This window comes from Mustela lutreola, chromosome 7 (assembly GCF_030435805.1).
Source record: "Mustela lutreola isolate mMusLut2 chromosome 7, mMusLut2.pri, whole genome shotgun sequence".
NCBI lineage: Eukaryota > Metazoa > Chordata > Mammalia > Carnivora > Mustelidae > Mustela > Mustela lutreola.
The window spans coordinates 123110938-123171885 of record NC_081296.1 but is presented as its reverse complement, the minus strand read 5'-3'; the positions used below and the strand labels follow the sequence as shown (position 1 = coordinate 123171885).

Genomic DNA, 60948 nt, shown 5'->3' with positions numbered 1-60948 from the left:
TACATTTTACATTCCTGACACCACTGTGAAGTCCACTTACTCTGCACCCTTGCCAACACCAGGAATAGAATTAGTTTTTTGATTTTAACTATGCTAATAGGTGTGTGTTGGTATCTCATTGTGGCTTAAATTTGCATTTCCCTAATGACTATTGATGTTAGGAATCTTTTCATATGCTTTAGTTACCATCCTATCTTTTTTTGTGAAGTGTCTCTTAAAATCTTTTGCTCATGGGTACCTGGGTGGCTCAGTTGGTTAACCTTAGGCTTAGGTCCCTAGGCCCTGGGATCAGGCCTGCCCCACATTGGGAGAGCAGGGAGCCTGCTTCTCTGTCTGCCACTGCCTCTGCTTGTGTTTTCTCTCTCAAATAAATAAATAAAATCTATTTAAAAAAAAATTCTTTTCCTCATTTAAAAAATTGGACTGGGCGCCCAGTTGGCTCAGTTGGCTGAACACTTGACTCTTGAACTCAGGGTTGAGTTTGAGCCCCATGTTGGGTGTAGAGATTAAGTAAAGGAATAATTTTTAAAAACTGGGTTGTCTTTTTTTTTTTTTTTAAGACTTTATTTATTTGACAGACAGATCACAAGTAGGCAGAGAGAGAGAAGGGAAGAAGCAGGCTCCCTGCTGAGCAGAGAGCCTGATGCGGGGCTCGACCCCAGGACCCTGAGATCATGACCTGAGCCAAAGGCAGAGGCTTTAACCCACTGAGCCACCCAGGTGCCCCAAACCTGGGCTGTCTTATTAAGCTATAAGGGTTCTTTACATATTCTAGATATAAGTTCTTTGCTGTATATTACATTTTGTAAGTACTTTCTCCCAGTTTATGGCTGCATTTTCATTTTCATAAGTGTCTTTTGAAGAGCAAAAAATTTCAAAACTAGTTCATGCTTTATATGTTGCATTTAAGAGATCTTTGCCAAACTGAAGGTCACTAAAATTTTCTGCTAGTATCATCCTTCTAAAGCACACAGTTCGAAAAAAAAAATTCTGAAAAATATCTGAGGAAAAAATTGGCTATATGATTTAATAGTACTATGGTTTAAAATGAAAAGAAAATGAAACACTGACTATAAATTTAATATCAATATCCTCAAATACTCAATAATGATTTATTTTTAAGCTAAGTGTGGCTACTACTTAAAACGTGGACTGCTATAGCAAAGAAAGACTCACACTTCAAATTAAATAATGAATGTGTTTTTATTTCTCTCCTAATTTTTAAAATGTGAACATTCTGTAATTTAGTCACAACCTTTACTTCCAGGTGACTTCTTCATTGGGTCTCAATTCCCTGTGTGGAAATTAAAAAGGAAGGAAAGGAAAAAGTATAAATTAAATTTTTATGGGGGGGGGGTAAAGAGTCAGAGGATTAAGAATTCAATATTTTATATTCTATTAAATTGACCCATTAAAATTTTTATATAGACTCAACATACTCATTCTAATCTCTCATGATTTTAAACTTTTACCATCCCTTCAATTTCATTTTTCCAAATTAAGGAACTGCAATTTCTTCGGCTGTATGAAAGCTATTATCTTCTCAATGAGTTCATTTGAGGTTTTCTAAACCTTTTCTAATTCACTTTCTCTTTCTTGAAATCCTTAACTGTAAACCTCCTCTTCACATTGACTGTGAATGTTGCTCAAGCCTCTCGTTCCTTGAGCTTCTTCCCACTTAGCTGCATACCCAGTGGCAGACATGTTAACTCACTCTGCTGCCAAAAGAGCCATCTCCAGAGACACAACGTGGTACCAGGAGCTGCCAGCTGCCTTCTGATCACTCAGCTACCACAACTAAAGCTCTCCAGCAATATTGCTGGGAACATGGCACCAAGCCACTATTAGTACCACAGATTTCAGCTACATTCTGGCTTAAGTAAGATAATATATGAAAGCTTTATTAAAGGCTTTCGTGAGCTGGTTTATAACATTGTTTCTAGATTATAGTGCATCCTGAATGCTAAAAAAAAATTTTTCAAACATTTGAAATAGCCTGTTCATAAACTGAAGACTTGTTGGCCGTCCAAAGATAATCATACAGTTTTGTAAAAGGATTAAACAGTAACTAATGCTACAAAATAATGTAACGTTAATATTACTTTGGGGGCGGGGGAGAGACAACTCACCCCTTTTATTTATTTTTGGCATATTTGATATTAAAAAATTATTTCCAAGAGCTCATTAATTGTTCATTTAAAAGAAGCATAAAAACTAACCTTTTAAACAATAAACTCTTGTTCCGGAAGGAGGTCAGCGTTTCATCATTCCTTCGGTCTAAGTAACATCCAAAGACAAACCCCACAGGCACAAGTATATGTACCCAGTGGTCACGAACAATCTGAATTATATTCATCCTGAGTGCTAGGGGGAAAAAAATTATCAGAAATATAACTGCCTTTGTAATATCTTGAAAAACTGCATCTGAAACAGAAAGATAGCCCTGAATATAGGAGATCAATGTTAAAGCATAGAAAGCCTCTTCAAATTTGCCTGGGATCAGGATGTAGTATACAACTTAAAATCTACTTGATGACAATTATACAGGTGACAATGATTTGTATAAAAATTGTACTGCATTAAAAATCAATTTATTAACTTTTTTTCCTAGCTCTACTAGTGAACTGATATGGTACAGTACAGAGAAATGGAGATTATAAAAATATTCTACCTGCAAAAGTTGGATATTTGCACCCTCCTACAATTAATTTAAAACATTTACACATGTGTAAATTATTTTTTGAATCTCTTACGATGCTAAAACAAATATAACTACACTATTATGCCAAAAGCAGAATTATTTAGTTAAGCTATCATTACTGAAAATGAATATTTCAATTAGCAGTAATTGTGACTCAGATAAACCCCATTAGCTACAATACTGCTAGTGCACAAAGCTGAAAACTAATTTTTGAAAGGAAATGAAATTTTAAAAAACTTCAATGACATCATGGTAGATCTCAGTATCAATTCAAAGATTGAACAAGTAATAAGGACAGAAGGGAATTTACTTTTATAGAATGACTAATAGGTACCAGAGCCATCATATCATCTTATATATAACATGAAATAACTATTATTATCCTCATTTTATAGACTAGAAAACAGCTTCACCTAAACAGGTATTAAATACAGAGCTGAAATTCAAGCTTAGGTTTGCTCCAAAGCTCTTTTTCTATTAGATCTCAATACCTCTCTAAAAGACCTCTTCTTGAATTAAAATTTATGGGACTTAGGGGCTTTTAAGTTCTAAGAGTTTCTAAAAGATACAGGAGGAAGAATAGAACTAGAAGTCACCATATGGAAAATAAATTTGCCTTAATTAAAAAAAAGTTTCCGCAAAAATTTGTACCTAAAGTTGAAATAAAAATACATCTGCCTATGCATGAATCTAAGACAAATTCATCATATACAATGGCTGAGAAGGTGTATGACAATACGGTGAGAGAATACAGGCCTGCCAACAAAAGTGCTCAGCACTCAACTAACTGTGCTAGGGTTAGGGAGACTGGATTCCTGCCTCTCCTAAGACACTGGTTCTCACACTTAAACATTCTAAATCTGTATTTCTCAAACTTCATCACTATCTAAAGACACCGAGGTGGAAAATGGCCATAAAGGTAAAAGTTGCACAATTACCCCATACTCTACTTGATAAAGCGTATTACACACAGCAGGAAAATTATGTAAAGTTAACAAGTTATTTAAAATATATAACTTGCAATTTAGTTATTAAAGTTTTAGTCTACCTCCTACGGCTGGAATTTTCAAACCTAACTGCACATCAAAAGCGTCTGGGGAGCCTTTATCAAAATAAGGACTTTTGGGGTGGGGGAGACTGAGTGGCTGAGTCAGTTGAGCACTGGGCTCTTGGTTTCAGCTCCAGGCGTGATCTCATGTGTTGCGGCATTGGGCCCCAGATGGGGCTCTCCACTCAGCAGGCAGTCTGTATCAAGATTCTTTCCCTCTGCCACCACATGCCCAACCCCCTCATGTGATGGAGTGCTCTAGTAAATAAATCTTTAAAACAAACAAAATAGGTACTTTTGGTCCTCCTTCCTTGTGGGGCTGGAAAAGTCTAGTTGAAAGAATTTGTTATCTGATTTGATGCAAACAGTTCTTGAGCAAACTTATTTCCTAGAAGATGGTGGCTCTCTCAGCACTATGTCTTAAGTAACGTTATTTGCATTTAGATACTGAAGCTCTCTTCGTGAATCTGACCAAGTGCCCTACCAGATTAGCCTAGATTAGCCACTTACTTGTTGAACAAATTTGAGCCAGTCAAGGAGAAGGATAACAAAACATGCCTTGATCAACTCTGAAAGCACAAAACTGCAAAGTACTAGACAGTATTGGTCTCTGTAGAACTCAAGAGGTCATGTATTCGGTCACCTCTCCTCATAGGTTCCTCAAACTTCTTTATAGGGGTGTTTTGGGGGTCAAGCCTACCCCTCAGCACAGGTGAGTCAGATACTACATGTACTTTAACCTAAGACAAAAGTGCTTGTTGACCAAGACTGTTCTAAATAAGCCCATGGCCACCTGTGGGTTATAAGCCATTAATGTTGTTGGCATTCTTCCAACAGGGCAAGTAGCTACTTTTCTGCGGCTCTACTCTGAGAATCTAAGAGGGGAGACAAACCCTGGAGACTGGCTGCACATAAGTTCTTATATACACTCTACAGGTCCAGACTGATAAAAGGATTCTGTGTATTCAAAATCCAGAGTTGGGTTCAGCCACCATGATTCCATCGCTAACAGGTAAACTGACAAATCTTAGTCCCAGAGACATTTTGTATTACACTTGTATAATCTATTTAATGGACTTTGGGAGCCATGGCATTTAACATAACTTGTCCTCTGTATTTCACTGAGTGAATGACTAGGGAGGACAAAGATTTATGGACTGAAGAAGTGAGCTAGAATGATTTCTTGGAGAATGGATAGGAGGGAGAGTACAGACAGGCTCTGGTCATGAGCCCAAGACCATAGGGGACTTTATCTGTTAGGCAAAGATTAGTGAGGTCCTCGGACAAGCTACAATGGAACAAGCCCTGAAGTGTGGATGAACAGTGACATCCACATGGGTGCCCATGAGGCCACTGTACATATTAGTGTTTTTTTGGTTGGGTTTTTTTTTTTTTTTTTTTGAGGGGGCAGGGTGCAAAGAGGGAGAGAGTGAGTCTTAAGCAGGCTCCATGCTCAGCAAACATGGGGCACCAGCGTATGCCCCTGAGATCATGACCTGAGCCATAATCAAGAGTCAGATGCTTAATCAACTGGGCCACCTAGGTGCTCCAGTAGTGTCTGCTTTATAGGACTCATGAAAAATCCTTTTACATCACAAGTGGAACTTGCTATGGTATTCCTAATTAAAACTAATTAGTTTTTGTCTTATGGACTCAAGGAATCACTGAACTGATCACCCATCCTTTGCTACCAATGTTTAAAATATTTTGCTGTAGCTCTACAAAGAGCTCTTATAGCACTGTCAGGTACAGTTCTTACTGCTTTTCATAATCGCTAACTCATGTAATCTTCACAATTCTATACCATGTACTCACTAATGTCCCCAGTTTAGCAGGCATATTTTTTTCAGATGAGGAAATGGACTTGCCTAAGGTCACAGATGCAGTAAGTAGCAGAGCCAGTATTAACACTCAGGCAGTCTGGCTTTGGTTCAAGCTATTTGTGTTTTATTGATTGCTAGGGTAACTACAGAGGTGAACATTTAGACTGACCTCACTCAGTGTTCTTATTTTTCCTAACATTACCTTTTTTTTTTAAGATTTTATCCATTTATTAGGCAGAGAGGCAGGCAGAGGGTGGAGGGAGAAGCAGGCTCCCTACTGAGCAGAGAGCCCGATGTGGGGCTCGATCCCACCACCCTGAGACCATGACCTGAGCGGAAGGCAGAGGCTTAACCCACTGAGCCACCCAGGCGCCCCCTAACATTACTTTTATTCCAACCAATTTTTCCCACCTAACTGAAAAAAAAAAAAAAGAAAGAAGGAAATAAAGTAAAATGTATCTGGAGTGTATTTTTATAAGTCAATACATGTTGTAAAACGTAGATGAACAGATATTCAAAAATTAAGTCCTAATCTCTAATTGGTCCCCACAGCATTTTAGATCGACTTTTTTTTAACAATACATACAATCTATGAAAAGCAATGCTGGATGAACGGAGAAACTGAACTCCGTGAGGTCTGGAACCGTGTCTTATTAACCTAATACAAATTAAACATTATGTTTTTAAAAAGTGATTTTTGGGTGTGGAATGGTCGGCTCAAGAAGGCGTGCGATTTGGGGTTGGTTTCCAGTCCTGAGCAACCAGGAGACAGAACGCTGAAAACTTGGGACCCATCTGTGATGCTCGCGCCTTCCCTCCAGCCTAAGGACGTGATCCCGGCCTGTCTTCTCTCCGGGCCGGTCAGGGACGGTCACCTGATGATCCCTAAAGGACGTTTTCCAATAACGACAACCTCCCACTCCCCTTCCCAAAAGCCGTCAGGTGCGAAACAGGAGGCCAGCTGTCTACGGGAAGATAAGCCCTATTTCCCTTTCCCGTCTCCACCGCTCGCAAGCCCCGGGGGACTCTCCAGACCACTCCTCGCCTAAACACACCGCCACCGAGGGCTTCCCTAGAGGTGGACCCTCCCCGTCTCACCACGGGGACCCGCAGCGCCTCGAGCCATCCTGGACCCCGGACCCACCTGTGCCCTTGGTTCCAAAAACGACCCCACAACCAAGGGCAGCGACGAACTCAGCCACCGGCGCCGGCGGAAGCTGCGGCCTTGGGACCTGCCATTCGCCACGCTGGGTCAAAGAGAGGGGTGGCACTGGGAAACTGTACCTCTTCTCCCTTGGGATGTTGGGATCTTCTCGTACTTATTTTAGCTTTTAAGCACTATAAATTATTTGCAAATAAGACTTCGGCGCAAGGTGACGAGACTTGTTGTCGTAAAAGCCATCTCCTTTCCACAGCTTCGTCCTCACCCCCCCGGAACATGGTATCGCCCTGGGCCTTACCCGCCTCAGAGGCTCGCCTCCAGTTTCAAAATGGCGGCCGCCATCTGGGGGCTTCTGCTGGCTGGTCGTCACGGGTGGTGTTGAGCGAGTATCAGCTTGTCTCGCTCTTGAACCTGGATTCGACTAGGGGTTGGGAAGGGCAGTGGACGGCGTTGGGGGAGGACTGACGAGGCAAGTGGGGGCGGAGGGAAGGAGTGAACCTTTGGATGGGGGAGGGGGCGTCCTCGGCCCTAGGGAGACCCTGGCTCCACCTTGTCCGGGTCTGCGCTGGGGACATGCTCCCGGGTTTTCGGTGGCCACTGTCCTGGCCCGGCGTGGCAGAAGTGCTTATCGAGGGAAAGAACTGATTTTTTCCGTGGGTCTGAAGCCCCCGGCCTTTGTGCCAACCCGCACGATTCACTCGTGTGTTCTCTTCTTCCCTCTTTTTGCTGTTTCCCGGCTGGATGAGTTAATCCGGCGCCAGCTTTGGCGCCTTTGGCCCTCGTGGTTGCCGTGTTTTTTAGCCTCCTCGCTAGGAGTCTTGCGTGGTCTCGGGTTCAGAGACCACGAGGCTGCTAAGCACTGGGCACAAAGTAGGCGTTCTTTTTTAGTTAGTCGATTCCAGGGACCTTTTAAGATGTTACTGTGTTTTATTAAAATGGTCTCGGCCTTCTGCTCCTCTCGCTCCCCCCCAGCTCCGCCCCCCAGCCCCCCCTTTGCCCTCGAGCCCTTCCATCTCTTGTTTTATTTGCTCTTAAGTAAGCAAGAGGTCAGACTAGCCTTAACCCCGTCGAGTCCGGCCTCCTGTCACCAGCAGAACATGAATTATCAATTGCCCATTCCCTAATTTTTTATCTTATAACCCCTGTGATATATATATATATATATATATATATATATATATATTTTTTTTTTTTTTTTTTTTTTTAGGAAGCCAATTTTTTCCCCGAACTGACCAGGAAGAGACTAGAGACTTTTTGGACTCCGTGAGCTTGGGGGGCCAATCCAGATTCCTTCGTTTTCCCTTGGATTTTTGCCTAGTTCCCTTTAGCGGTCTCCAACATGCAAGGTCATCATTTCTCTCGCAAGTAACTGAGAGATAATTGAGATGAAGTAGGAAGTCAGGAAGGAATTGATGATGGTTGGGGTTCATTCTTTAAGCACACATGTATGTCGCTTTAAGTGCTGTGCTTGAATTTGGCGATACAAAGATGATCGCTTTTGCTCTTTGCGTATACATTCAGCATCCATTCAACAAATATTTTTGGTTCCCCTTTTGTGCGAGGTAAAAAAAAAAAAAAATAACCTCCTGAGACTGCGAAAAAAGCTTCCTAAAGGAGAACTATTTCAATTGGGTCTTGAAGGGTCAGAAGGAATTTACAAGGCTCAGGAGAAGGTCATTCCTGGATCTAGAGACTTGGGTAGTCTTGGCATACTGAGAGAGAGTGGGAGGATAAACGTCCTTGAGCATGCAGTGCAAGGGTGGTTGGTGAAGGAAGAGGGAGATTGAAAGCAGCTTGTGAAGGACCTTGATTTCCAGCTAAGGAGTTCAGATTCCATTTGTTAGAAAGTGCATACTTTACACAAGGAAAGGGCATGAGTATATTTGGTTTTTTTAGGGTGGTCTCTGACAGCTGTATGGAGGATCAACTGGGAACAGGAAAACTAGGTAAGAGGAAATTGTCACTGAGGTAAGGTAATGATTGCCTCAGTTGCAATAGGATAGTGAAGGGTGTGAGAGTGACCTTTCTGAAATGTCAGATAGGATTCAACAGGTGGCAGCAGTTTGGTGGATGGAGGGTGACTCCAGGGTTTTTGGTCCAGAAGACTAAATGGTTGGTGATTCCATTAAAATCAAGCCCAAGATATGTACATAAAAATAGGGTGGTACCAACCTGCACCTTAAGGAGTGGCCGAGGACAGTGGAGTATGGTACAAAGCATTGATTTTAAAGTCTAGATTTGTGCTATTACAGTAGCCACTAGCTGCATGTAGCTGTTGAGCCCTTGAAATTGTGGTTAGATTGAATTGGGATGTGCTGTAAATATAAATGCACACTGGATTTCAAAGACTTGGTATGAAAAGGTAAAATATCTCAATAATTAATAGGTTGCATAGGAAAATTATATTTTGAATAAGTTGGGCTCAGTAAGGTATATTAAAATTAACTTCACCTGTCAAACTTCTCAGTGTGGCTATGAAAAAAAGTTTTAATTACGTTTGTGGCTTGCGTTGTATTTTTGTTGGGCAGAGCCAATGTAGTCTGGGAATTCACGTGGAGGTGCAATTTGAGCTGGGCCTTGAGACGGCGGTGAGCAGGGATGTCAGCAGCTTGCTGGTGCCCCCATTGCTAGTTAAGGCATTCAGGGTTTTGTTTTTTCAAGCAGTGAGAAGCTTTCAGACGTTTCTGAGCAAGGGTTAATATGTGGAGAGGTGTTTCAGTAGATTAGTCTGACCGTCATGTTTAGGTTGAGACGAAGAAAGCCTGGAGGGAGAGAAACAGAAACCCAAATATAAGGTGATGAGGCCCTGGTTTAAGGTACTGGTGATGGGAAGGGAAAGGGGGTGATACACAGGTGAGGCATTTTGAGGGGAAAAGAATCAGGAGTTGGTAACAGACTACTCAAGAAGTAGCCTTGGTTAGATGAGGACTAATGAATTCATGTCAGAATTATAAAGTACATTTGAGGCGAAAGGAATTTAGTCTCAAAATAGAAACAGCAAAGTTGGAAGGAGTAAGTGGCCTGCTAAATAGTCTTCCTTTTTATCTCCTTGCTTTCTGTATCTTACCTAATCAATCATACCCACCAGGTAATTTTTCTGAAATACGGAGTTTCCTGTATTGTGTCATCTTACTTCATAGTAGATCGTAAAATGTTTCTCTCTTGCCTGAAGAGCTAGGTCTGGAGTCCAAGACCTTTCATTATCTGGCCCTTTTCTATTCATTAGAGCTTTTCTTTCATTTTTTGCTTATATGAAAGTGTGCCCAGCTGGTTTTTCCACTAAAACTCTGTCAGTTCTTATGTGCCTTTGATCATGTTATTCCCCTCTTTTCAATACCTTTTCTCTTTGTCTCTCCTCAGGTACTCCTAATCCTTAGCAAGGAATTTAAGATCCCACCTCTTTTATGATTCTTAATAATATAAGCTAATGTCGGTTTTTAAAATCTTATTTCCTAAACTGCATATTTTAGCTTGTGATTATGACCAATTTGGTACATTATTATTTTTGTCTTTTATTATCCTTTTATTATCCCTGTTTTATGTAAGCTTTAGCTTCCTAAAATTATAACAAGTTTCTTTTTTTAAAAAGGACCGTTCATTATACTGCTTGCTGTCGCTCATGGTGTTCATCTTAGGGCAAGACATAGAAGTTAAACACCATAAGTAAAAACAGAAGTAAATCTGTTATACCACATTCAGCAGACTCTCTTTATTTTTTAGATTTATAAAGAACTCTTCCCTTGAATTCATGGTGTCTCACCCTATGTACAACTGAGATATCAGTAAGTAATGATGAGCAATTGTATTAAAAATATCTTCACCTGTTGAAATCTGGGTCTGTGTGCAGAGCTTTAACATGAACTAATTTACTTCTGTCTGCAGGATCTTTTGTATTTTCACTTCATAATCTAAAGAAAGTGGAAGTTAAAGTGGATTTGAGTAAAAAAGGGTTTCTCTTAGACCATTAATATAATTGTTGCACAGGAGGCTTTTTGGCAGGGAAAATTTTCTTTAGATCCTTTCCAAAGGATTCTTTCCATTAATATCTATCTTTGTATTTACAAAGATATATATATTTTTTAAAGATTTTATTTATTTATTTGACAGAGAGAGATCACAAGTAGGCAGAGAGGCAGGCAGAGAGAGAGAGAGAGAGGAGGAAGCAGGCTCCCTGCTGAGTAGAGAGCCCGATGAGGGACTCGATCCCAGGACCCTGAGATCATGACCTGAGCCGAAGGCAGCGGCTTAACCCACTGAGCCACCCAGGCGCCCCTGTATTTACAAAGATATTAATCTTCGTATTTCTCCTACCTTATGAATAGGAACATGCTAAGCCAATATATTTTTAATTTTAACTTATTTATTTCATCAGTTCTTTACTGAACAACTGCTGTGTGTTCAAAACATGTGTGTTAATATAGTAAGGATACAAACATGGGTCAAACCTGGCTTGCATCCAAGAGACCTCTCCCAAGCAAGGAGAAGTGCATATAAATGGGTAACTGTTAATGGTGCAGTAAGGGCACTAAACCCATTTGATACTAGCCATGCTTCATTCATTTAATAAGCTTTTATTGACCCCCCCACTATGTGTTAGACACTATAGAGGCATTGGAGGGTAACTGTACCCAAAATAGATAAGGTCTATTTTTCCGTGGAGTCCATAATCTACTGCTGGGGTGAGCAGGAGAGATGGGGGTGGGCAAAGCAAGTAAATGAGGAGCAGGTTAGGTAATAGCGAACAGTAAGTCTTTTGAGGGAAGCGGAGTGATGTTACAGGATGTAACCGGTAGGCAAGGACGTTAGGGTTGTTAGAAAACCATCTCAGAATAAATTTGAGGCAGGGAATTATACAAACTAGCTAGAGATCTTCGTGACAGTGGAGATAGAAGAAAACTTGAGAAATCGCATGGAGGTAAAAATGCAGCACTTCCAGAGAGACTGGATGTGGGATACAAAGGAAAGGCAGGACTCAAGGATGCTGCCGTCAGAGGTCAGACGATAATGTATAGCTGTGGAACTGGTGAAATTACCTGGAAAGAAAAAAAAAGTCCTACTGAAGAGCCCTGCTGTGTTTAGAGGTTGAAGAAAGAAAGTAACTAGCAAAGGAGATGGGCGAGTGACCTAAGTTAGATACAAGGAAAACCAGGAGAGGGTTGACACAGAGGCAGAATGAGGAGAATATTTCAAGGAGGCTGTACACTTTCACTGAATGCTGCTCCGGTTTCTGCAAGTTGTGGCCAGAGAAATAAATGAGGTTGGTCAGTGACCTTGATGAAAGCACTTCTGATGGGTTGGTGGAGAAAGATGCCAGCTTTGGGAGGTGAGAGAGTGGAGACACATTTGTGGACAAATATTCTGAGAACCTTTGCTGTGAAAGGGGAGCATAGAAATGATGAAGTACTTGCCCGGGATTGTAAGATTAAGAGAGGGTGTTTTTTAAATTGGGAAATTCTAGAGGATCTGCGTCTGCTAATAGGAGTGGTACATCAGTGATGCATGGATAATGCAGGGAAAAGATGGGGTGACTGAAGAGGTTCAGTCCTCTAGAAGACAAAAAATTAGAATGGGATCCAGAGTACTTATGGGGATTGGCCTTAGATGAGAGCAAGGCTATCGATTCCATGTAATTGGAGACACAACAATGTTTATGCAGATGCATTAATGGAGTTGGTATTGGAAAATGGGTTATTTCTAAAGGCTTAGTTTTCTAGTTGAAGAATGAGGCGAGGTTATCAGCTGAGAGTCGGGTGGAAGGAGTGGAACATGATGCTTGAGCAGAGGAGGCAGTGTAAAATCAGTCTCAGAAATAGTCAGTCTACTACAAAAACTCAGATTGGGGGGCACCTGGGTGGCTCAGTGGGTTAAAACCTCTGCCTTCAGCTCAGGTCATGATCCCAGGGTCCTGGGATCAGGCCCCACATCGGGCTCTCTGCTCTGCGGGGAGCCTGCTTCTCTTCCTCTCTCTCTGCCTGCCTCTCTGCCTACTTGTGATCTCTCTGTCAAATAAATAAATAAAATATTAAAAAAAAAACTTTAGGGACGCCTGGGTGGCTCGGTGGGTTGGGCCGCTGCCTTCGGCTCGGGTCGTGATCTCAGGGTCCTGGGATCGGGCCCCGCATCGGGCTTTCTGCTCGGCAGGGAGCCTGCTTCCTCCTCTCTCTGCCTATCTCTGCCTACTCGTGATCTCTGTCTGTCAAATAAATAAATAAAATCTTAAAAAAAAAATAAAACACCTCAGATTGATAGGTAGTGCTTAGTGCCTGTTTGATACATGTATATATATATTTTTTCCATTTGAGATTTTTGACCATGAATTTAAAGAGCAAATAGCATAGCCTTGGGTTCTTTTCCTCTGGCAGCATTCAGTTTCTGGAATAGGCAAAGTGAAGGATTGGAATCAGAGTTGGAGTTCTGCCAGGCTGCTACAAGGAAAGACCAGAGCAGCCAGGTGCCTGATAGTGTTTTCAAGATACTCGTGATGGATTGTGGATCAGCAGGAAGGATGTGAATGGAGACAGAGGGTGAAAGAGTGGGGGGTGAGTTAGAGATCCGGTGAGGCCGAAGGATTTTCACAGTGGGATTACTGAGTAAGCAGGGCGGGAATGATAGCATGAGACCCCGGAAGGTAAATGTTTGGAAATGGTGCAGCTCAGGTGTGATGAGGTCAGGGGTTGAAGTGAGATGAGGTTACTGGAATTGAGAAAGTCGGGGGATTGGAGTCAGTGTTGAGTTAATGAGGAAGACTGAGTTGGGAACTAAAGTCCTCAGTGAATGAGGTCCAATTAACCCACGTCAGCAGTGAGGAGGAAAGCAGGAAGGCTCCTGGTGAACTGGCTGGGAGGGCCCGGAGTATATGGCGGAGGAAGGAGAAGATCTGGTTTGGGAGCTTCAGTGAGGAACAAGGAGCATGAACGTCCTACTTTGGAGGCACAGGGGGTGTACAAGGAAAAAAACCTGGGGAACACTGCAGGAGAAACCGTTTCGGTGAAGAGAACCTTCAGGGGAGAAGTGCAGTTACAGGTGAGGGTGAGCGGCATCGTTCCAGAGGGCCTCCTGGAAGGACTTGGGAGGGGTAGAAGGTAGAGGAGTGGATCCGACTGGTAGCCGTGCACATCAGTGATAATGGACAATCCAGGAGTCTTGGGTTTTTTGTCTGTGACTGGGAAGAAGAAGAATGGGAGATGTGGTGTGGTGGGATTGGTCTTCTGACACCCTGTCACGAAAGGGGACAGTTTACCTGAGTTTATTGATAGGACCTTCGGTAGCTGGTATGAGATCATCAGGTGTGCTTGATCTTTCCTTCTTGAATAGGCTAATTTACTTCAAGGAGCACGGATCTGAAATACTGCTGTGGAGTTGTACTTTGCTAATGAATGTTCTTGTAACATCTGCTTAATAGCACACAATTCTAGGTCTTAAATCCCAATAATTGTTCATGTTGTATCTCTTTGAACTATATACAATAGGCATCCCAACATAAATTCCATCAGATATATGTTGAATACCATCTGTGTGACAAGTTTTCTTTTTAGGAATTGCAAACATGAGGTTCTACCTTTTTTTTTAGTTGCTTACTTTCCAGTGCAAGCATTTTTAACATTCAATGCCTGAAAAGTATGTGGGTTTCTATGTGTATGTGCACCTTGTTTGTTTTTGGACGGCTGAGGGGAGAAGGAATAGTCCATAGCTTTTTATCAGATTCTCAAGGGGGTCTATTTATTTAAGGACCAGTGGTCTAATAGGAGAGAGAGACATGAAAGCTAATCATTGTAATGCAATGAAATCATTGCCATCACAGAGAAAAATAAAGGAAGCACAAATTGACCTTGAAGAACGAGTTCATTAATTCATTATGTAGTTATTTATTGAGGAACTTGGTAGTCTCCATTCTAGGTAATTTACACATTATTTGAAATTTTCCAGCATCCTTTTTATATGTATTATTATTAATGATTGATTTTTTTTTAAAGAGTTTATTTATTTATTTGACAGAGAGAGATCACAAGCAGGCAGAGAGGCAGGCAGAGAGAGAGGAGGAAGCAGGCTCCCTGCTGAGCAGAGAGCCTGATGTGGGGCTTGATCCCAGGACCCTGAGATCATGACCTGAGCCGAAGGCAGCAGCCCAACCACTGAGCCACCTAGGCGCCCCTGATTGATTTATTTTTAAAGGTTTTATTTATTTGAGAGAGAGACAGAGGTAGAGAGAAAGAGAAAGCATGAGCAGGGAAAAGGGAGAAGCTGGCTCCCCACTGAGTAGGGAGCCCCACCCAGGGCTAGATCCTGGACTCTGGGATCATGACCTGAGCTGAAGGCAGACATTTAACCAGCTGAGCCACCCCGGTGCCCCATAAGATTGATTTATTTATTTTAGTGACAGAGAAAGCATGCTCTTCGGGGTGGTGAGGGTGGAGAGCTGAGCATGGAGCCCCATGCAGGGCTCTAACTCATGACCCTGAGATCCTTATCGGAGCTGAAACCAAGAGTCTGATGCATAACCAACTGTGCTAAGGTGCCCCCCCCTTTTTAAAGATTTTATCCATTTATTTGACGGAGATCACAAGTGGGTGGAGAGGCAGGCAGAGAGAGGGGGAAGCAGGCTCCCCATTGAGCAGAGAGCCCAATGTGGGGCTTGATCCCAGGACCCTGAGATGATGACCTGAGCCAAAGCCAGAGACTTAACCCACTGCTCCACCCAGGCACCCCTTTTTATATGTGTTACTAATACTTATGTTTACAGATGAGGGTACATAAAGTGAGGAAAGGTTAATTAATTGCTTAGGGCCACCTGGTAGTAGTTTCAAATCTGAAACTGATTGTAAAGTCTACCACTTTTCATTAAGCTACACGGGGGAGCCAATGAAGGGATCATTGTAAACAAGATTATGTAAGATCATGTTTGTAATTTCAAACTTAGCAGTGATGGAAATAGGTCTTTAAAGTATTTGCTTTCTGGGGTGCCTGGGTGGCTCAGTCGGTTGAGTGTCTGCCTTTCAATTCAGGTCGTGTGTCCCGTGTCCTGGGATCAAGCCCTGCATCTGCTCCTTGTTCAGCGTGGAGTCTGCTTCTCCCTTTGCCCCTACTCCTACTCGCTTGCTCTCTCTTTCTTTGTCTCTCAAATAAATAAAATCGTAAAAAAAAAAAAAAAAAGCATTTGCTTTGTATGTTTATGGAATTTCCACCCACTTAGAAACCTGTTATGGGGCGCCTGGGTGGCTCAGTGGGTTAAAGCCTCTGCCTTCGGCTCAGGTCATGATCTCAGGGTCCTGGGATTGAGCCCCGCATTAGTCTCTCTGCTCAGCGGGGAGCCTGCTTCCCCCTCTCTCTCTGCCTGCCTCTCTGCCTACTTGTGATTTCTGTCTGTCAAATAAATAAATAAAATATTAAAAAAAAATGGTAGACTTGATGTCTAAGCCATTCCACGTTTAAAAAAAAAAAGAAACCTGTTATAATCTTGATTTGTACGTTATGTTTGGGAGACTATGATGTATGTTTAATTATATTTTTATTTCTTTTGAAAAGACTTTCTGGATTGTTATTGGACCAAAATGACATCTATTATCAAATTAACTACCCTCTCTGGGGTTCAAGAAGAGTCTGCTCTTTGCTATCTTCTGCAAGTTGATGAGTTTAGATTTCTGTTGGACTGTGGCTGGGATGAGCATTTTTCTATGGATATTATAGATTCCCTGAGGAAGTAAGTTACTTTTCATATATCTAGACTTTTATTAAATCAGCTTCTCTTTTCTACACTGTAATACCATTTTGTGTTACACAGTGTTTGCTTTCCTTCCTCTATTTTAATTCATAGTAAAAGGCTGAGTTTTACTTTCTCCAAAGATCCAAATAGTGACTGTTTCCATTTGTAAAGTTTTGATTGCATTATGAGCAGTGTTTATTGAAATTCAGTAAAATGTTCAGTGTTACTAGGCTAATGAATCTCAGTAGAGACTTTGCACCTAATTTGAGAGAAGAATAAGTTTATAAGAATTTGAGGAGAGGATAAACCTTCCACATGGAGGGTCTGCCAGCAGATCACATTAGCTTACTTTCTTTGTCTTTTGATCCTCCATACTGAGCTTTGGTGCCCAAAATAATGACCATGAGATACAAAAGGATACTAATCCATCAAAAAATTTGGTTATGCTGTAGTATTGTACTAATTATGGAAGGAAAGATAACTTAAATATTTAAAAACTTAGAACTTGTAGCAAAATATTTTTTTTTCTAATTTCTTCTCTCAGACCACACGTTTTATTAATTAAGGTTTCACTACAGTGAATATGCTCTCCGTTGCCATGCTGAAAAGCAGGGGTAAAAATTCATAATAAAAATGTGGCCATTTAAATATCCTCTCCCTCTCTGAAACAAATAATACATTATATGTTAATAAAATGTAAAATAAAAACAAATAAATAAATATCTTCTCCCTAACCATTTCTGAAATTTTAAGTTGAGTTCTTGGATTTTAATAAATAGTATATGAAGTAGTCATTCAAAATCAGCTTATGTGTGGTATAGACTGGTTCTCTTTTCTTTTTCCTTCTCTTTTTTTAATGTGTATAGACATCATCTATTTTGTGGAATACACCATACTTTTGATATCTATGCAGGACGGGGTAGTAATAATTGATATTGATGGGTATCATAATTTCAGCCCCTTTGCTCTTTTACCCCAACCTAGTCTTTACTCTTAAAAACAAGATTGGAGAAATTGAGAAGGCCTTTTGATCATGTTTTCCTAGGCATGTTCACCAAATTGATGCAGTACTTTTGTCCCACCCTGATCCTCTTCATCTCGGTGCCCTCCCCTACGCAGTCGGGAAGCTGGGTCTGAACTGTGCCATCTATGCGACCATTCCTGTTTATAAAATGGGACAGATGTTCATGTATGATCTTTACCAGGTAACTCATGCACTTAAAAAATGCTTTTTACACTCCTGCAGTGACCATGTTTAACCTCTTGTTTGTGTTCTTTTAGTCTCGACACAATACGGAAGACTTTACCCTCTTTACGTTAGATGATGTGGATGCAGCCTTTGATAAAATACAGCAGTTAAAATTCTCTCAGATTGTGAATTTGAAAGGTAAAAAATGTTTCCAGTAGTAAGTAATTGGACTAATGGGGTTTAACTAACTTTAAAAAGTACAAGGGGAATTTGTAGTAAAAATCATAGGCTCTGTGGTCTGAAAAAGAAGAGATTAGCATGTTCAGGTATGGAACTCTGAACTTCTCCCAAGTCATTTGGATTTTAAAATATTTCAGACTAAATACTAACACAATGTTAATAGCTCAAGCCTTTTGACATGTAACTTGGGAAAGACTTTAGTGTTTACTGTGTCTGATGCGCAAAGGTAACATGGCCAGGTCCTCCTGGGAGTTCACAGTTAAGTTGAGGGGCTCAGATGACTAAATGTAGTGATCAAAGTCTTGAAGGAAGTGCAGTGCTCTGGCAACATAGTAGAAGATAATGGAATTCTAGAACTGGATATTAAGAAGTTTATTATTTAATTAGGTCAGGAAGTTGTCTGTTAAGTATAGATTTCTCATCTGTGGAGGGAGATGTATTAAATATGAAGCCTTGCTTTGAAATTGAGAAAATGGTGCCACGGTGGACTCTGATGATTTAGCCAAGAAATATCAGCATCAGAACAGTTTGACTTGTACTTAATTTTTCTATAGGATAAATTGTTTACCATGACATTTGAATTGTTACTTTGTCAGTTTAGAGGTTTGTAAAAATGGAAAAATTTGATGATTGTGTATGTGAATAAATATTCACATTTATTTGTTCATACTAAGTAATTTAATGGGGTACTGGGTCCAGTCTCTGTAATATTTCAGTTTATGAACACAGGTATGTCTCCAAGAACTCATAACAAAACAAGAATGTCTATAGGGAGGGAAAGGAGTAGCTGGGTGGCATAAGAGTGAGATTGGCATTTTCACTGTTTGCCATTTTACTTTGGGATTTTGTATCCTTGCGTATATTAGCTATTAAAAATAGCTTACAAATAAATAAGCTTTCTTTAGGCTTGTAAAAGAAATCTGAGTATTGTCACTATCTTATTGATACAGGTAAAGGACATGGCTTGTCTATCACTCCTCTGCCAGCTGGTCATATGATAGGTGGAACAATATGGAAAATAGTCAAAGATGGAGAAGAAGAAATTGTCTACGCAGTTGACTTTAACCACAAGAGGGAGATGTAGGTATATCAAGACAAAAGCTAATGGAAATGCAGTTGATATTGTTTCATTCTTTGGAGGGAAAATTAAACTAAAAAGTTCTTTTCTTTTTAGCCAGAACTCTAGAACTACTTAAAAGTCTCAAATAGTGAATTTTTTTGCATTGTAAGGGGAAAGTCTGATATAACAGATAATGTATTTTACAAATTGGCATGTAAGTATCCACTATATAAAGCAGATACCACTCTGGAGATGTTGTAAAGGAGATGAATTTTTGTACATAGGATTATATTTTATATGCTACTTGACCTACTATTTAAAGGAACTTTGTGGGTTGTTTGTTTTGTTTGTTTTTGGTAAAGTTAGTGATTATGATATAACTATATTTAAAGTCAGACTCCTTTTAAAAGGGGACACAGAGGGCGCCTGGGTGGCTCAGTGGGTTAAAGTCTCTGCCTTCGGCTCAGGTCATGATCCCAGGGTCCTGGGATCGAGCCCCACATCGGGCTCTCTGCTCAGCAGGGAGCCTGCTTTCCTTTCTCTCTTTCTGCCTGCCTCTCTGCCTACTCTTTATCTCTGTCTGTCAAATAAATAAAATCTAAAAAAAAAAAAAAAATAAAAGGGGACACAGTAGTTGTAATTTTAAATACTTCATTTTGTACTCACAGCATTACTATAAAATTGTTTTGGTGTTTAGTTTCATAGAGGCTTCTTTTGTAATTTCTGTACATTAAGTTCATAGTTGTTTTATATGAGATTACAGTAGCCTCAAGATCTTTTGTATCTTATATTTAGAAATATATAAGACTAATAAGTTTTAGGCTCTTGTAATCATAGGATAATGAGGAATGTTGTATGGGTATTTGAATAAATGGTATTTAAACATTTTGGGAAAAAGGCAGTTTGTGGGTTTTTTTGTTTGTTTTTTTACCACATAACAAATAAATTTCAGATGGATTGGAGTTAAATAGAAAATGAAACAATACAGGTGAGTCTAATCTTTAATATGAAAAAGGGTTTTCTGAGTATAAAGGCAGTGGACCAAGTTACAAAGGAAAACTTTGATAGATTTGATTATTATTTTTTTTTTAAGATTTTATTTATTTATTTGACGGACAGAGATCACAAGTAGGGAGAGAGGCTAAAGAACAATAAAGTAGGGAGATTATCTGTAGCATTTTGCCTAAAGGCTTATATGTGTAAGACTAGGTTTTAACCAATTAAAAAGATGCCAGTTATAAGATGGACAAAAGTTATGAAAATAAAAAAATTTAAACCATAATTCTTTTAAAATTAAATATCATTAAAATGATTTTTAAATGGTAGTATTCTTCTAGGAGATATTTAATAAATTGCTCATTCCTTCTGGATCTAGGAGATATTTAATAAATTGCTCATTCCTTCTGGAAAAGAGAGAGCTTTCTAAAAAAGATTAAATCTTTCTGGAAAGCCATTTAGCAAAATTGTATATTGTAAATTCTAGGAATGTGTCCTAAAGAAACAGTCAGAAATGCAATTGAAGCTTCTTGCAAAAACGTTCTTTGAGATTATTTATAATGATGAGAAAAAGTAACCTAGGCAGAGGTTTTTACAATTGTTAAAAAATAGGTTTAGAAACCAGTTTTAGTATCATGGGAGAAAACTAGGGTGTAGAACTGAGTATAGAGACATATATATGAGACCAATTTTTGTAAAATATATTCACATATATATGCCTAGAAAAGTGTATTTGTGTGCTTAGAAGGATATATACCAAAATACATCGATTTCTCTGAGTGGTGGTACTCTGGAAGATCTTAATTTTCCTTTTTTTTAAAAAAATGTGTTAGATTTCTTATTAATGAGCACATGTCCTTTTATAGTTAGGGAAGGAAAAATCTTATAAAAGAAAGTTGCTTATGTTTTTGGGTGAGATAAGCAGTTGCTTATTTGAAATGATATAATATTCTTCTTCTTCAACTTTATTATAGTCATTTAAATGGATGTTCCTTGGAAATGCTAAGCAGACCTTCCCTGCTTATCACAGATTCCTTTAACGCCACGTATGTGCAGCCTAGGAGAAAACAGAGAGATGAGCAACTTCTGAGTACGTATTACATAGTAATATCCTCCGTGGAGGGGCATGGTGGTATGAGTTACAGTTTCTTCTATTTTGTTTAACACTTTTCTTGTCATGAGAGATTGATTAACTCTAATTTTTTTTTTTTTTTTTTTTTTTTTAAAGAGAGGGAGAGGTCGGGGAGGGGTACAGGGAGAGAGAGAATCTTAAGCAGACTCCACACCTCGTGTGGAACCTGTTGCAGGACCCAGTCTCATGACACTGAGTTCATGACCTGACTCAAAATCAAGAGTCAGGTGCTTAACTAACTCAGCCAGGCTCCCCTAACTCTAATATTTTTGAAAAAATATTATGTGACCATATTTTGTAGAAAAAGAGACTTTAGTTCATTTGAATTCAGCTTTTGTGGGATATGTGTTGAGATTGATTTCTCCCTGTCATTCAGCACATAGCTAGCTCTATCTGGCATTCGCTGATATATGTCTAGGGAATGCCAGAATATAGAAAGAGCTCATAGAAATCTGTTAAAAAAGGGTGCCTAGATGGCTCAGTGGGTTAAGCATTTGCCTTCAGCTTAGGTCGTGATCCCAGGGTCCTGGGATCGAGCCCCACATCGGGCTCTCTGCTCAGCAGGGAGTCTCTTTCTCCCTCTCTCCCTCCCCTGCTGCTCCCCCTGCTTGGGTGCTCACTCTCTTATTCCCTCTCTCTCTTAAATAAATACTTAAAAAAAAAAATCCATTAGCAAAACACTTAGACTTTAAAAGAAGAATGAGCAAAGGTGATACCTGAGGGTGCAAATAGTTCACTGATTTTTGATGTTGGGTGTCTTAACACTCTAATCTAGTAGTCCCAGTTTTAAAGAGGAGCCTCTAAGCCATCCCTCGTTGCTTCTGCTTTGGCTCCAGCTGCTTTACCTTCTTCTTACTCTTTTTTTTATAAGCTACACAGGATTTCAACAGGAAAATTAGATTCTACTTTTTTTTTTTTTTAAGGATTTTATTTATTTGACAGAGATCACAAGTAGGCAGAGAGGCAGGCTGCCTGCTGAGCAGAGAGCCCAAGGGAGGGCTCGATCTCAGGATCCTGAGATCATGACCTGAGCCGGAAGGCAGAGGCTTTAACTCACTGAGCCACCCAGGCGCCCCTAGATTCTACCTTTAAACGTGTTTGAAACTACTGCTTTCATCTGTCTACTTAAAAAGCAGAGTTTGTGGGGTGCCTAGGTGGCTCAGTCAGTTGAGTATCTGCCTTCAGCTCAGGTCATGATCCCAGCATTCTGGGATTGAGTCCCAGGTTGGGCTCCTTGCTCAGCGGGGAGCCTGTTTCTCCCTCTGGCTGCTGCTCCCCCTTCTTGTGCACGTGTTCTCTCTCTGACAAATAAATAAATAATATCTTTTTTAAAAAAGGCAGAATTTGTGTACTATATTGTTTTCACTTTAAGAAGGTATCAGTTTGTATATTTTTTTGTTTGTTTTTGCTAGAGTTTGGTTTTACCAAATGTTTCCAAGCCAACTTTAATGTAGAGTGAGGATATCTACTCATAAAGATACTTTTGTTGGAAGAGGGAATTGGATCTATATTTTATTGTGTAGGCATGCAAACATACAAAATGTGTATGTATAAAGTAGAGAGTATGAATGTGTGTATTTGAGTGTATAAATTTGGGAATCATTTATAACAAAGTTTTAAATGGCCACAGTATACTATAAGAATGTCATTTTTTATGTGTACTGTGGGTGAAGAGGGCTGGGGACCACTGATTTACGCTTTTTCAGTGAAAAAAAATTGAGAATGAATGGCATTATCTTTCATTCCTATGAAGATACAGTCACAGAATAAAAACTAGTTGTAATAACCTGAGTGGAATTTTAAAAATTGTGTACCTGGCCCAATAATCACTTATTTATAAGTTATAGTCTTTATACTGGAGATAAAGTCTTTAATTTTGCAGCAAGGTATTGTTATGTTCTCTATGGATTTTACATTCTTGTTTTCTAGCAAATGTCCTGGAAACACTTCGAGGTGATGGAAATGTATTAATAGCAGTGGACACTGCAGGCAGAGTTTTGGAACTTGCTCAACTCCTTGATCAAATCTGGAGAACTAAAGATGCGGGCCTGGGTGTCTACTCGCTGGCACTCCTGAATAATGTCAGCTATAATGTGGTGGAGTTTTCCAAGTCCCAGGTTTGTTTTCATGGTGTTATTTGTATTACAGAAGTTTTCTACAGATATTGGACTTCTAGAAAACAATTTAGTTGCTCTTTGGGTTTTATTTCCCTGTGAAAGAGGTTGATGATGGTAATGGTAATGAACCACTTGTTCTATGTGTTCACATGGAACATTTCATTTAGTCCTTCTAGACCCTATGAAGTAGGTTCTGTTTTTGTCCCCATCTTACAGATTGGTCAAGTTGCTTCTCTAACACTTGGTATCATAATTTGTAAAATGAGGACAAAAGTAGAAAGCTACCTCATAGGATATAAATGTTGGAATCCATTTTTCTCTTCTTTCTGAATAAGCTCTTTCCCTTGAAATAGCAATCTTGGGTAAGATATTTATTTAAAACTTAACACTGCTTTCTCAGTAAGAGTTAAGGTGATTTGTAACTGAAATAAAATGCAGAATTGGATTTTTAGGGATGAGCTGTGGGTTAGAAGGATATAATGGGGGAACAGAACAGAAAATAAGCTGCTTATCAGAATGGTACAAGTTTTAAGAACTATTGGTGGTAAATACTTAAAAGAAGACAGAACATGAACTTTTAGACCTTGAAGAAGACATTGCAATTATATTCTAGTATTTTCTAATTATGGTCATCCTTTCCCCCTATATTAGGTAGAATGGATGAGTGACAAATTGATGAGATGTTTTGAAGACAAAAGAAATAATCCATTTCAGTTTCGCCATCTCTCTTTATGTCACGGTCTTTCTGACTTGGCTCGGGTACCTAGCCCCAAAGTGGTACTCGCCAGCCAGCCTGACCTGGAATGCGGATTTTCAAGGGATCTCTTCATTCAGTGGTGTCAGGACCCTAAAAACTCAATCATTCTAACTTACAGAACTACTCCTGGGACTTTAGCCCGTTTCTTAATTGATAACCCTTCCGAAAAAATTACAGAAATAGAGGTAAGTGCTTGTATGTGGACTTTATCTTAAAAGTGTTTGGGAGACACATGCATGATGTTTATAGAAATCAGTGACCAAAAATGAAACTTGAAATTGTTCCCAGATTTTTACCAGAGTAACAGTAGAGAGCCTTGAATAGCACAGATTTGAGCTTCTTAATTGGAAATCCTTATTCTTTAACCCTTCCATGGTATCCAGTGGAACCATGCCCAGAAGGTGCCACACAGGTACCCTATATTTTCAAGCACTCTTTGAAAACTTCTTTTCACATCCTTTCCCTAATTGAAATCTGGCTGTTTCGTAACAACGATCTTTTTCCTGTAGGTCTCTCTCAAGTAGACGCTCTTTTTCTCTTTCATGCTTCATGAACTTTGGGTGCGGCAGGGATCCTTTCTCTGCTTTCAAGGCATTTCTCTTCCCTTTCTAGGTTGTGCCATCAGACTTGACAATACTCTGACCCCTTGTGACATTTACTGATGCCTTGGTTGTTCTCTGTCCTTCATTGGTGACTTTAATTCTGGTCCACAGTCTTCCTGTGCACTCACTCAGGACTGCATTCTTGATGACTCTAGCATCCATACGTGTGATCTGGCCAAGTCCTCGGCTCTCTCAGTCCCTTCACACCTTATTTCTTAATGATCTTTTCCTCCATTTCACCTTAGCCATCCCTCCCACAATCATACCATCTACTCTTGTTATCATACCCTTCACCTTGTTACCGGGTTACCCCTGAAGATCTCCACCTCAAGCATTCCACTCTGATCTTGCCCTGGACTTGCTCTGATAGCCCCATGCCAACAATTCTTTGATTCCATTGGGACTTTTAATTTGTGAACCTGGCCACTTCTACTACTATCCATCATTGCTCCAGCTTCTAGTCAATGGTCCATCATTACTTACAAACACTTTTATCTCTATTACCCTCCTGTTTATTGTACTTACCGGGCAAAGCTTTGACCCTAGTTAAACCATTCGCTTAACTGTGCTTATACCCAAGCAACCTTATGTTACTGGCGATAAACACACTACTGTGTGGGCAGATTGCCCTTCACATTTGCGATGTCACATCTCAGATGGGTACCCAGCACCAGTCCAGCATTCTCTAAGATACTCTTTTTTCCTACTCCCCAGTTAGATAGCTTTATACCCCCCTTCTCTTCAAATATCCCACAACTCAACTCAGCCCTCACCCATAGCACATGAATTTGTTTCGAACTTACCTAAGAAGTAGAAGCAGTCAGACAAAAATCCCCATATCTTCTCCCCACTAATTAGCCTAACTTGTTTCTGTATCCGCATTTGCTGCTTTAGCTCTTGTTAACCAGCACAAAACAGTAGCCAGGTGAATGGTATGCCAAAAGATCATTTTGCTTAATGACCAACCAGCACATCTGTCAGTTTTCCAAAGCTAGTATCATTAACTGAAATCTATAGTTGTGGATACTGAATGGGCTAATAACTGCCACAGTTGGGCACAGTTGTAGATGATTCTTTCATTTTTCCTTCCTAGTAGACATGTTAAGGAATGTTGTTTGTTAGAGGCTGAGTGATAAGCATACCTTAGTCTTTAACTCTACTCAAGAAAAGCACAGAAATAGTAACTGAAATCTCCTATATCTTCACTATAAATACAGAATTATTGAGGAAGGACGCAGAGCAAACATATCAAAGTAAAAACTGTCATTTGGGTTATTTAATAGCTTAGAAACATGGAGTTTTCTTTAAACATTAAAAGAGCTCAGGGGCTCCTGGGTGTCTCAGCTAGTTAAGCGGCCAGCTTTTGACTTTGATCCAGGTCATAATCTCAGGGTTGTGAGATTGTGTGATGGAGTGGAGTCCCAGGTTAGACTACTGTGCTCAGCAGGCTTGAAATTCTCCCTCTCCCTCTGGCCCCCACACCACGTGCACACACTCACTCTCTCTTTCTCTAAAATAAATAAATAAATCTTTAAGAGAAAAATGAAAAGAGCTCTTTGAAATACTTGTGAAATAATTTCATCAGATGCAAAATACTGAATTTGAAAATAATAATTACTAGAAATTCAATTAAGGTTGATAGACATAGGCCATTTGAGGAATTAATAAAAAGAATATGAAAAGCTGTTCCAAAAAATAAAAAATAAAAGCTGTTTCACTTTGAAAAAAATAGGAAAGAACATTTGGAGCTATAACTTGAAACATTAGGTTTTGACTTTTTAATAAGTAGTACTAACACTTAGGATTCTTTTCCTTTTCCCCTCATAGGGGTGTTTCTCCTATAATCATACCTTCTCTCTCCATGACCTATCAGTTTTTCCCTCTACAAGGTCATCTGCAAAACACTGTACTCTTTCTTCTTTCCCTAGTCCCAGACTTAACTCTTCTCTGAGTCTTCCTCATCTCAGACAATAGCAGCACTTTCCACAGATTTACTGTAGCCTAAAAAGTACAGATTTTTTTCCAGTGTCCATTGCCATGTAACATACTGGAAGTGTGCGTGAGAGACACCTGTCTGGTCTGTACCCAGACCAAGGAATATCAGCAGTACCTCATACATCCCCTTCCAGATCCTTCCTCTCCGAGGGAAACCGCTCTCCTGACTTCTCATGCACAGATGGCTATATTATAAACATTCAAGTGTTTTCAAATAAACGAACTCATTTTAGTGACTTTATAATTGCACATGTGTGTGTATATACAGTGATTATTGAGTCCAGTGGTTCCCAAGGTATGATGTGAGGGCCCCTGGGAGGGGGTCCCTGAGACCCTTTCAGGGAGTGCCAAAGGTCAAAACTACTTCTGATAGGAATATGAAGATATTGTTTGCCTTTTTCACTGTGCCTACATTTAACATTGCAAAGTCAAAGCAGTGGTGGGAAAAGTGCTGGTACCTCAGCGTAAATCCAGCAGTGCCACCAGCCACTGCCCCAGCCATCACATCTTACATCAGCACACGAAGTTCCAGAAGGGTCCATTTCACTTAAGAATGTTCTTAATGAAGCAGTGAAAGTTATTAATTTTATTAAATCTGTTTAATAAAAGGTTTTTAAAAATAATCTGGATGGCAGGATGGGCAGTATGCACACAGCACCTGTGTTGTTTACTAACACATGATGTTTGCCTCGAGGAAAGCCACATGTGTAATTGAGTTAACTGGCCACTTTTTTCTTGGAACACCCATTTTTATTTGAAATAATGACATGGTTATTCAGACCGGGTATTCGGCAGATACTCCCCCAAAGATGAGTTAAGTTGAGTTTGTCACTCTAAGGAAAACAACTGATAGCATTGGTTGCCTAAGTCTGATAAAATTCAAACTTCGAAGTTGAAAATTAGAATTTTAAAAAGGGATGCCCCTCACTGTGAGATTGACAACTGAAACTTAGGCGGCTTTGCTGATTGAGATTGGTGGTGATATTTGCAAATGTGATTTTTAAAATATTGTTAACATTGGTAAGATCTGTGTAACTTGGTGCACTAGTATTTTGCAAATAACCAATGCCTGTAGGTACAAAATAGTGCTCAGCTAAAAGAGCCATTCAAAGTGCAAGAGAAATGAGTAAATTTTAATATAACAGCATAAAAAGTTGTTGGTTTCAGATTCCACGTTACAACTAATCTTTAAGAAACCACCAGTTTTTGAGTTTTGATGTAATACCAAGGAATATTCATGGAAAGGCTATTTAAATATTTTTCCCTTTTCCAATTATACATCTGTGTGAGGCTGCATTTTCTTCATATGCTTTAACCAAAACAACATATTGCAGGAGATTGAATTCAGCAGATGTGAGGATCCAGCTGTCTTCTATTGAGCTAGATGTTAAGTGAGACTTGCAAAAATGTAAAATAATGCCGTGCTCTCCAATATTTTTTTTGCTTTAGAAAATATAGTTACCTTTTGCAAAGATAGGATAATGTTACTATGCAATGATTTTATTTTTTAGTGAACAGATAGTTATTTTAAAACTTTCTCATTCTTGATTTCTGATATGGTAGACATTAATAAATGTAATCTACAAAAAAACCGCAAAAACTCTGGGGTTCTCAGTAATATTTAAGAGTGTAAGGCAATCCTGAGATCAAAATGTTGGAGAGATCTACTGATTTAATCATCCCATGTTGGTGGATTTTAAAGTTGAATCTTGTTTTTTTACTGTTACAAACATAGCTGCAATTGTACTTTTTTCCTTACACTTGGGATTGTTTCCGTAGGATAAATTCCTAGAAGTAGAAATGCAGTGTCAGATTTACAGGCACATTTTTATGGCAAATCACCTTCTACCATATTCATGCTAATTTTTCCATAGATATATAGTAATTAGCATTGCCAATCTAAAAGATATTGCAATGGTATTACAGGGTGCCTGTGTGGCTCACTAGGTTAAGTGTCTCTGCCTTTAGTTCAGGTCATGATCCCAGGGTTCTGGGATTGAGCCCCACGTTAGGGTTCCCTACTCAGTGGGGATTCTGCTTCTCCCTTTCCGCCTCCTCATGTCCACCCCCCCCAATAAATAAATAAAATCTTACTGGTATTATGTTTCAAAAAAATTGCATTTTTCAAAAACCGGCAAAATGAGACATCTTTTCATAGCTACTGGTTACTTGTTTTTCTTATTTTGTAAGTTGCTTATATATGGATTTGTCCTTTTTTGACGTGTTGATCATCTTTTTCTTAACTGATTGGGAAGAGCTCTTAGGAAAAAAGAGCCTCTGATAGTCAAGTAGTGCTGCAGATAATTTTCTCTATTCCCTATAATTTTATGAGATTTTTAAATGTCAAAGAGATGTATTTTTTTTCATGTTGCCATATTTATTCATCTTTTCCTTTGTGGCTTTTGGGTTTTATGTCTTGCGTAGGCCTCACCTACTCCAAATCATAAAAATACTTATCTGTATTTTCTTTTCCTGATTGGTGATTTTTAACCAGTTTAAATTAAACCCAGCCTAGAAATGTGGCAGCTCAATTTTGGTCTTAATCTAAGGAGGATCTGTAATTGCATGTAATGGGAACTTGAATAATTTCAAATTTAAGATGGTAAATTCACAGATGTGTTACATCTCACACCCCACCACCTAACCCCTGATAACGATGCTTCCTTCTGTCTGCTGTTTTTCTTCAGTTGAGGAAACGTGTGAAGCTTGAAGGGAAAGAACTAGAAGAATACTTAGAAAAAGAGAAACTAAAGAAAGAAGCGGCGAAAAAACTAGAGCAGTCAAAAGAGTGAGTTATTTTCAGACAGATTAGAAGCTTGTATGTAAATTACATATAATTTAAGGACTTATTTCTAAGATACAAAAGTTTATTTGAAAATATTTAAATTTTCTTTGAGAAACAAAACAGATGAACATAGGGGAAGGGAAGGAAAAATAAGATAAAGAGGGAGACAAACCATAAGAGACTCTTGACTATAGGGAACAAACTGAAGGTCACTGAAGGGGAGATGGGAAGGGTAATGGGGTAACTGGGTGGTGGGCATTCAGGAGGGCAAGTAACATGACAAGCCTTGGGTATTGTATGCAACTGATGAATCACTAAACTGTACTCTGAACCTAATAATACACTGTATGTTAACTAACTTGAATTTAAATTAAAAATATGTATTTAAATTTTCTGTTGACTTCATTATTTTTGTGAACATTTTTAAATGGTGCTAGAATGCCAAGTTCTTCTAGTGCAAATTTTGTTTTGTTTTGTTTTTAAAATAATTTTAGGGGTGCCTGGGTGGCTCAGTGGGTTAAAGCCTCTGCCTTCGGCTCAGGTCATGGTCTCAGGGTCCTGGGATCGAGCCCCACATCAAGCTCTCTGCTCTGCAGGGAGCCTGCTTACTCCTCTCTCCCTGCCTGCCTCTCTGACTACTTGTAATCTCTGTCTGTCAAATAAATAAAGCAAATCTTTAAAAGAAAATCAATTTTATTTTTTAAAGAAATTTTTTTAAATGACTTACATTGCACACATACTTCTAATTTCTTATTCTCATTCCTCCCTTGTGTGGACATACTGCCACATGGTATCATCCTCTCTTCTCTGAAGAAATGCCTTTGATATTTGTTTCATGAACTGCGTATCTGCAGGCAATATCCTCCATCAGATTTTTCTGTTTTTTTTTTTTGTTTATTTTTAGTCTGGCAAAATTATATTTATATTTGAATGATATTTTTACTGGGAATATGGATTAGCAGTTTACAGACTTCATTGTTTCTGGCAGGCAGTTTGAGACAATGCTGTCACTGTTTTCTTTGTTCCTCTGTAGTATGTGTGTGTGTATGCATTTTCCTTCACTGATTATGATGTGCCTTAGTGTGTTGTGTTATTAGAATTTTTTTTGAGTATCATCGAGACTTTCAGTGCTAGTATTAATGTGTATTTATTAACTGACAGTTAATGCTATTTTACAAAATTACCAATCCAATAAAATTATCATTGAATTAATTCAAAATTAATGTTGTAAATATTAATTCAAAATCTTGTGGGGGCTTGATGACCTTTATCTATTCTACAATCTTCTTAGGGCAGACATAGATTCCAGTGATGAGAGTGATGTTGAGGAAGACATTGATCAGCCATCGGCTCACAAGACTAAACATGACCTGATGATGAAAGGTGAAGGTAGTCGTAAAGGAAGTTTCTTCAAACAGGCTAAAAAGTCTTACCCTATGTTTCCTGCCCCGGAAGAAAGAATTAAATGGGATGAATATGGAGAAATTATCAAGTATGTAAACAAAATAACTGTTTCTTTTTTCCAGATTAGACTGTGTAGTTTGTGTATAACTCAGTGTCTCATTAGAACTCAATAAATTTGGACTTTCTGCTCATATCGTGTACTTTGATAGTTTCTGAGTACCCCACTTTGAAAGATACAGAGGACTTGTATAGTGTGAAAGTATAGTATAAAACAGAAAGGTTGCAGGGCTCCTGGGTGGCTCAGTGGGTTAAGCCTTTGCCTTCAGCTCAGCTCATAGTCTCAGGGTCCTGGGATTGAGCCCCGCATCGGGCTCTCTGCTCAGCGGGGAGCCTGCTTCCCTCTCTCTCTGCCTGCCCCTCTGCCTACTTGTGATGTCTCTCTCTGTCAAATGAATAAATAAAATTAAAAAAAAAAAATAGGTTGGGGAACATCTAAAGAATTAATTTTAAGGGCAAAGTAGCAGTTTTATTACCTAGGTAGGGGAAAAGTTTAAAAAGATGAGCAAGACTTTGTTTCCCCATTTAAGAGAGGGAAAGGGGGGCACTACTTGGTCCTCTAAAATAGTGCAGAGAGAAAATAACAATCTAAATAGCATTAGTGAGTTTATTTACCATTCCACTCAATTAGTGTCCAGTCTGTTTAGCATATGGACAAGTGTTCTTTTGCTTCAATTTCCTTATCTGAAAAGTGGGAGTAAGATTTAAGTGAGGTTATATTTTTAAGGCCCTTAGCACAGAATCTGACCTGTGACTCGTGACTCCTAGTAAATGTACTTTAAGTGGTTGCTACTGCTATTATGTGGATTACAGAGGGAGAAGTTGGACTCCAGGATCTGAGAAACTACATAGCAATCTAGGTGTTGGATAACAGAGGCCTGCATTCCGAGAGAGGAGAGTGAGTGGATTTGGGGGTGGGGCGTTGATAATTATGGGAGGTAAGCGAGAACATTTTTAAGTTTTTTTAAAAAATTTTTAAAAGACATTTATTTTAGAGAAAGAGAGAGGGGAGAGAGAGTGTGGGAGTGGTGAGGGGCAGAGGGAAAGAGAGGATCTCAAGCCGACTTGGCGCTGAGCATGGGAGTCCAACACTGGGCTTGATCTCATGACCCCGAGATTATGACCTGACCCAAAACCAACAGTCATTTGTTCAACCAACTGAGCCACCCAGGTGACCCTGTTTTTTTACTTTTAACATACAACTCTCTCTCATACTGGAAGTAAAAATGGAGAGATAGATGCATTCATTCATCTCATGAAATGAAAGTAAAGGCTTTTGAGGAAGCTCATGATTTTGTATCTCAGTCTTAATGGTAATGTGCCAACGGGGAGTCATACGCTTTCTTTGGGCACAGGTGGGATAACTGGGGCTCTTACAGAAATCAGAAGCTGAGATTTATAAGAACTGGGAATTGGCAAGAGAAACTATAGAGATGGAGGGAAAGAATGACTGAAACATGCAGGGCCACGTTGTAATAGTACTTAAGGTAGCCACAGAGATCTTCTAATGGTGTAGGTCTCTTTACTTGCCCCCATGGTGTGTTTTAAAGAGCATTCCTCGGGGGTCAGGAGGAACAGAATATATCATTTGGTAATTGATATTATAAAGTTGCATTAGCTTTGCATAAGTTGTATACTTAAATCTGAGATACGTGAGGCGTCTGAAACTTGTGCCATCTACTAGTTACAAATTTATATAATATTATTAGCTTGCTCGTTACTGCTTCTAATTAGAGACTTATAATTTAGACCAGAGGATTTCTTAGTGCCAGAACTTCAAGCGACTGAAGAAGAGAAAAGCAAATTAGAATCTGGCTTGACAAACGGAGATGAACCCATGGATCAGGATTTATCTGATGTTCCTACCAAGTGTATTTCTACGACAGAGTCTATCGAAATAAAGTAAGTGCTTTTTGTTGCATTTTTGAAACTAGATTATAAGATAAAATTTTAAGAACTTGAATTATATAATTTACATTGTTTCAAAAGTGAAATTTCTGAATATCCTCTAGTAAGTTTGTACTTTTAAAATTTAATTTCATTTTCTATGCAAAGACCTGTGAAGTATGGTGGCATTTTGTTTTCATTAATGGTATTTGAATTCCAGTGTGATTGAATGGGTGGTGAGGTGGGGTTTAAACATTAAATTATGTATTTATACAAAGAAACATTCTGGCCTTTTTTTTTTTTTTTTTTAAAGATTTTATTTATTTATTTGACAGAGATCACAATGAGTAGGCAGAGAGGCAGGGAGAGGGTGGAGGGAGAAGCAGGCTCCCTGCTGAGCAGAGAGCTGGATGCAGGGCTCGATCTGAGGACCCTGAGACCATGACCTGAGCTGAAGGCAGTCTTTAACCCACTGAGCCACCCAGGCACCCCACATTCTGGCCTTTTTACTAAGTCTGGTAGCATGTGAACTTACGCAGGTCACAAGTTTCATTTTTCTAAGTGTTTCATAAGCATACTCCTTGACTTAAACATCTCCAGGGCTCCAATGTCTTAAAAATGTTACTATAACCCGAAGTAGTAAATAAACCTTTTTTTGTTTGTTACAGTTGTAACAGCAGTAAATCATCATTCTGGAATTTTTTTTAAGTCATTAGAGAGCACAGTGGTTTATTTGTCTAGTGCTATTCTTTAGTATGTATTTTGAGGTATAGCTGTTATCTAAATAATGTCTATTAACAGTATCAGAAAATTCTCTCCTGAATGGCTGTATCAGTTTATATTTTTGCTAGTGGAACAGAAAGCTTTTTTCATCCCTCTTTCCCTAACAGCATTTGGCATTATCTAACTCTAAAGCTTTCCAGCCTGGTAGGTATAGAGTAATGTATCACTACTGTTTAAATTTGTCTTACTGTGGTTATTAGTTTATCTTCTTCAAATGCTTCTTACCTTTTTTGTTTTCTGTGAATTCCAAGTGCCTGGCTTTCGTGCATTTTTCTCTAGAGGTTGCTGCCTTTTTGTTACTTACAGAGGTTCATTGTATATTTTGGATATTAGCCCTGGTTGGTTTCAGACAATGCAAATATCCTCTCCCAGTCTGTTAACTTGTTTATAAGAGTTGTCCATGGTCTACTTTGTTTAAAAATATCTTTAATTTTGATGTAATGAAATAATATTTTCTGTTATGTTTTTGTGATTACATAAAGAAGTCCCTCCTTGTCCATGGTCACAAACGTAATTCATACATTTTATCTTATTAAATGTAAATATTTACATTTCTCTTTTATGGTTTCAATTCAGCCTGCTGTTGCATGTGACATTAGATCAGGATCCAGTTTTATTTTTCTTTATATAGTGAGTTTTTTTTTTCTAAGAGCTACTGAATAATCCCATTCAAATACATATCAACAGTGTGACATGTGTATTTCTAAAATCCTCATTTTATATATCCTATACATTTCTTTCCGGATAAAAGCCATTAATAACCTAGTTTTGGAGTTAACTTATAGAAAAATAAGCTTGAATTATCCTGTCTAATTACAGAGCCAGGGTTACTTACATAGATTATGAAGGACGCTCTGATGGAGATTCCATTAAAAAGATTATTAATCAGATGAAACCACGACAGCTGATCATTGTCCATGGACCACCAGAGGCTAGTCAGGATCTCGCAGAGTGCTGTCGTGCATTCGGTGGGAAAGATATTAAAGTGTACATGCCAAAGCTACACGAAACAGTTGATGCCACTAGTGAAACTCACATCTACCAGGTAAGTGCACTGGCATTTGAGCCACACAGAAACAAAGACTTTTTGTTGCAGATGAGGACAGGTATATTAGGAATTCAGTGGTGAGTGAGACAGACATGGTCCCCTTGACTTAATAGATCTTATGGTCAGTGGGGCTTATAATAAGGAAAGATCATTTATCACATTGTTATTACCTCTGATAGAGGAAGTACAGGATGTTGTGAGACCCTGACCCAGATTTGGAAGTTTACAAAAGATTTCCCAGAGGCAGTGATGACTAAGCTGAATCCTAACAGATGTTTAGATGGATCCTCAGGGTGGTATAGAGAAGGGGAAAGGGTATTCCAGGCAGAGGGAACAGCATTTGTGGAAGTGTGACGGTGAGGTATGCAAGAGGGGAATGGGGAGTATTCAAGAATTCACATGTTTTATAAAAATTCACTGATATCAAGGGTCTATTCCTAATTGAAAAAAAAAATGGAGGCAGGTATAAAAAATAGGAGTAGCACAGAGGAGAGGTTAGATTTTTATCTGGTTGGGGGGATGGTGTCAGTTAAAGCAGGAGCGATGTCTGGATTTGGTTGGAAAAAATGGGTTGGAATTCACCAGGCAGCAAAGTTATTCTGGGCAGAAAAGAGGAAGCGGCGTTCCAAGAATAAGGATGTGTGAATTCATGGTAATGAAGGAAACAGTAAGTAATTCAGTACTCCTGAAGAGCAGCAACCACTAGAGGATGAGGCTTATCAGTGGTTCTCAATGTTGGCTGCACATGAGAACCATCTGGGGAACTTGAGGGGTGGTGGGGGGACTCAGTGCTCTGGATTTAGTCTCACCATTTGTGTTAGAGTCACTGAAGGTAGAACCTGGCATTAACATGTCATTTAAGAAATTGCCATGTGATCCCAGGGTGCAACCAAGGATTAAGAACCTTTTGGGAAGTAGACAGGGATCCTAATGATTTCACAGGTCACTAGGTCATTACCAGTCACTGTGAAGATCAGACGAGTGAAAGATTTTCGAATCTTAATACGCATTACCAGAATTAGCAAATAATAATAACTGGTTATATTTTGTTGTTAATTTATACTCAGGGTTTCATCTCTCCCTCCCTTTTGCATCATGTCTAGGTGAGATTGAAAGATTCACTTGTCAGCTCCCTTCAGTTTTGTAAGGCAAAAGATGCCGAATTAGCTTGGATAGATGGTGTCTTGGATATGAGAGTTTCCAAAGTGGACACAGGAGTTATTTTAGAAGAAGGAGAACTGAAGGATGATGGAGAGGACTCAGAAATGCAAGTGGACGCTCCTTCGGATTCTAGCGTTATAGCACAACAGAAGGCCATGAAGAGTCTGTTCGGGGATGATGAGAAAGAGACAGGTGAAGAGAGTGAGATCATTCCGACCTTGGAACCCTTACCCCCAAATGAGGTAAACAAGCACATGCTGCTTCTGTCTCTTCCTTCATTTGCCATCCTTTGGATTTTTCTTTTATATTTTTAACTCTAAAATATGTGTTTGGGGGCACCTGGGTGGCTCAGTGGGTTAAAGCCTCTGCCTTTGGCTTGGGTCATAATCCTAGGGTCCTGGGATCGAGCCCCGAATTGGGCTCTCTGCTTGAAAGGGAGCCTGCTTCCCCCTCTCTTGCCTGCCTCTCTGCCTACTTGTGATCTTTGTCTGTCAAATAAATAAATAAATAAAAATCTTAAAAAAAAAAAAAAAATAATGTGTTTGGTGTAGGCTGATTTTGGAGTTTTAGAAAAAGATTACTTAAGATGTGGTTGTGTGTGCACACACAAGCATGTGTATATATCCTGGATGGCAAGGGAATGATAATTTAAAGGAAATGTTTAACAAATATTATAGATACATTATTGTTTCATAATTTATTTTTTCAGATTTTAAATTTTGATTGTGAGGATTATATCACATACCTGCTTCCAGTCAGAAGATTTATAGTTTTCTAAGACTGAAACTCTTGTCCTCCATTTTTGTATGTTGTCAATTCAGCTGAAATCATTTTTGGTTTGATATAGTTAGAAATCTTTTATTAAGCACAGATAAATTTTTTTTTTTTTTTTTTTAAAGATTTTATTTATTTATTTGACAGAGAGAAATCACAAGTAGTCAGAGAGGCAGGCAGAGAGAGAGAGACGGAAGCAGGCTCCCTGCTGAGCAGAGAGCCCGATGCGGGACTCGATCCCAGGACCCTGAGATCATGACCTGAGCCGAAGGCAGCGGCCTAACCCACTGAGCCACCCAGGCGCCCATGCACAGATAAATTTTTAATTTAGTATTTACATGTTCTCAGGAGATACCCTAGTTAGCAAAGATTTCTGGTAATTAACTTACAACAACAGTGTTAAAAGTGTGTCATCAGAGTCGTATGTGCATGTCAGGGGACTCCAGGCTTTCTGTGCAGTAAGGAGTAGAGGGACAGCCTCTGTCGCTGGATTCCCTTCTAGTGTTGCTCTTGAGATTGGGGGAGGAATAAGAATCTTTTTTTCTGTGTGTGCTAAAGCTAGTGCTCTTCAAGGCAATTTCCGAGTAGCAGCAATAGGTTGAGCCGCTTGTTTTTCTGATTCTAAAACCTTTTGGCATGCACTCTCCGGGAGGAAGGAAGGTGAAAGTGGGATCAGGGAAGAACTCCCCTCAGAACCAAGTGAAGGAGTTGGATCTAGAAAACCAAGTTTTTGGTTCAGTTCTGCCTACTGGCACTCTCCTTGACCCCCTCAAGCAAGTGGGTGAGTGGAGAGCATCACATCAGCAAATGTCTCTCTGTTTCTGTGAGGCATGACTAATAAAAATTGATGGGGAAACATTCAGAAAATGTGAAGGGCTTTGTAATGTTAAATAAGGAGGTAAAATTCAGAATAACAACTTGGAGTGTGATTTGCAGCCTTCATACGATCTGTCAGAGGTCTTCAGAGGATGACAGAAAGTATCTTAGAGATCCTGTGTTAGTTACTTCACTTTATTCAGTACAGCTGTGTGTCTGCTGTTTTATCTGAAGTGATTCTTTCCCCTTTAACCTTTTCTAAGGTTCCTGGACATCAGTCAGTTTTTATGAACGAACCAAGACTGTCAGACTTCAAGCAAGTTCTTTTACGGGAGGGGATTCAAGCTGAATTTGTAGGAGGTGTACTTGTTTGCAACAACCAAGTAGCAGTCCGTAGAGTAAGTGTTTTTAATAAGGGATGAGTTGAACAAGTACTTCTTTCTGATGCATTGCCATTTTGAATTCTGTAATTCTTGACTGGTAGTTTCACAAATTGGAGACCATAATTTATATTCATAATGATGACCTTGAAGGCTTACAAAAGTTACTATCAAAGAAATGATGTATAATTTTATTGTAAATTTTTATTATTTGAATTCTGACATTTACATGTCTATGTTAGATTCATGACTCGAATATTCTATCTGTGTTCTATGCAGAGCAACCCATTCCAGACCAATCAGCAAATAACCCAGTTAATATATCTTGTTTATTATGTCTGCATATTGATGATTAGGAAATGTGCTAAAGAGTTTTTGTTTTTTTTTTTTACTTTTACTTTCTAGACGGAAACTGGACGCATTGGATTAGAAGGCTGCCTTTGTCAAGATTTTTATAGGATAAGAGACCTTTTATATGAACAGTATGCCATTGTGTAAAGGACATGATGTCAAGAAGTATCTGTTTGACCTTTCTAAGAAAAAGCATTCTTATTCTAAGCTTTTCCTTTTTTGTTTTGTAACATACAAAAAGAATTGCCAGAAAAATTTAACATGCATTAGTTTTTTTAAAAAAGTGTAAATACAGTCCATTTTGCTAATGTTCAAGTGAGCATTCTACCTTTTGGCTTTCAGAGTGATAGAGATCCTAACAAGTGTGCAGGCCAGAGAATTGAGGGTGATTGGTTTCCTCTACAGACCCCTTATTCTAGAAGGGCTTTTTACTTGAATAAAACAATGCAACTTAGCAAACCAGCTCATGGCCTTAGAGAAACATGTTTGCATATTGTGAGTTCTTGCAAACGGTTTCTTATATTTTCTGGAATGAAAAGTGAGAATTATTTAGAAAAGATGTGCTATATTAAAAAAAACAAAACAAAACTGGTGAAACGGTTTTTTGAGGCCTATGTGTTTAAAAAACAAAAAACAGTTTGTTGTTCTAACTGTTCTTTGGACTCTGATAAGCAGTTGTCTTCTCCTTACCCTACCTGTATTTCCCAGCTATTCAGTCTACTGGAAGGTGGTGCACGTTTGATTCAGAGATCAATTTTTATTTCTCCCATTTTTTGTTTTATCAAGGTGTTGTTCAGTTAGAACTACACCACCACCCTTTGAATACACATAATACAAAAGAACTCCTTGCCATGTTACAGTCTTAAGGATTCTCTATGCATTTTAGCTCTCAGCTAGGTTACTTATCAGAGACCCCTCAGTGCTCTGTTTTTAAGGAAACAGATGTTGAACATCGTTTTATAAGGTAATAGCATAATTTAATCAAAATATATAAATGTTTCATCTCTTAGGCTTGCTCCCTCCTAAGGTTACTGAAGCAGTGGATAGATTTTATACACCTAAATACAAAAATAATACTGAAGTTGATTAAGGTCATCCTTTCTGTGTTCCTGTCTTTCTTGGGGCTGGCATCCCTGGTACAGGATAAGCCACTTGTGTTTAAGAGTAAAAACTGAACATATGCAATTTTCATTGAACCTAAAAATGAAAATCATGTTACCCTCTTGTCATCTGATGCTTTTTCATGTGTAGCTTGATTGTGGCCGTCCTTGATCTTTATTTCTTAAGTATTTAAGCCCTCTTCCACATACTTAGCATCTTTAGAAGGATCATTCCTGTTTAACTTATATGGATCTATGTATAGTATAGTACTACCCAATGATATCAGACTGGGATTAATATTTTATTTCAAAGCTGATGGAGAGTTCATTATGGATTATAGTGCTAACACAAAGTTACAGTCTTCTGATACCAAAAATCAGAATGCAAAACAACATTACAGAAGGTGACGATAAAGAGTATTTTCTTTTTTTTTTTTTTTTTTTTTTTGGAGAGCTTTGAAAAAATTTCACATCAATTCTTGTTACTGAAGAGAGTAAGCCTGGAATCCTATTTATATTCCAGGGGAAAGAAAGTCTGCATTTGTTACATGGCTTGAAGCATCTGGTTATACATATTATATTGCAATACTGATACTGAAAAATTGTTGCTCACTTAGCCTTTTTATTGTCTTATGAAGAAGGAATTAAATTTCAAAGTACTCCTTGAAGATGGCTGTGTGAATGTCACTGCAAGAGCAATACTTTGACCTGTTTCTTGATGACAGAATTGCTAAAATTTCAAAAGGAAGACATTTGTTTAGCTTTAGTCACTTAAGAAAAATATAAATTCAAAAAATAAATCATGAACTCAGAGGAACTTTCAGATTTTGTTTAGAGGCAAATTAAATACAAGTGGACGATCAACTGATATGTATAAATAATTTGGTTAAAAAGAAATTTTATTATAGTATTTGTTTTAATGGATTATAAATGTCAAGTATCATTGCAAATGTTTCTGTTTTCATGAACCAGTAGGTGGTCTGAAATAGAAGTGAGGAAATCAATTTTCTAAGGAGGGCTTTTTATAAAAAAATTGAAATTCACATACCATAAAGTTCATTATTTTAAAGTATATAATTCATTGGGTTTAGTATATGCAGAGTTGTGCAACCCTTACCACTCTAATTCCAGCACTTTTTCATCCTCCCCAAAAGGAACTCTTTACCCATTAGCAGTCACTTCCCATTTTTCCTTCATTTCAGCCCCACGCAACCGTCGGTTTATTTTCTGTCTGTATGGATTTGCCTGTTCTGAATATTTCATAAAAATGGAATCATACAATATGTGGCCTTTTGTGTCTGACTTCTTTCGCTTTGTATAGTATTGCCAAGATTGATATTACAGCCTGTGTCAGCATCCTTCATGCGGTTGAACAATACTCCATTGTGTGGATACACCACATCTTGTTTATCCATTCTTCAGTTTGTGGACATTTGGGTTGTTTCCACCTTTTGGCTCTTAGAAACAATGCTGCCATGAACATTCCTATGAAGTTTTTTGTGTGGATATATGTTTTTAGCTTTGGGAGGTTTATACCTAAAAGTAGAATTGCTGGGTAATAAATATGGTGACTCTTTTGAGAAACTATCAGTTTTCCAAACTTTATTTCTAAACTACTTCCCAAAGTGCCTATACTATTTTACATTCCCACCAGCGGGATGCGAGGATTCCAGTTTCTCTGCATCCTTTGCGACACTTGTTACTTCCTCTGTTTTTTATTTTAATCATCCTAGTGGGTGTGAAGAGGTTTTCATTTGAATTTTCTTGATGACTAATGATATTGAGCATCTATTCTGTGCTTATTGGTCATTTGCATGTCTTTAGAGAAAGGTCTGTTCAGATTCTCCTGCCTATTTCTTAGTTATCTTTTTTTGTTATTGAATTAGTAGTTTTTAAATACAGTTTGGATTCTTAAATCCTTATCACATATGTGATTTGCAAACATTTTCCCCATTCTTTGTTTTTCACTGTCTCGATTGTGTCCTTTTATACCATAAAAGTTTTTAATTTTGATGAATTATGCTTTATGCTTTTTTCTTTTGGTTCCATGTGCTGTTGGTGTCATATCTTAGAAACCATTGCTTCATCCAGAGTCACAAAGATTTATACCTGTTTTTTTCCTATGAGTTTTATAGTTGAAACTCTCGAAGTCTTCAAATTCTTTAAAGTTAATTTTTGTATATGGTTTGAGGTAGGGGTTCAATTTCATTCTTTTGCATGTGGCTATCCGGTTGTCCCAGCATGGTTTATCGAAAATACCATTTCCTCATCAGATTATCACTTTTGTTGAAAATCCATTGCTCATAAATGTTTGAGTTTGTTCTTGGACTCTCAGTTCTGTCTCCTTGATTTATATAATACATCCTTTTGCCAGTACCACATTGTCTGGATTCCTGTTTATTAAGTTTTGCGATTGGCAAGTGTGAGTCCTCCAACTTTGTTCTCTTTCAAGATTGTTTTGATTTTTCTGGTTCTCTTTGAATGTCAGTGTGAATTTTAGAATCAGCTTATCAGGGTCTGCAGAAAACCCATAGGGGAGAAAAAAAGTAGTTGAAATTTACAGCTTAAAATCATATGGTGTTGTGGCTGAGGAAGACTTGAATTCATCTAGTTCAGCTCACTTATTTTACTTTTGGATGAATCGGCCTCAGGAAGGGAAGGGATTTGCTTGGGAGCCTCATAGCCGTTCAGAGTGGAAACAGGACCCAGCTTTATAGAGTCCCTTCATTGATCTAGAGTCCTTATAGAACCCACTGAACACTAAAATAAGTGTGTTGAACTAGGTAAGTTCCACAGTCCCTACTGTAACATTATGAGGTGTAAGGCTGTAAATTTCAACTACTTGTCTTCTGCACTGCTGTGTTTTCATTTCTTAGTATATGTTCACTTTACGTAAGTACTAGCGATTAGTACTTCAGCGATTGAGAGGTTGACTGTTCTGGTGCTATTTGTTCCTTGTCATCTCCTTCCCCTCTTATTCATCCATTCAGCAACTACAGAATGAACATGAAAGTGAAGTTGTAGTGGGAACTAGAGAAGGAACATTCAGATCTGCCTACCTGAGCAGAGATCAACGAGGGGTAATTTTCTTCTCCTTTTGCCTATCTCTTTTAACTACCTTAGTTGCATTTATGAGAAAATACCAAAATCCCCAAAATAAATAAACCGAGGATTTTGCTGGAAGTTGAGGGTATCTTTATTCTCTCCTTTTTCTTCCCCCTCCACCCTCACAGCGTGCACACACAGCTCTCTTTTTTGGGGGGAGGGTGCTTTTCATTTATGACTCAGGCCTATTTCATTTTAGTTCTTGAAGTCAAAATATGATTTCAAGGAGCAAAATAGAAGTTTGGGGAGTTTTAAATTTCTCTTCACTGTAGTTGAAGTATATGTGCTTTCTTTTGTGAAATTGTTAATGGATTCCAGGGGTCCTGCTCAAATTTTTGATACTGAGTGATAATCTCAAGTGGAGAATGTATGAAGGATTCATAAAGTCTTACTACATCATTTTCCCGAGTTTTTCTTGATTGTAATGTTAATATTCAACTGATCATATTTCCTTTTTTCCTCTGAAAATTTTGTTTTTAAGGCACTGCTAAATTGTATGTTCACAACTAGTGAAGTCCTTCAAACAAATCTGTTTTTATTTTATTTTATAAAAAGCTATTTTTATTCCAAGGGTGCTGCTGCGGTCCTCGTTTTTAATATTTTGGGAGCTCTCATTTCTCTTTAGATTCATTTACCAAGCTTATGAGGAATGTAAACTATTTTATTTTATTTTATTTTATTTTTTATTATTTTTTTTTTTTTGGAATGTAAACTATTTTAGAAACAGCTTGCAGTCTTGACCCAATATGACATTATCACTTGACTCTGAATGATTGGGGGGGGGGGGTGGATTAAAAAAAACCAAACCTCTTCTATAGACAGACATTTGCTACCATTGGAGATTTTTTATATTAAACATTTAATCCCAAACTATAATTTTTTTCCAAACTATAATTAAAAGCAGAATATACCAGAAATCATAAAGATAATCTAATTTCCAACACAAGTCATGGTTTAGGTTAAATTTCATATTTAAATATCAAAGGATGTAAGTCTCTAATGAGACTGTAAATTCTTTATCAGTTATGAGAAAAAATTACTTAAATGTACAGGGCTCAAATTCTCAAGGTTTTTTTTCTTTTTTAAAAGATTTTATTTATTTATTTTACAGAGAGAGATCACAAGTAGACAGAGAGGCAGGCAGAGAGAGGGAGGGAAGCAGGCTCCCTGCTGAGCAGAGAGCCCAATGTGGGACTCGATCCCAGGACCCTGGGATCATGACCCGAGCCGAAAGCAGCAGCTTAACCCACTGACCCACCCAGGCGCCCTCAAATTCTCAAGGTTTTTTCAGTATCATATATGTGATTTTTTTTTCAAGGAGATAAACTACTGCAAGAAGAAAGAAGCATGTTTAATGAAGATTCAGAATATTGTACATTTTTAACTATTAAATAGGATTTTATTATCTACATTAGTGTCCATTCAGGAAAGCTGCTTCCACATTTATTTCAGCTACTCTTTTGAATAGTTTACCCGAGATAATGAAAGCATCAATCAGATTTCTCCAGTAGAATAAAAACCAGTATAATAAATTTCTTACAGCTGAAAGATCACTTTGTATATGTTTCATTCTTTAACTTACTTTGAAATAATTTTAAACTGATAGAAAATTTACAGTAATTTAAAAATTTATATATCACTTCTGTTAACCTTTTGCCCTATTTACCTTATTCTCTCCATACACATATTAATTTTTTAACTATTTGATACTAAGTTGCGGTTATGATGTCCCATTAGCCATAGCTAGAGTAATTCCATCAAAATTAGGAAACCAGTACTTATAAAATTCTACCATTTATTCCACAGACCTCCATGCAAATGCTACCATGTACTCTAAAAATGCCCTTAAGGTACTCCTTGCATTTTTGCTCCAAGGTCCTGTCCATGGTGCTGCATGTGCTCAGTTAGGTTTTCCCTCTTCTTTTCCTCAACCTGGAGCACTTCCTTGGTTTCTCCTTCTTTAACAGAAGATTTTTTAAAGACCTTGATATTTTTGTAGAGGGCTGCCTCATTACTTTGTAGGATGACCCTTACATTGGGGTTGTCTGATGCCTCGTGGTTAGAATCTGGTTATGAATGTTTGGCAGGAAAAGCAGAGAAACGATGCTGTGTTCTCTGTGTTCTATTGGGAGGCGTTTGGTGTCTGTTTTTGCCATTACCAGTGATGTTAATTGCTAATAACTGGTTATGTCTGCAAGGGTTTTCACTGTGAAGTTAATAAGTATCTTGTACTTATTAATTAATGAGGAATAAGTGTCTTGTGGGGAGCTGCTTTGGGACTGTATCAATATCTGTTTTTGTAAAATATTTATCCTCTGGTTTTAGCATCTGTCGATGATTCTTATCTGAATCGGATATTGCTGAAGGTGGCTTTCTAATTATACTCTTGCCATCTACGTGTAATTGGCATCCTAGTGTCATACTTTATCTTCTCTCCCACTTATTTATTTATGGCAGTATGGAACATGGATGCTGTTTGATAATCTACAAACTATCGTGATTAGATTCTCAGTCTCCAGTTGCCCTAGATCTGGCTAGTGGGAGCACTCTCAAGCTGGCTTCTGTGTTCTTGAACATGGCCTCAGGTTCTTTTTTCCTTTTTAAAAAATTTTTGTGAAAAAAAAAAACATTAAATCATCTTAACCATTTCATGTGTACAGTTCAGTAGAGTTAAGTGTATTCATGTTGTGCAACAAAGCACTTGCACTTTTCCGTCTTGCAACACTGCGTCTCCATACCCCTTAAGCACTAACCCCCAGGCCCTCCTCCCAGCCCCTGGTAACCACCTTTCTCCTTTGTTTCTGTGATTTTTGACTGCTTTAGATTGTGAGTGGAACCATAGAGTATCTTTTTTGTGACTAGCTGATTTCACTCAGCATAAATGTCCTCAGGGCTCACCCATATGTAGTTTGTGACAGGATTTCCTTCCTTTTTACTTAAAAATTTTCCTTCCTTTTTAAGGCTGTGTTTTTCATTGTATGGATATACTACATTTTCTTTTTTTTTTTCTTTTTCTTTTTTTTTTTTTTTTTTTTTTTTTTTAATATTTTATTTATTTACTTGAGAGAGAGACAGTGAGAGAGAACATGAACGAGGAGAAGGTCAGAGAGAGAAGCAGACTCCCCATGGAGCTGGGAGTCTGATGCGGGACTCGATCCCGGGACTCCAGGATCATGACCTGAGCCGAAGGCAGTCGTCCAACCAACTGAGCCACCCAGGCGTCCCTTCTTTTTCTTTTTTAATTTAAAGATTTCTTTTTCTTTTTTAATTTAAAGATTGATTTATTTGACACAGCGATCACAAGTAGGCAGAGAGGCAGGCAGAGAGAGAGAGGGAAGCGGGCTCCCTGCTGAGCAGAGAGCCCAATGCAGGGCTTAATCTCAGGACCCTGAGACCATGACCTGAGCCAAAGGCAGAGGCTTAACTCACTGAGCCACCCAGGCGCCCTATACCACATTTTCTTTATCCATTTATCTGTCAATGGACATTTGCGTCATGTCTCCTCCTTTGCTATTATGGCTCATGCTGTGATGAACGTGGGTGTGCAAATATCTCTTGGAGATGTGGCTTTCAATTCTTTGAGTTATGTATCCAGTGGAGTTGCTGGGTTATATAGTAATTCTATTTTTAAGTTTTTGAGGGACTTCTAGTTTTCCATAATGGCTCCATGGTTTTTTGCACCTATTCTCACTTTTGTATTATTCCTATCCTAACCTGGGATCAGATGTTTCTCCAAAGAGTCCTGTTTTGGTTTAGTGGAGAATGGTATTTACTTTTTTTTTTTTTTTTTTTTTAAGAGCAAGAGAGAGGTGAAGGGGTACAGAGGGAGGCGGAGAGAGAATCTTAGGCAGTGGGGGCTCCATTTCGCAACTCTGGGATCATGACCTGAGTCAAAATCAAGAGTCAGTTGCTCAAGTGACTGAGCCACCCAGGGGCCCCAGTGGAGAATGATATTTAGAAACGAGATCTGGGTGCTGGGTTGTGCTCCTTGCCACTGTGCTATCATTGCTACTAGGTCTTCTGAGCAGAGTAGGGAATATATACATCCACGTTTGTTCCTCATTCACCCATCTCTATGTATTAAAAACTACACATGCACACAGATCTCCAATTCCTCTTCCACAAGATTTATTCTAGTCCCCCCCCCCCTGCCGTTATTTTGACCTCCTTTGCCCTATAGTAAAAAATGTGGGTCCCATAATCCCCAATATATTCACTTATTCACTCCCCCTGTGCTTAACCAGTCTGACCACAGGGCTGACTGCTTTCCTCCCAGCCCCTTGCACCCGGCTGCCATGACTCAAGTGTCCTCCCATCCTTTTTATTATCATTATTATTATTATTATTAACATAATGTATTACTTGCCTCAGGGGTACAGGTCTGTGAATCGTCAGGTTTACACACTTCACAGCGCTCACCATAGCACATACCTTTTCCAATGTCCATAACCCCACCACCCTCTCCCTCCCCCCTCCTTCCTCCCCCCAGCAACCCTCAGTTTGTTTTATGAGATTAAGAGTCTCTTATGGTTTGTCTCCCTCCCGATCCCATCTTGTTTCCTTTATTCCTTTCCCTACCCCCTAACCCCCCACTCTACCTCTCAAATTCCTCATATCAGGGAGTTCATATGATAATTGTCTTTCTCTGATTGACTTATTTTGCTCACCATAATACCCTCTAATTCCATCCACGTCATTACAAATGGCAAGATTTCTTTTGATGGCTGCAATATATATATATATATATATACACACACACACACACACATATACCACATCCTCTTTATCCATTCATCTGTTGATGGACATCCAGGTTCTTTCCATAGTTTGGCTATTGTTGACATTGCTGCTATAAACATTCAGGTGCACACGCCCCTTCGGATCACTACATTTGTGTCTTTAGGGTAAATACCCAGTAGTGTGATTGCTGAGTTGTAGGGTAGCTCTATTTTCAACTTACCAAGGAACCTCCATGCTGTTTTCCAGAGTGACTGCACCAGCTTGCATTCCCACCAACAGTGTAGGAAGGTTCCCCTTTCTCCGCATCCTCTCCAACATCTGTCATTTCCTGACATTAATTTTAGCCATTCTGACTGTTGTGAGGTGGTATCTCATTATGGTTTTGATTTGTATTTCCCTGATGCTGAGTGATGTTGAACATTTTTTCATGTGTCTGTTGGCCATCTGGATGTCTTTGCAGAAATGTCTGTTCATGTCCTCTGCCCATTTCTTGATTGGATTATTTGTTCTTTGGGTGTTGAGTTTGAAAAGTTCTTTATAGATTTTGGATACTAGCCCTTTATCTGATAGGTCATTTGCAAATATCTTCTCCCATTCTGTCAGTTGTCTTTTGGTTTTGTTAACTGTTTCCTTTGCTGTGCAAGAGCTTTTGATCTTGATGAAGTCCCAATAGTTCATTTTTACCCTTGCTTCCCTTGCCTTTGGCGATGTTCCTAGGAAGAAGTTGCTGTGGCTGAGGTCGAAGAGGTTGCTGCTCGTGTTCTCCTCAAGGATGTTGATGGATTCCTGTCTCACATTGAGGTCTTTCATCCATTTGGAGTCTTTTTGTATGTGTGGTGTAAGGAAATGGTCCAGTTTCATTTTTCTGCATGTGGTTGTCCAATATTCCCACATCATTTGTTGAAGGGACTTTCTTTTTTCCATTGGACATTCTTTCCTGCTTTGTCACAGATTAGTTGGCCATAGAGTTGAGGGTCTATTTCTGGGCTCTCTGTTCTGTTCCATTGATCTGTGTGTCTGGTTTTGTGCCAGTACCATACTGTCTTGATGCTTACAGCTTTGTAATAGAGCTTGAAGTCTCGAATTATGATGCCACCAACTTTGGCTTTCTTTTTCAACATTCCTCTGGCTACTTGGGGTCTTTTCTGGTTCCATATAAATTTTAGGATTATTTGTTCCATTTCTATGAAAAAAAATTGATGGTATTTTGATAGGGATTGTATTAAATGTGTGGTTTGCTTTAGGTAGCATAGACATTTTCACAATATTTATTCTTCCAACCCATGAGCATGGAACATTTTTCCATTTCTTTGTGTCTTCCTCAATTTCTTTCATGAGTACTTTATAGTTTTCTGAGTGCGATTCTTTGCCTCTTTGGTTAGGTTTATTCCTAGGTATCTTAAGGTTTTCAGTGCCATTGTAAATGGGATCGACTCTTTAAATTCTTTCTTCTGTCTTGATGATAGTATATAGAAATGCAACTGATTTCTGTGCATTGATTTTATATCCTGACACTTTACTGAATTCCTTTATGAGTTCTAGCAGTTTTGGAGTGGACTCTTTTGGGTTTTCCACATAAAGTATCATATCATCTGCAAAGAGTGATAGTTTGACTTCTTCTTTGCTGATTTGGATGCCTTTAATTTTTGTTGTTGTTGTTGTCTGATTGCCGAGGCTAGGACTTCTAGTACTATGTTGAATAGCAGTGGTGATAGTGGACATCCCAGCCTTCTTCCTTATCTTAGCGGAAGAGCTCTCAGTTTTTCCCCATTGAGAATGATATTCGCTGTGGGGTTTTTTATAGATTGCTTTGATGATATTGATGACATGTACCCTCTATCCCTACACTTTGAAGAATTTTGATCAGGAGGGGATGCTGTACTTTGTCAAATGCTTTTTCAGCACCTATTGAGAGTATCATATGGTTCTTGTTCTTTCTTTTATTAACATATTGTGTCACATTGATTTGCAGATGTTGAACCAACCTTGTAGCCCAGGAATAAATCCAACTTGGTCGTGGTGAATAGTCCTTTTAATGTACTGTTGGATGCTATTGGCTAGTATTTGATGAGAATTTTTGCACCTGTGTTCATCAAGGATATTGGCCTGTAATTCTCTTTTTTCATGGGGTATTTGTCTGGTTTTGGGATCAAGGTAATGTTGGCCTAATGAAATGAGTTTGGAAGTTCTCCTTCCATTTCTATTTTTTGGAACAGTTTCAGGAGAATAGGAATTAATTCTTCTTTAAATGTTTGGTAGAATTCCCCTAGGAAGACATCTGTCCCTGGGCTCTTGTTTGTTGGGAGATTTTTGATGACTGCTTCAATCTCCTTTACTTGTTATGGGTCTGTTCAGGTTTTCTCTTTCTTCCTGGTTCAGTTTTGGTAGTTTGTACATCTCTAGGAATGCATCCATTTCTTCCGGATTGTCAGATTTGCTGGCATATAGTTGCTCATAATGTGTTCTTATAATTGTTTGTATTTCTTTGGTGTTGGTTGTGATGTCTCCTCTTTCATTCATGATTTTATTTATTTGGGTTCTTTCTCTTTTCTTTTTGATAAGTCTGGCCAGGGGTTTATCAATCTTATTAATTCTTTTAAAGAACCAGCTCCTAGTTTTGTTGATTTGTTCTACTGTTCTTTGGTTTCTATTTCATTGATTTCTGCTCTGATCTTTATTATTTCTCTTCTCCTTCTGGGTTTAGGCTTTCTTTGCTGTTTTTTTCTCCAGCTCTTTAGGTGTAGGGTTAGGTTGTGTACTTGAGATCTTTCTTGTTTCTTGAGAAAGGCTTGTATCGCTCTATATTTTCCTTTCAGGACAGCCTTTGCTGCATCCCACATATTTTGAACAGTTGTCTTTTCATTATCATTTTTTTCCATGTATTTTTTCAATTCTTCTTTAATTTCCTGGTTGACCCATTCATTCTTTAGTAGGATGCTCTTTAGTCTCCACGTATTTGAGGTCTTTCCAACTTTCCTCTTGTGATTGAGTTCTAGCTTCAGAGCATTGTGGTCTAAAAATATGCAGGGAATGATTTCAATCTTTTGGTACCTGTTGAGACCTGATTTGTGACCCAGGGTGTGATCTATTCTGGAGAATGTTCCATGTGCATTACAGAAGAATGTGTATTCTGTTGCTTTGGGATAGAATGTTCTGAATGTATCTGTGATGTCCATCTGGTTCAATGTGTCACCTAAGGCCTTTATTTCCTTGTTGATCTTTTGCTTGGATGATCTGTCCATTTCAGTGAGGGGAGGTGTTTAAAGTCCCCTACTATTATTGTATTATTGTTGATGCGTTTCTTTGATTTTTGTTATTAATTGGTTTATATAGTTGGCTGCTTCCATGTTAGGGGCATAGATATTTAAAATTGTTAGATCTTCTTGTTGGACATACCCTTTGAGTATGATATAGTGTTCTTCCTCATCTCTTATTATAATTTTTGGCTTAAAATCTAATTTATCTGACAAAAGGATTGCTACCCCAGCTTTCTTTTGATATCCATTAGCATGGTAAATTGTTTTCCACTCCCTCACTTTAATTCTGGAGGTGCTTTGGGTATAAAATGACTTTCCTGTAGACAGCATATCAATGGGTTTTGTTTTTTTATCCATTCTGATATCCTGTGTCTTTTTATTGGGGCATTTAGCCCATTTACATTCAGGGTAACTATTGAAAGATATGAATTTAGTCCCATTATATTGCCTATAAGTTGACTGTTACTGTATATTGTCTCTGTTCTTTTACTACCTTTAGGCTCTCTCTTTGCTTAGAGGACCCCTTTCAATATTTCCTTTAGGGCTGGTTTGATGTTTGCAAATTCTTTTAATTTTTGTTTGTCCTGGAACCTTTTTATCTCTCCTTCTATTTTCAGTGATAGCCTAGCTGGATATAGTATTCTTGGCTGCATATTTTTCTCATTTAGTGCTCTGAATATATCATGTCAGTTCTTTCTGGCCTGCCAGGTCTCTGTCAATAAGTCTGCTGCCAATCTAATATTTCTACCTTTGTATGTTACCTCTTGTCCCAAGCTGCTTTCAGGATTTTCTCTTTGTCACTAAGACTTGTAAGTTTTGTTATTAGATGACGGGGTGTGGACCTATTTTTGTTTATTTTGAGGGGGGCTATCTGTGCCTCCTGGATTTTGATGCTTGTTCCCTTTGCCATATTAGGGAAATTCTCTAGTATAATTCTCTCCAATATACCTTTTGCCCTCCTCTCTCTTTCTTCTTCTGGAATCCCAATTATTCTAATATGGTTTCATCTTATGGTATCACTTATCTCTCGAATTCTCCCCTCATGGTCCAGTAGTTGTTTTTCTCTCTTTTGCTCAGCTTCTTTATTCCCCATCATTTGGTCTTCTATATCACTAATTCTCTCTTCTGCCTCATTTATCCTAGCTGTAAGAGCCTCCATTCTTGGTTGCACCTCATTAACACCTTTTTTTAAATTTCAGCTTGGTTAGATTTTTTGTTCTTTTATTTCTCCAGAAAGGGATTTTATTTCTCCAGACAGGTTTCTCTTAATATTTTCCATGCCTTTTTCGAGCCCAGCTAATGCTTTGAGAATTGTCATTCTGAACTCTAGATCTGACCTATTACCAATGTGGGTATTGATTAAGTCCCTAGCCATCAGTACTGCCTCTTGTTCTTTTTTTTTTTTTTTTTTTTGTGGTAAGATTTTCTGCCTTGTGATTTCATCCAGATAAGAATATATGAACAGAGGATAAAATACTAAAAGGGTGGCAAAGACCCCAGGAAAATGTACTCTAACCAAATAAGAGGAGACCCCAAATGGGGGGTGAGAAGAAAGTGGGTAAAAAGAAATGTAAAAAAATATATATGTATGTATGTATATATATTAGACTGGTGAATAGAACAGAGCCACCCACTTGATTTTGGGTGTATTTTGGTCTTCAAGAAGAAACTACTTCCCAAAATTTTAAAGAAAGAAAAGCTTATATATATACAAAAATAAGAGTAAACACAATGAAGGGATGGAATATGACAGTAAAGTTGAAAATTAAAAAAAAAATCTAAAAAAGGAATTGATAAGTTGGTTAGAAAAAGAAAAAAAAAGGAGAGAATGTGCTCAGGCTGGAGACTAGAACAAAGCCCTGTACTAGTCTTATGGTATATTTAGTATATTAGAAAATACTGTATCCCAAAATTTTTTAGAACAAAAAACCTTATATGTACAAAAAATAAGGATAAGTACAATTAAGAATAAAGTATGGCTATAATAATGAAGGTTTAAAAAGATTTTTTTAAAGAAAGGTATTGTTAAGATAAACTAGTTAAAAATGTTAAAAGATGAAAGAGGAAAAGTTAGAAAAATTAGAATAAGAAAAAATTTTTTTAAAATTTTAATTTAACTTTGCAAGACTAAAGGATCATGGGGAGAAAGCCATGAATTCCATGCATTGCTTTCCCTTAGCTCTGGAGTTCTGCTGTTCTCCTTGATAGGTGAACTTGGTCTTGGCTGGATGTTCTTGCTGGTCTTTTGGGGGGAGGGGCCTATTGTAGTGATTCTCAAATGTCTTTGCAGGAGGCAGAATTGCACTGCCCTTACCAGGGGCTGGGCTAAGTAATCTGCTCAGGTTCGCTTTTGGGAGCTTTTGTTTCCTGAACTCTTTCTGTAGAGCTCTGGAGGACGGGAATGAAGATAGCGGCTTCCCAGTGTCTGGCCTGGAGGAGCCGAGAGCTGGGGTCCCCACTCAGGGCACCCTCAGAGAAAAGCAGTCAGTCCTTCCCATCTCCCTTGTCTCTGGCCGTGCTCTGAGCTCACCCAGCCTGTGACCGATCATTTCTGTCTCTGGTGCACAGCCTCGTTTGGAGTCTCCAAAACCAGCAGATTCCTGCTGTGCTGCTCCTCTGAAGGAGGAAGGTGAGTTTCCCTGGATCTGCCACGTGTGGGGTCCCTGCTCGAAAAGCAGTGGCCCGACTGTGCCTTGGATCATGAGGTTTAAGGCAACCCCCAACTGAGAGCTAATTTCTCAGCTCCATCTCTGTAGCCTGCTTCCCCACTCTGATACCTGGCAGCTCTGCCACACTCAGACAACCTTGATCTTTCTGTGACCCTGCAGGTCCTGAGACCACACTGTCCCCATGAGGGGTCCACCCCCGCTTAGCCTCTGAGCAATGTCCCTCAGTGGAGCAGACTTCTAAAATGTCTGATTTTGTGCTCTGCTGCCATACCACTTGCCAGGAGCTGGCCCCTTGCCCCACGGTCTATCTTCCTGTCACTTCAGATTCACTTCAGATTCACTTCTCTGCAGGTCCTACCTTTCAGAAAGTGGTATCCCAAATACAATGCCAAGTACTTTATATGCATTGTCCCATTGAATCCTCATGATTGTGGGCGGAATGTTACTACCCCATTTTATAGATAAGGAAGTGAAGCTTCTGGTCGGTCCATGGTCCTCCAGCTCTCACACAGAACAGGCATTACAGTCTGTAGTGGTTTTCATATATTAATACAGTTCCTTGGTCCTGGGCAAAAGAACTCTCTGGCTAACTTAGGAAAAAAAAAAAAAAAAAGCTTATTGGGACAAAAACCCCAAGTAGCTCTGGGGTTCCAGGCACCTAACACAACAGTCTTTCAAGTCACCACTAAGGAAATGAGTTGGCTACTCACTGTACAAAGTCATTAGGGAAGTCCACCATTGGCCTGGCTTTTGTTACAAGCAGACTCTGTGGCTGGAGACGGACCCCATAGTTGGCAGGCTCACCAAGGTTAGACACGAGAGGGACACTTCACCCCAAGAACCTGAGGGGCTGTTACCTCAAGGCGGAAGGTTGGATACTAGAAGGCAGGACCTAATACCCAGTCTATGAAGATGTAGTAGTTAGAGGCACAGGCTCTGAAGTCGAGGACTTCAGATGCTTAGGGCACCACTTTCTGTGGGGATTGGGCCAGTAACCTTCTTTCCGAACGCTTAAAATACACAGGCATGCTTCGTTTTCTTGTGCTTCCCTTTGTTGCACTTGGCAGTTACTGTGTTTTTTACACAGTGAAGGTTTGCGGTAACCCTGTGCCGAGCAGTCTTGGAGCTGTTTTTCCCAACAGCATTCCCTCACTTCATGTCTCTGTGTCATATTTTAGGAATCCTCACAAAATTTCAAACCTTCCTATTATTAAACTTGTGATGGTGATCTGTGATCAATGATCTTTGATATTACTATTGTAATTCTTTTGGGGCACCATATAGGATGGTGAGCTTAATTATAGCGTATGTGTGTTTTGACTGCTCCCCTGGCTGGCCATTCCCCCATGTCCTTGTCCTTGGGCTTCCCTATTCCTTGAGACACAACAAATTAGGTCGGTTAATAACCCTACAGGGGCCTCTTAAGTGCTCAAGTGAAAAGAAGAGTCAATGTGTCAAACTTCATTGTTGTCTTTTTTAAAGAAATGGCCACATGGGGCGCCTGGGTGGCTCAGTGGGTTGGGGCTTCTGCCTTCGGCTCGGGTCATGATCTCGGGGTCCTGGGATTGAGCCCCGCGTTGGGCTCTCTGCTCAGCGGGGAGCCTGCTTCCCCCTCTCTCTGCCTGCCTTTCCATCTACTTGTGATCTCTCTCTCTGTCAAATAAATAAATAAATAAAATCTTAAAAAAAGGAAAGAAAGAAAGAAATGGCCACAGGCACCTTCAGCAACCTCCACCCTGGTCAGTCAGCGGCCATCAACACCGAGACAAGACCCTCTACCAGCAAAAAGGTTATAACCTGATGAAAGCTCAGGTTAGCCTTTTTTTTTTTTTTTAAAGATTTTATTTATTTATTTGACAGAGAGAGATCACAAGTTAGCCTTTTTTAGCTATAAAATGGTTAGCAATTTTTAGCAATAAAATATTTTTTAAATCAAGGTACGTACATTTTCTTTTAGACATAATGCTATTGCACACTTCATAGACTACAGTTATGGTGTAAACATAACTTTATAGGCACCGGGAAACCAAAATATTCATTTGACTTGCTTTATTGCAGTATTCACTTTGCTGTGGTTGCCCAGACCCAAACTTGTCATATCTCCAAGCCTGTACAGGAATGGGAATGGTACTATTCCTAGGGGTTGTATGAGGATTAAATGCTATGAACCATGCAAAGCACAGGGTGTCTGGCACGTAGTAAGCACCTCAGCAAATGCTAACAATTATTTAGTGCTGCCTTGGCACATATTGCCCTGTTTACTCCATCCCGACCCTAAATGCTCATCTCACCTCTGGTCTTGCAAATACAGAAGCTGGCACTGGAGGAGGGAGTTCCTAAGTGGCTTATTCAAAGTCACACACCTGATCAATAGCGGATCGGGTTCTTTCACCAGCTCACTTGATCTACAAAAAGGTCCTCTAAGAAACCTTTAGCTTCTAGACAAGAATCCTTTAAAGATGTTTTGTTAGAGAGAGAGAGAGCACACACACACGAGTTAGGGGGCGGTGAGGAGAGGGGCAGAGGGAGAAGCATACTCCCCGCTGAGCAGGGAGCTGGACTTGAGGCTTGATCCCAGGACTCCGGAATCATGACCTAAGCCAGCGGCAGACACTTAACTGGCTAAGCCACCCAGGTGCCCCTATCTAAGCCGTTTTTATCTTTAGACATTTATTAAGATAATTTAAACGCAGCAAACTTTCTGTTTTGGTCAAAGTGATAATGCATTAATCTGGAGTTACTGAATCTTTTCTGGTCTTTGTTGTACATTTTGTGCTATTTCCCATAGAATTAGAAAAAATGAGCCTGCAAATCTTGGAACATATTGATCCAGGAACGCTTATATATTAATTCCAAAATGCTTAGAAGAGGGAGATATGGGGGTTGGGTTAGGACTTAGTCAAGTTGGTTTCTTTTCTTTCTTTTTTAAAAGATTTTATTTATTTATTTGAGAGTGAGAGAGAGAGAGAGCGAGTGAGCACAAGCAGGTAGAGGGGCAGAGGGAGAGGGAGAAGCAGACTCCCCACTGAGCAGGGAGCCCTATACAGGGCTCAATTCCAAGACCCTGTGATCATGTCCTGAGCTTAAAGCAGATGTGTAACCAACTGAAGCATATAAGTGCCCCTGGTCAAGTGAGCTTCTAACCCTTCCAAAGCTATTTGCAAAGCCTCATCAATGGATATGTACTAGCCCAAATTACCAGACTGTTCTCATCTTACCTTAACTGGACATTTTTATAAATTTTCTGTTTGAGGATATTGGTAGCGGGTTCAGGAAATTTGCAAATAACCTGCCACTGGAGGAAGTAGGCTCTTGTATGAGAAGACAGAAAATTGGTACCTACAGGGATCCTAACAATCTGGACTACAGGCAAAATCTGAGAGAGTGGAATTTCACCTGTCTTTCTAAACCCATGGCATAAATAAATATATAATGGAGAAGGGAAAAAAAAAACACCCTAATAGTCTAGGTTTTAAAAAAGGCATTTGATTGTATTATAAACTGAGTATAAAGATGGATGCCAGAAAGGATAATGAATTAGGGCCATAGTACTCATAGACTAGTGAACTAATTGCTGATCAAGTGTTCAAAATAGAAATGGTGATTCTGCTTCATGCTATCAGTAAGACCCTGTTTAGAGCCCTTCACTCAGTAGACATTCCCCCTCCCTTCTAACTTTTCTCTGTAGTAAGTAATAAATACATATTATAGAAGATTTAGAGGGCATAGGAAAGACAGAAACAGGAAAAAAATATTTTACTAAATGCAGTACTTTTTATCATTTTGGTTTCCTTCCAGCTTTTTTTAAATGAAATGTTTATGTAATTGATATGTAAGTTTTCATTGTGCCTTTAGAGAAAATTTCCCCATGTTTATAAATATCTTTTAGTGGCTATAAATACTTCATCATATGGCTGTATCATTGTTTGTTTAGCTCTTCCCAATTGTTGGATGGTTTCCAATTTTTCTCCATAATCTGAAATGCAGACGGATTTATTCACAAAGTCCTGCATCATGGTGATATTAATACTCACACATAATGGCAAAGAGCCACTATTACAAAATACCACATTGTGAGGACAGTCATATCTGAGTTAGATCCCTAGTAGGTAACTAGTTTGTCGAATAGCCTGGTAACCATAGCAAACAGGAACCAAGGATGTAGGTTGGAGTATGCCATAGGGATTACTTTTGGGAAAAGGGTACCTTACCAAAAAACAAACAAACAAACAAAACCAAAAAACAAAATCAGCTGAGGCTCACTCTAAGATCCAAGAAGCTGGCCACCAAGGAAGCTGCAGTTCTTCAGCTTCCCGATAGTGACCCCCAGCTTTAGGTACTCAATGTGCAGTAAAGCGTCTTTGAAAAAGAGAAGTTAATTAAGTCTTTGTCATTCAACCACTGAATGAGAGCATCAGTGCCCATCACCAATCCCCAAACATAATGGTCCAAGAATCTGCTTCCAACCCCAGCATCTTACATGAGAATGATCTTCTAAGTGAATTATATGTTTACTTTTTCTTGTTGCCTGCCCCTCCCCATTAACATACAGTGAAATATTGGCTTCAGGTGCAGAATTTAGTGCATCATCACTTACATTCAACACCCAGTGCTCATCACAGTCAGTGCCCTCCTCAATCCCCCTCACCCATCTAGCCCACCCCTCCACCCACCTCCTGCCAGCAACCCTCAGTTAAGAGGGTTAGGAGTCTGTTTTCTGGTTTACATCATTTTTTCCTTTTCCCCCGTGTTCATCTGTTCTGATTCTTAAATTCCACATATGAGTAAAATCGTATGGTATTTGTCTTTTTCTGACTGCCTTATTCTGCTTAGCATAATACTCTCTAGTTCTGTTCTTTTTAAAAAGATTTTATATATTTGAGAGAGAGAGAGAGAGTGCACACACACATAACAAGGGGGGTGGAGGGGCAGAGCGAGAGGATGAGCACACTCCCCACTGAGCAGGGAGCCTGATGTGGGGCTCAAACCCAGGACCCTGAGATCACGACCTGAGCCGAAGTCAGATGCTTAACCAACTGAGTCACCCGTGTGCCCCTGTTCTTTTTTTTAAGTTTTCTCTCACTGAAATTTTGTGAGATCACATTTGACCCTGACCAACCCAAGGGAGCCAGAACTCATTTTTAAAAAAGATTGATTAGAACCACCATTCTTACTCCTTTGTTACCAGTAATCATTAAGATGTGTTTCACAGTGGGGAAAAAACATCTATTGCGGCACCTGTACAAAACTCAACGCACAGATATCAGCCTCCAGCAGCCAGCCCAACGTGAGTTCTTCATTCCATGACTTCGGTTTCCTAAAAAGGGAGGCCAATATTAGCCTATTTAGCTCTCGAGTGCTCAGAAAGGATTAACTTCTACTGGCAATCCTACAGAAGCTGATGAAGGGCGGCAAATGAATTGCAGGAAGAGTATGCTATGCACTGTTTAATGCACCAGGGAGGGAAAGGATCTATGTTCCTGGTTAGTTGCTGACCCAGATGGAAGAGGTCTGCCAGCAAATGCTTACTGTGTATCCCACACGACCTTGCCTTGCATTCCTTGCACTGAACCCTCACAGCCCAGTCTCTGCCAGATGGACAGCATCATTTTCCTGGTGTCAATTGCTAGGAATGAAGAGCCGTAGCCAGGATATGCAACCAGATCGGAGAATTCCAAAGTCCACAGGCTTTGACTGGGAGAGATTAAAGAGCGGCTACCATTGAGGACCTATCCCAGAGTGGCCACAAATAGGTGTTCAGGAAAGAAGAAGGAGTCAGCTGCATGGATTGAATAGAGAACATCAGTGGATGTCAAGATGTTCATAAACCAAATCAATTTCATATCTTTCAGAGAAGGAATGCTCCATACCTCTCTGACCGTTGTTGAAGCTCCGGGGTCTGGATATTCCCAGGGCTTCAACTTGCTTTCCTCACCACCCTTTCAAAATAGAAGCAGGGCTTGCTTTAGTGTGTCAACGGGGATCATGTGATGATTTCCCTGTTGTAAATGCTTCACAGCAGCACGCTGCTTCCCTGTTCCACTTTGGGAGCATTTTCCTGCTACTGCTAGAGCCTTTCCAGGCAGATTTCACATTTTTGAAATCTCCACCTTTGAGATAAAGTTAGGGAAAGGACTAGGTCAAATGCATATTCAGAAACCAAGGAAAACCCATGACTTTAGCAAACAGAGATGTTCAAAATGATTAGCAGGTCTTTGGCATCACTAACCCTAACTTCTATTATAACTCTCTTTCTGATCACAAAGGCACCAAGAGGTAAGGAAGATAGGGATCCAGACACATGGACTCACTACACCACAGGCACTGGGATAGACACTTTATTTTTGTTTTTTGAAGATTTATTTGTTTATATTAGAGATTAATAGAGGGGGAGAGAGAGAGAGAGAGAGAGAGAGAGAGAGAACACGCATGGGGGAGACATGCAGCCTAGGGGTCAAGCTCATCCAAGACCATGACCTGAGCCAAATTAAGAGACTGACACTTAACCAACTAAGCCACCTAGGTGCTCTTAAAGATTTGTTTATGAGAGAGAGAGAGAAAGAGATTGAGAGACAGACCACATGAGCGGAAGGGGGAGGGGGAGAACAGATTTCAAGCAGACTCTGTGCTGAGCGCAGAGATGGACGAAGGCTCAATCTCACAACCCTGAGATCATGACCTGGGCCAAAACCAAGAGTCGGGTGCTCAACCGACTGGGCCACCCAGGTGCTCCTAGACTAAGCACTTTATTGGTACATTTTTTGTTTTTTGTTTTTTTTTGCAATAGTAAACCTGATTGGCACTGAACATTCATGGATAGGGAATAGTTGATTACAGTGTAGCCATACAGTGGAAGAGTTAAAACCTCTTTTAAAAAGCAATTTTTAATTAATTGAGGGACTCAGTTGTGACCCTTGGCTTCAGCTCAGGTCGTGATCTCAGCTCCACACTCGCTGCAAAGTCTGCTTCTGATTCTTACTCCCTCTCCCTCAGCTTCTCCCCACCCCACCATGCTTTTCCTCTCTAAAATAAATAAAATCTTTAAAAAATAAATTTGATTGGGGTGCCTAGGTGGCTCAATGGGGAGCCTGCTTCCCCCTCTCTCTCTGCCTGCCTCTCTGCCTACTGGTGATCTCTGTCAAATAAATAAATAAAATCTTTAAAAAAATTTTTTTGATCAATAGGTTGATACTACCTATGGACCTAGAAAGGTGTTTGTGTTATATTAAAATGACAAACAGTCCATTTCAGAGCAATAGAGAAGGTATGACACCATTTTTGTGAAACTACACAGACAAATAGTTGAGGGAAGCTTCTAATCCAGGTCAGCATTAAAGGTGAACTTTCTGGGGCACCTGGGTGGCTCAGTAGGTTAAAGCCTCTGCCTTGGCTCAGGTCATGATCCCAGGGTCCTGGGATCGAGCCCCGCATTGGGCTCTCTGCTCAGCAGGGAGCCTGCTTCCTCCTCTCTCTCTGCCTGCCTCTGCCTACTTGTGGTCTCTGTCTGTCAAATAAATAAAAATCTTAAAAAAAAAAAAAAGGTGAACTTTCCCCTCCAGTGTTTAGTTTATGAATTTTACTAATGCTTTTATTTTGCTTTAATGAGTAATTAGTCTGAAAGGAAACTGTTGCAGATGTCACTTGAAAAGTCTCACCTCGTCTTTCTCAGCAACCTTCAGTGGTGCAGGTGGGACAGAGCTTCAGAGAGCAGGAGAGGAAGGAGACAGGACAGAGAGGCAGGGAGGCAGGGAAGCACTCCCCCTGAGCATCCAGTGCCTTGGCTTTCATTGCTCTCCCCTTGCCTACCCTGGCTGTAAGAGAAGCCCTGTCTTGGAAAGCTTCGCTGCGTAGTATGATCACTGTTCCTCCCATTTCCAATATATGATCCATTGCCCTTTAAAAATCGTAAAGTCTGGACAAGTTCTGATGTTAAATATGGTTTCAAGTGAGATGTTTAAGAACGTGTACACTTCGTTTGGCCCTAGTGTTTGGGTCTCATCCCCAGTTTGGCTGCCCCAAAGGGGTGATGAGTATGATAAGTGAGAACAGAGGAGTGTCTCGGTGGAGATTCAGAAGGCTTGAAACTGTCACCTTCTATGGAACCTTGGC

At 39.3% G+C, this 60948-nt stretch overlaps 2 protein-coding genes and 1 pseudogene across 4 annotated transcripts; 1 reads left to right on the top strand and 2 right to left on the bottom strand.

Moving 5' to 3' along the window:
- Positions 1-1184: 1184 nt before the first annotated feature.
- Positions 1185-13774, bottom strand: NDUFB1 (NADH:ubiquinone oxidoreductase subunit B1). Its single transcript, XM_059183433.1, has 5 exons — positions 13658-13774; positions 7050-7155; positions 6717-6890; positions 2220-2364; positions 1185-1294 (listed from the first exon to the last, which is right to left on the bottom strand). The coding sequence occupies exons 1-5, from the start codon at positions 13772-13774 to the stop codon at positions 1258-1260; spliced, it is 579 nt and encodes a 192-aa protein (XP_059039416.1). The 3' UTR covers positions 1185-1257.
- LOC131837367 (U4 spliceosomal RNA) lies at positions 2745-2899 on the bottom strand (annotated as a pseudogene).
- Positions 7037-40351, top strand: CPSF2 (cleavage and polyadenylation specific factor 2). Of its 3 annotated transcripts, none has more exons than XM_059182465.1 (16): positions 7037-7203; positions 10455-10516; positions 16257-16431; positions 17480-17639; positions 17716-17821; positions 18814-18943; positions 20894-21009; positions 22981-23168; positions 23820-24110; positions 29210-29310; positions 30599-30799; positions 32518-32670; positions 34258-34483; positions 35590-35889; positions 37501-37635; positions 38023-40351. In XM_059182465.1, the coding sequence occupies exons 3-16, from the start codon at positions 16283-16285 to the stop codon at positions 38113-38115; spliced, it is 2349 nt and encodes a 782-aa protein (XP_059038448.1). In that variant the 5' UTR covers positions 7037-7203; positions 10455-10516; positions 16257-16282; the 3' UTR covers positions 38116-40351. The 3 variants fall into 3 exon arrangements, with proteins under 3 accessions (XP_059038448.1, XP_059038450.1, XP_059038449.1); XM_059182466.1 differs by lacking the exon at positions 7037-7203 and adding an exon at positions 8617-8680; XM_059182467.1 differs by lacking the exon at positions 10455-10516.
- Positions 40352-60948: the final 20597 nt, after the last annotated feature.

Bases quoted from the DNA above. Each gene is read 5' to 3' on its own strand.
- CPSF2 (XM_059182467.1), top strand. From the start codon at position 16,283: ATGACATCTATTATCAAATTAACTACCCTCTCTGGGGTTCAAGAAGAG. The intron at 17,640-17,715 runs GTAACTCATGCA...GTGTTCTTTTAG, and splicing joins TCATGTATGATCTTTACCAG to TCTCGACACAATACGGAAGA. The intron at 30,800-32,517 runs GTATGTAAACAA...CTTATAATTTAG, and splicing joins GAATATGGAGAAATTATCAA to ACCAGAGGATTTCTTAGTGC.
- NDUFB1 (XM_059183433.1), bottom strand. From the start codon at position 13,774: ATGCCGCTCACCCTCACCTGTAACTGCACTTCTCCCCTGAAGGTTCTC. The intron at 7,156-13,657 runs GTAGGACGTTCA...CCCAACCCCTAG, and splicing joins ACACCCCCTGTGCCTCCAAA to TCGAATCCAGGTTCAAGAGC. The intron at 1,295-2,219 runs GTTAGTTTTTAT...ATTTCCACACAG, and splicing joins AAGAGTTTATTGTTTAAAAG to GGAATTGAGACCCAATGAAG.